This window comes from Condylura cristata, unplaced genomic scaffold (genome assembly GCF_000260355.1).
Source record: "Condylura cristata isolate star-nosed mole 26May11 unplaced genomic scaffold, ConCri1.0 scaffold00021, whole genome shotgun sequence".
Taxonomy (NCBI): Eukaryota; Metazoa; Chordata; class Mammalia; order Eulipotyphla; family Talpidae; genus Condylura; species Condylura cristata.
Window position 1 is genome coordinate 25,555,024 of NW_004567122.1, and position 72,089 is coordinate 25,627,112.

At 36.6% G+C, this 72,089-nt stretch overlaps 2 protein-coding genes across 3 annotated transcripts; both read left to right on the forward strand.

Annotated features, from left to right (window-relative positions):
* Positions 1 to 480: 480 nt before the first annotated feature.
* SEC24A (SEC24 family member A) lies at positions 481 to 55,116 on the forward strand. Its single transcript, XM_004686732.2, has 23 exons — positions 481 to 834; positions 13,650 to 14,141; positions 18,528 to 18,698; positions 21,338 to 21,415; positions 21,952 to 22,112; positions 22,917 to 23,089; positions 24,166 to 24,268; positions 25,460 to 25,586; positions 27,877 to 27,986; positions 29,587 to 29,699; positions 31,243 to 31,361; positions 36,512 to 36,567; positions 37,649 to 37,855; positions 38,623 to 38,743; positions 39,063 to 39,221; positions 41,752 to 41,925; positions 42,969 to 43,079; positions 47,153 to 47,328; positions 48,961 to 49,098; positions 51,902 to 52,006; positions 52,311 to 52,403; positions 53,713 to 53,816; positions 54,663 to 55,116. The coding sequence occupies exons 1-23, from the start codon at positions 738 to 740 to the stop codon at positions 54,775 to 54,777; spliced, it is 3,303 nt and encodes a 1,100-aa protein (XP_004686789.1). The 5' UTR covers positions 481 to 737; the 3' UTR covers positions 54,778 to 55,116.
* Positions 55,117 to 61,638: 6,522 nt separating this feature from the next.
* On the forward strand, positions 61,639 to 70,095 carry CAMLG (calcium modulating ligand). 2 transcript variants are annotated; one of them, XM_004686733.2, is made up of 4 exons: positions 61,639 to 61,910; positions 63,510 to 63,961; positions 65,530 to 65,595; positions 69,434 to 70,095. In XM_004686733.2, the coding sequence occupies exons 1-4, from the start codon at positions 61,739 to 61,741 to the stop codon at positions 69,623 to 69,625; spliced, it is 882 nt and encodes a 293-aa protein (XP_004686790.1). In that variant the 5' UTR covers positions 61,639 to 61,738; the 3' UTR covers positions 69,626 to 70,095. The 2 variants fall into 2 exon arrangements, with proteins under 2 accessions (XP_004686790.1, XP_012583512.1); XM_012728058.1 differs by having other exon boundaries at positions 63,513 to 63,961.
* The last annotated feature ends 1,994 nt before the right edge of the window (positions 70,096 to 72,089 follow it).

Sequence of the window (72,089 nt, forward strand, 5' to 3'; positions counted from 1 at the left end):
TTGCAGCTGGAATATGATGACGAAACGTGAAACGAAATACTATGATGAACATTAATCAGTTCAGCTGCCAGAAGCACTGGCCCTACAAGGGTCGATGACGCCCGTCTCAGGTCGTTGTCGCGGGAATCCCAGAGAAACTGTCGGCACCGCCTCACGAAACCGGCTCCCGAGGCCGACAGCCCTCCCAGCACCACAGGCCGCATGACGTTCTCGACGGCGGGGGTTTCCGCAGCGGTGACATACGCCACTTCCTGCCGGCCGTGAGAGTCAGTGACGTGGCAGGCGAGGCGGGGCACGGTCCTACGGGAGGGTCGGGACACCCGGAGCTGTCAGGTGGCCTCGGGGCAGCCCGGCCGAGAGAGGAGGCGCCGCGACAACAAGTGCTGCGGCGACCCGGGAGTCGGAAGTGCCACGTGTCCCGACTGCGCCTGCGCGGCCGGCGTCTGACAGACACTTCCGGCCTGGGCCTGCCTCCTTCTGGTTTGGCTAGGCTGCCGCCTCACTGTCCGGTGTCCCCGCTCCCACCAGCCGGATACCCAAGCCTCATCTGCCAGGCCTGGCCGTAGTCGCCGGCGGGCTGGAGAGAATGCGGCGCCGTGCCTAGGGCTTGACGCGCCGCGCCTTTGCCTCCTAAGTCGCCAGCTCCCCCCTCCGCTTCCAGTAGTCTTTCAGTTTTCCCCCTGGCGCTGTCGCAGACCCCGACCAACCCCTTCCCAACCTCGATAGCCACTGTCGTCATGTCCCAGCCGGGGATACCGGCCACCGGCGGCGCCCCAGCCAACTTCCAGGCCCAGAACGGGGCCGCCTCAGCCTCGGGGTCTCTCTACACCAACGGTAAGTGCCGCTTCTGGGAGGTCGGGAGGGCGCGACTAGGGCACAGGCTCGAGTTGACCTTTGGTTGCGGCGGCCAACGAAGCGACCGAGGAGAGGATGACCTCCCCTCCGGGGTCCGGAGAAGGTGCTGGTGGTGGAGGCTGGGCCCTGGAGACCGCGGTGGACAGCACTCGCCACCCAGGATTCGTCTTAGTGTCTCAAATTTGTGTATTCGTCTACTTAGTAAACAGTTAATGGGCATTTGCTATACGCAACGCCCGGCTATACATGGGTGAGGAATACTGATTTGATGCAGAACTCGAAAACTGGATACAAAGCTCACAGTGCCAGTGTGGTGTGAGGTTCCATCTGCACCACCCCCTGCCTTTTAGCGAGAGCTGAGTTTGGGGTCTGGATTGGGGGTCGAACTCAGTCTGAATTTACCCAGATGAATGAGAGACCGGGCTTTGGAGCCCTTTAGGGTCTGTTCATCTCGGAGAACCTCCCTGGAATTGCACTTAAGGCACCTGTTCAGTTTTCAGCTTTGAAAGAACCAGATTGAGGAATGGAGCTGCTGTTTGATTTCTAGAGGAAAGAGCTGGACAAAACTCTGAACCTCTGGTGAGAATGCGTATGTGGCACACGCTGTTGAGAGAAAAAGTCTTGTAATTTACAACTCTTCTCACATTTTGTAAATTGCCCTACATTGTGATTTCCAAGCTTATATTGTTATATAAAGATTTTCTGCTAACAGTTTGCCAGGTTACCAATTTACCTAGAAATCTTTGGTTTAAGGAACAATGCTAGTAGAATTAACACCGAAATACTTAAATTTTGGACTTTGGAGTCTAAGGTTGCTTAGGAAAATAAGGAAAGATTGGTCAGGAAAATAAGCAGTGACTAAAATTACTAATTTGTATTATTTTAGAGAACATTACTATTGTCTTTACAAAGAAGGCTCTAAAAGACTTTTAAAAATGTCTGAGTAGGAAGAAACAAGAATAAGTGTGGGTAAGCAGTGAACTGGTGTTAAGTTGAATCCATTGTGCTCCTTCATTTGTATGGTAGCAGATAATGTAAACTACATCTTCTCTTAGGATATTTAGTAACATTTACAATGAGGATGAAATAATTCTAATACATTCAGTTTAAGGTAAAAAGACATGTCATATGGCTATGTTATTTTTTCTAATTTATAAATTGCTATTTTTCTTTTAAGCTTATCTTTAAGTATATTAAGTTCTGATAATTACGAAATGTTAAGGGAATTTAGCCATTGTGATTTGCTCTATTGGAGAAGCTACTGTGTTGTTTTGATCCAGTCCAAGAGACAATTACTATGTAACATTTAACTTTTTCCCTTAGAAATATAAATAAAAATAAGAAGTCCTGTACACTGGTTGTCCAGAGCCAATTGGAAATTCAGATAGGGAAGGAAATCATAGGATTGCAAATATACACCTTTTTAAGATTTAATTTTGACAGTTTTTTCCTAAGCCTCATATATAGTTTTTTTTGTAGACATAGTCTCAGTAAAATGGCTAATGTCCTATATTGGGTTTTTAGTGTTCTTCCCACTAATAATAAAGAGAGTAATATAGGTGGGTAATAGAAGGAGAGGTGTTTCTTTAAAAGGTGAAAAAAAGTTCAATTCTGAAATCTGTTTTTTGTGACTAACTCTTTCAAGACAGTTATTACTGTCTAAATATTCTGTTGAAAACCCTTGAACTTCAGGCTTGTGTGAAGCACATTACAGTTCAGTTAGATTTTCAGATTTTTAAAAAAAGATTTATTTATTTATGCATACAAGAACTGGGGTATAGGACAGAGGTTCAGGGGGATTGGTGAGAGGATTCGTCAGAGACAGTGGGGAGCAGAACAGGCAGATACACTGAAATACACTGCTGAGGGGAAGCAGTGGACCGGAGGAGTCTGCTGAGCCATATAGGTCAGCTCCCTGGTTGGGGATTGAACTCTTGCTGCAGTGGCTGTGGATAGCTTCAAAGACCTACTAGTTACTTTTTTCATTTTTACATAATTTGCTTTCATATTGTGTAGTGTCACTATATAATAGAATTCTTCATAAATTAATAATGATTCTGTACCACTAAAACTGGCAGATAATTTGATTATCATGTGATAAGGATATGGTTAAGTTAACTGTTCTGTTAATTCAGTTTACCAAATCAATTAGAAATTGTAATATTTATGTAAATTTCATCTCTAAAATATAGATTAAGTATGTGAAGGATAATCCCACCATCTCTCTTACCAAATTCTCCTTTTATACTGTAATGTTGTAATTATGAAGAACTGTCTTTGGAAAATATTACGTATTACATGATATTTCGAGAAAGGAAAAGAGCCCCCACATAATTTTTGTTATTAGTGAATTGCTATATTTTTAATTATTGTTAATCTCTTATTGTACCTAATGTATAAGTTACTTTATCGGAGACATGTATGTAGACAAAAAGCCCAGTTTATATAGGATTTTGTGCTATTTGCACTTTTAGTCATTCATTGATGGTGTCTTAGAACAAATCCCTGATGAATAAGTGGACACCACTTTGTTATCTGTCTCCTCTCTAGACTTTAAATCCTGTGAAGCTAAGAATATTTACTTTTGCACATCATTCTGTTTCGAGCTCCTCACTTGGCATTTAGCACATCTTAAAAGTAGTCAGCTTTACTCAATGAAAGTTTTAGGAGTGGGTATTTTGCAATTTAGATCATTAAGCATGTTTCTGAGTGACCCATAGTAAGATTAGTGCTCACTTCAAACTTTTTTCCCGGTGGATTTTTCTCAAATTATTATCAAACACAGTAGACTATGTAACGTATATGTGGTCATCGATTTACATCTCTATTTTAGGCATTGCAGAAATATAAATCTCTTCTAGTTTCACTATGATGTAAACCATCGTTTATGATAGTGTATTTAGTATAGGAAGTCTTTAGTCATGATCAAAGCATACTGTAAATAAAAATGGCATGTGGTCTATAACACCAATTGTGGCTGAGTTCCTTTTAATGTTTTCAGTAGGGGCAGTAACTTTAGATTCCCTTAAGACTCCTAGCCTGCCTCTGAACTTCTTGTTTTTCTCTGCTGTAAGACAGGGAGCACCTGAAAGGCAGAAACAGTAATGAGAATCAACATTTATTTTTTACTTACTCTGTGACTGTGCTAGGCTGCATTATATGCATTATATGCATCATCTTTTCTAAGCCTCACAACAGCCCTATGAAATAAGAACTGTTAGGTTTATAAACCTGAGAAGGAGTCTGAGAGGAATAATTGGTTAAACAACTAGCTCAAGGTCATACAGCTATTCATTTGTGAAACCCAAAACCTAGGCAGCCTTACTTAACCACTGTTGTTCTACTTACTGGTTATTCAAAGTGACAGGACCTAGCACTTTGAAGTAGTGTATGAATCAAGAACCCTCTTCGGTTTCTTTATGTAGGTGGATTTGTATAATTACAATGAATATTGGTGATTTTTTGAGGTCATGCTTGCTACTTCATCATACCACTTTATAGATGTTTTGTGCCCTCACCCCTACTTTGATTTCTAGTTTTTGCTTATCTCTTTCCATTGCTTGCTTGCTTTCTTTTTAAAGATTTATTTATTTATGCATACAGAACTGGGGTACAGGCCAGAGGTGCAGGGTTGTGAGAGAGTTGGGAGCAGAACAGGCTGGCTGATCAGTGAAGTACACTGTTGAGGGGAGCAGCAGGAGAGACAGCAGCAGTGTGCTGCACCATGTGGATCACCTCCGGGGCTATTGATGGAGGGCACACTGAAGCGCACTGCCACTGTCTTGCAGTGCTGCGCTTTAACCCACTGGCCACCAGGGAGGGCCCTCCATTGCTTTCTTAAAACCCTTATTTTTAGTGATTAGCCCACAAGTTGTACTCTGGCAGTGGCATCCATTTGTTGTGTGCTACATCAAGATTTTCCCCCCAAATAATTACACTGTACTTATCTGTTGTATTTAAAAGCCTATAGACAGAAAGAACTTTTTGAGGTTTAAGGGACTATGTTGCTGTCTAAAATGTGATGTGTTTATGTAGGCTATCATTATTAATAGGATCACATTCAGAGAGTCTTGAATTAATTAAAATTGGTTCATCAGTTGTATTCATGTGTGATAGTAGGTGGAAAGTGTAAGCTGTCTCTGGCAAGTACTAACTCAAATTTACTGAATGTATTAATGAATTAGTTACTGAAGAATACAAAGAAAGATCTGAAATTTTTAACTTATGTGGAATTTTAGGATAAACCTTTCTGGGGAATATTTTTCCCCGCTTATTATTAAATTTATGTAAGGGAGTAGCTTATTCAGTAGATTTTTGTGTGTATCTAGTAGACTTTCTTGAAGAAACTTGTGAAGGAATAGATAGTTTACTTCATATGCATTGGGCAGTACAGCAGAAGTATCTTTATTTTTATGTGCTACGTTTTATGAATAATATACGTCAATCATTTCAACACATTAGTGATTTCTAAAGTTCATACAGTTCACTCAGAAATATATGAGAATCACCTGTAAGTGCAATTTACTAATCAGACTCAGAGACCCCACTGAGTCTTATAGAATACAGAATCTGACTTAGGCTTGTTACAGGATACCAAATCTGTTACAGGACAGGGAGAGAGGGACACCCCTGAAGCCCCAAATCTACCTGCTGTAAGTGGGTTCTGCCATCCATCCGCTGCAACAAGACAAAACATAACTTTAATGAAAAGGGACTTTAATACAGTGAGTATACAATACAGAAGACAAAGAATGTAATGTCTAAATCAAACACCTGAAGCTACCCATCCTCTCGTGGGCAAAAGTCTACCCAAAAGGGACTGGCTGAAAGCAAGGCCTGAAAGCTGGCCACAAGATAAAGCACCTTCTGGCCGGGACCCATGGAAAAGGGTCAGAAATGGCCAGACAAATCTGGGAGGAAAAGAGCAACATCAAAATCAATATAAACACTGCCATAGTCACCTCCCTACAGGTCTCTCACCCACATCTGCCTTCACCAGTCCAGGGTCAGAAAACAAGCACGGTTTCTTCCTCACATGCTTGCTGCTCCATGTGGCTTCCTCAGGTCTCCTTCTTGTTCTCCATCCAGCTTCCTCCTTCTTCTTCTCTGATTCCTTCTCTTCTCTCCTTTTTCTCTGCTCAGCTTCACCCTCCTTTGGGATGGGGCAGGGAACCTGGAACTTTCCCTTTTCCTAGGGACCACCCTGTTACAGGCTCTCTGATTCTAAAGCTATTAGCTGGGTGGCTGAGTAGCAATTGTCTACATTTATTTTAATCTCATTTGCTTCTCAACCTTTTTTTTTAATACTCAAGAAGATTAGGTTTATTAGAAAAAAGGAAGCTGTCGTTTCTCCACACTTTCTAATATGGTTTCTGCCCCCATTTATTCCCGAAACACTTAATAAGGCCACAGTGACCTTTATTAAATAAATAAAAAATATATATACGTTTTCACTTTATTTTCCAAGCAGGTATTGATACCCTTGACCACTACTAGTTTTGGTTTCTAGGCTTTCACAGTCTTTTGGCTTTCCCTTCTACCTTTTTTGATCACTGTTTCTCAATAGCATTATTTTCAATACTTTTACTATTTTTAGTTGATTTTACTCTCTCCTCATACTCCCACCCTTTAAATCTTGATGTTCTTAAGAATTTGGGCCTGACTCTATATCTTTAATAACAATAAACATTTCACATAATTTCTTTAGCCTATTCTTTTCTTACTCTATACATAGTCCTTGCATGATATTAATTCCCATGGTAAAATATTGTACATAAGCCAGCGCCTCCCAAAATCATAAGTGGAAACCCATCTCTTTGGCTCATATGGGTATCTTTCTGTTGGATACCTCCACTTGGATTTATTTTTATTTTTTTTTAAATTAGTTAGACATATAAAAGCTAGTTAGAGGTGTGGGGCAATGAGAAGATTCACCAGAGACAGAGTGGGGAGCAGAACAGGCAGATGGACTGAAATACACTGCTGAGGGGAGCAGTGGGTGGGTCAGGAGAGGTCTGCTGTGCCATGTAGGTCACCTCTCTGGCTGGGGATTGAACTCATGCTGCAGTGGCTGCACATAGCTTTATAGTGCTGCCACTTAACCCATTATACCACCAGGGAGGCCCCTATCTACTTGGATTCCACTTTGGCATCTGAAATTGCTTTTTAAAAAAAAAAAAAGATTTTATTTATGCATATGGAACTGGGGTAGAGGCCAGAGGTGCAGGGGCAGTGAGAGGATTCACCAGAGACAGAATAGGGAACACAACAGGGCACACTGATGAAGTACACTGCTGAGGGGAGCAGTGGGTGAGACAGGAGAGGTCTGCTGGGCCATGTGGGTCACTCCCTGGCTAGGGATCATTGTGCTGCAGTAGCTATGGAGGGCTTCATAGTGCTGTGCTTTAACCTGTTGTGCCACCAGGGAGGTCCCTGAAATTACTTTTAAAATAGTTCTTCAACCCCTTCTCCCTTTGTTTTTCCTACCTTCCCCAATTCTTTTCCTTTCCTGGGAAATGGCACTGCTGTCCACTTAATTGGTCAGGTTAGAATCTGGGAGTCATCTTTGATTCCTTACTTCCTCTATCCTTTTTCATGTTAGTTTACATATCTCATTCTCATATTCAGTTTTGCGTCAAATTCCACAGTTCTGTTTCTTCAACTTTTTTTTTTTTTAGCTAAGTATTGTACAGGTACTAGTCATTTCTCTCCAACCCCAATGTTAAATTATTTTTTACTAAATGTATATACAAACACAAAACTAGGTATGAACTCCATATACTTATAACTTTGGGTACATTGTAATGTACCCAAATGTAATTGTTTTATTAAAACAAATTTTAAATAAAAAACATCTTCAAAAGCATTACAGTTTAAATTTAAAACAAAGGAAAAAAATTAAATAATGTGACAGATTATGTTTGACTGTAGCCAAAATTAATTCACGTGTTTTAATTTTGAACATGTTGGAACATCATTTGGGTAATTATCATTCCCCCCCCTTTTTTTTTTAAACAGTGAGATTATAATTCCATTACTGTTTCATACTTGTGCTTTGACTCATGGCTTTTCCTAATCATTCAGCAAAGGGCTCTAGGACAAAATATGGAATGCTTCATGAATTTTTGTGTCATCTTATGCAGGGGCCATGCTAATCTTCTCTGTATTGTTCTAATATTAGTATATTAGCATTATTTTTCCTTTTTTAACATGAAACTTGTTTTCAACAGGAGGAGATTAGGTATTGCCACAAACAGTGTAGAAGAAGTATGGAGAAAATTAAAGTGGAAGAAGCCCTTATGGAGACAGTTCTCCCTTTGTACATGTAAATGACTTTTACAAAAGGCATCTTCCACCCAGTCTTTCCTCTTAAGTAATAAACTTTTTGCCAAGACTCAATTTTGCTACCCTGCTGTGGTTGCTCTCACAGTGAATCTGGTAGTAACTACAGCAAAGCAGGTTCTTTTCTATTGGTTCATTATTTCTTCTACTATGTGGTTTTTTTTGTTTTGTTTTGTTTTGTGTTTTTAAGATTTATTTATTTGTGCATACAGAACTGGGGTACAGGCCAGAGGCTCAGGGGCGGTGAGAGGCTTCACCAGAGACACAGTGGGGAACAGAACAGGCAGATCGATGAAGTACACTGCTGAGGGGAGCAGCGGGCGGGTCAGGAGAGGTCTGCCGCGCCATGTGGTCACCTCCGGGACAGGCGGGAATCGAACTCATGAGGAAGCGGCTTTAGATTCTCAGTACTGTGCTTTAACCCGCTGCGCCACCAGGGAGGGCCTACTATGTGGTTTTATGACTACATATTCTTTTTTCCCAGAACCATGAGAGAGTACTGCAGTGCATGCTACTAGTTCAGGACAAGATAAAATTTCAAATATTTGAAGTCTAATTTCTACTGAATGCATGCTATTTTCTCACTATCATCAAGTCCTGAACTCGTGTTCACATCAGTTATTTCACTCAGTCACCAGACTTTTGGTCTTCAATACTCAACTTTTTTCCAGAATGCTCTTTTAGGCTCCCTTTTCTGGGAACACTCGATATTTTTTCTTGAGTCTAGTTCCAGTTACCACTTAAGTGGTGCAGCATGTTAAAGTGCAGCACTATGAAACCATCCTTAGCCACTGTACAGAAGGTGACCCACATGGTGAGGCAGACCCCTACCGGCCAACTTGCAGCTCCCCTTAGCAGTGTATTTCTGTCAGTCTGCCTGTTCTTCTCCCCTCTCTACTTCTGGTGGACCCACCTCTGGCCTGTACCCTAGTTCTGGTATGCATAAATAAATAACTTTTAAAAAATGATTTAAACTTGGCCTTTCTCAGGACATCTTTTTGCTGCCTTCCTGCTGTTAGGTTAGTTCAAGTGCTGCTTCCTCAGTGTTCTCATGGGTTTCCATTTGTCACTCTGTTCTTGCATTTGACACTGTGAACTGGCTGAGGGTGGTAATGGAGTAGATGTTACTCACCTTATTGTGTCCAGAAGATATTTAGTAAAATGTGTCTTTTAAGTTAGGGAATGAATAGAATGTTCTTAACCATTTGGAATAAATGAAAAGTTAGTCCATAAGATCAGTCTTTATTAAATTGAAGGGCTTGAAGAAAATTGTTAGTACAGATGAAATTAGTTTACTGATAACAGAATTAGCAATACACTGTGCTGCAGTGTTAAGGAGACAGATACATTTCTTAGATAACAGTAGTAAATATTTGTTGAGTACTGAGATTATATTTCACATAAATCTCATTCTCACTTTGTTTTATATTGCTGCTATAACAAATTACCACAGATAATAGTGATTTAAAACAGCACATCTATCATCCTATAGTTCTAGAGGTCAGAAGCCTGAAATATGTCATTCAGGTTGCATTCCCTATTGAAGACTTTAGAAGACAGTTTTCTTGCCTTTTCTGCTGTTAGGATGAAAAGAAAAGGAACAAAGTCCCTAAAGGAGTACTTCATGATGGGCCCAGAAAATCTTAACACCTAACCTAATTGCAGTTTCAGCTTCTGCCCAAAGTAGAAATCTAAACTAATCAAGCAGGAAATCCCTGCTCACTCTAGTGAGGTAATCTGTGAAAGACCTCTCTATGCCTTCCCTAATGGAATGTGGCTTGCATGAAGCATTACTTCTTTTCTTTTGCTAATCTTGTCCTACTCTCTTTATGTCTATAAAAACCTTCCATTTTTATTTATTTATTTGTAAAGATTTGTTTATGTATACAAGAGCTGGAGTGTAGGCCAGAGGTTGGGGAGGTGAGAGGATTCACCAGAGACAGAGTGGGGAACAGAACAGGTAGATCCACTGCAATCCACTGTTGAGGGGAGCAGCAGGTGTGACAGGAGAGGTCTGCTGTGCCATGTGGGTCAGCTCCATGAGTAGGGATTGAATTTTGTGCTGCAGTGGCTGCAGATAGCTTCATCATGCTGAGACTTAACCCCTTGTGCCACCAGGGATGCTGCCAAAAACCTTCAATTTTTTTTCTTTCAATAATATAAGTTTATTTTTACATCATTTTGTGCATTTTTTTCATCTCAGTTGTAATCCTTGTGGGCTTCTCATCACCAAATCACCCATGTACCACCACCATAGTCCAGCGCACTTCCCTCCCCCCACTGTTTTTGATCCTATTCCCCACTTCACCCTCATGAGATGTCTCTGATATATAATTGTTCATTATTATTTTCTCACCTGGTCCTTTATACTCCTGTTATGAGTGAAACCATCTGGTATTTTTCCTTTTCTTTCTGGCTTTTTCACTAAGCACCATCTTTTCCTGCGCCATCCATGTTGTTGCAAAAGGCATTTGTTTATTTTTTTTAGTTGCTGAGTAATATTCCACTGTGTATATGTACCACATCTTTTTAATCCAGTTAGCTACTTTTGGGCATTTGGGTTGTTTCCATGTATTTCCAATTGTAAATAAGGCAGCAATAAACATGGGGGTGCAGGTGTCTTTTTGAATCAGTGTTTTCGTGTCTTTTGGGTAGATACCTAGAAGTGGGATTGCTGGGTCGTAGGGAAGCTCCATGTTTAGCAGTTTGAGGGACCTCCAAACAGTTTTCCATAGTGGTTGTACTAGTTTGCATTCTCACCAGCAATGCAGGAGAGTTCCTTTTTCTCCACATCCTCGCCAACATTTGTTGCTGGCTGTTTGAAGATGTGCCATTCTCACTGGGGTGAGATGGTGTCTCATTGTGGTTTTAATTTGCTTTTCCCTTATTACAAGTGATGCTGAACATTTTTTCATATGCTTGTTGGCTGTCTGCATTTTCTCTTTGGAGAAGTGTCTTGTTAGCTCTTCTGCCCATTTCTTGATGGGGTTAAAACCTTCCATTTTTAATAACATTTCTGCTGTGCCTTTCTACTTGCCTGATACAATGCTGCCCCAAAACATTCCATCATAAACATTTCATTCATTGTTTAATAAAGCCAATTAGATTTTAAAATTTCACTTGGTTGTACTTTTGTAATTTAATACCACCTTCTGCAGGTTATCCAGGTTTATGGTCCCTACCTTTTTCAAGTGACCTTTCAGGTCTTTTTTTGTTTGTTTGTTTTCAAAACTTACTCATTTATTTTGTGCATGCAAGAGCTGGGGTACAGGCTAGAGTTGTGGTGGGGAGGGAGGCAGTGAGAGGATTCCCCAGAGACAGAGTGGGGAGTAAAACAGGTAGATTGACAGAAATAAATTGCTGAGGGGAGCAGCAGGAGAGCCAGGAGAGCTCTCTGCCGTACCATGTGGTCACCTCCGTGGCTGGGGACCTAACTGGTGCTTCATTGGCTGCAGGTAGCTTAATAGTACTGAGACTTACAATTCCTTGAGCCACCAGGGAGGTCCCCGGCCTGTCAGGTCTTGCTAGCTTCCTACCTCCCTCTTTCACCTTTGTGTTTATGTATCAGATTATCCTGATATACTGAAATTATCTCAATCTCAAATTCTCTTGATGAAGAACCTTAATTTTCTGCAACCTTAATTCTTTTTTGTCCTAAAACCTAACATTCATCTGTTCCAGGGATTAAGCTATAACCATATTTTGGGGGTGGATGGGTGTCATTTTTCTCCATACCATATATATCAACACTATAATTTAGTAACTATTGCTTTCCTGAGGAAACTGAGGTCTAGAAAGATTAAATATCTTGCTCAAGAACAGTTATTAAATGTCAAGGCTGTGATTTGATCTCAGGTAGTTGTTCAAATCTGTGTTCTTCATTGCTACTTTATAGTGCCTCTTTCCAATATGTTTCATATAGAATGATCTTTTACTATCAAGAAATTGATTGTGTAGGGTTTGTATTCTTTTAGATAACTTTTTGTAGCATATCTCACAGATTGGATATTCACCTCACTGTAGAGTTATAATATTATAGAATATAGTAGGAGAATTTAGTAGGTGAAAAGGCCAACATTTAATAAAATACTAACAGAGAATGTACATGTTTGTGAATTCTAAAGTATAGAATACTGTAAATTACTAGGAGCTCAACTGTGTTGACTTAGAGTGTGATTTGAGACAAGTTGCTTAACTGCTTTAAACTTAGAATTTCTCATAGTACCAGAATCTTCACTGTCATTTTTAGAATATGAGATTCTGTAATTCATCTATTACTGTTTGAGAATTAATATATTATCTAGGCAAACTATTCCTAGATATAAATAGTTAATTTTCCATTAAAAAATTAAAGATTTGGCCCTCCCTGGTGGCACAGCGGGTTAAAGCACAGCACTGAGAAGCACTTCCGCATGAGTTTGATTCCCGCCTGCCCCGGAGGTGACCACATGGCGCGGCAGACCCCTCCTGACCCGCTCGCTGCTCCCCTCAGCAGTGTACTTCGTCGATCTGCCTGTTCTGCTCCCCACTCTGTCTCTGGTGAAGCCTCTCGCCACCCCTGATCCTCTGGCCTGTACCCCAGTTCTGTATGTACAAATAAATAAATCTTTAAAAAAAAATTAAAGATTTATTTATGTGTAGAAGAACTGGGGTATAGGCCAGAGGTGTGGGGCGGGTGGGGTGGGTGAGAGAATTCACTATAGACAGAGTGGAGAGCAGAACAGGCAGATTGAGTGAGCTACACTGCTGAGGGGAGCAGCAGGTGAGACAGGAGAGGTCTGTTGTGCCTAGTGGGTTAGCTCCCTGGCTGTCATGAAACTCAGGTGATCTCGGTGAAATCTTAATGATGGTAGTGGTGAGACTTAACCCCTTAGCCACCAGAGGTTCCTCCCTTTCATTTTAGCCATCCTAGTTGATGTGAATGGTATCTTTTTTTTTTTTTTTTTTTTTCTTCTCTAAAGGCTAGTAATATTGATTGTTTTCTGTTGTGCTTATTGGTCACTTGTATGTCTTTTTTTTTTTAAATATATTTAAATTTCTATTTAAGTCCTTTGCTTATTTTAGTTTTTTAAAAGATTTATTTATACATACAAGAACTGGGATATAGGGCAGAGGTGCAGGGGGTGAGAGGATTTGTCAGAGATTTGGGGAGTGTAACAGGTAGATCTGTTGAAATACACTGCTGAGAGGAGCAGCTGGTGGGTCAGAGAGGTCTGTTGCGCCATGTGGGTCACCTCCCTAGCTGGGGATCAAACTCATCCTGCAGTGGCTATGGATGGCTTCATAGTATTGAGCTTTAACCTGTTGCACCCCCAGGGAAGGCCCCCTTTGCTCATTTTTAAATTGGGTTTTTTTGGGTTTTCTTTGAGTTGTATGAGTATGATTTGTTTTAATGTAGTTATTAAAAATACTGCTTTGTTTGCAAGACTAATTTTTCATTTTCTTATTGGAAGGTCCTGTCCCAAATGCACTGATGTCTTCACAAGTGTCGGTGAGCCAAGGATATAATTCTCAGCTTCCAGGATCCTATCCTCATCTAATACCAGCAAAGACGTTGAATCCAATCTCTGGACAGTCTAACTATGGTAGTTCTCAGACTGTTTCTCCATTAAGTAATTATCAGGGACTCGGGCAGACTCTTAATAGACCACCTGTTACTTCTAATCCAGTGACACCTTCATTCCTTAGTGGTCCTGTTCCCCAAATGCCGCTACCTACTTCTCAGAACCCAGCTGCTACACCATTGCCTTCTGGTAGCTTTCTTCCTGGAGCCAATGTACCACCATCTTCAAATTGGCAATATAACTATCAATCCACAGGACCACAAACAAACCACAGCCCTCGTGCATCATCTCAACCAACTATGCCTGGGAATACAAATTTTACAAGTCATCAGTATATTTCTTCTGGAGATCCTTCACTTCAAAACAGCTTCATAAAATCAGGTAGAATTCTTAAAATATAGACATTTTTGTTAGTTTAGATGTTAGAGTTAGTAATCCAACCCTTGAAACCACATGGAAGACTACTGATTTTTAAGTCACTGTTAATCATTAATTCTCTAACCTTTGAGTTCACTTAAAATCATAGGTTAATTCTGCTTTGCTTCTTTTCCTTTGAAGATACTCGCTATGTTTCTTTGAGTCACCCATGTTGTTTCATTTATTCTGGCATGTGTGTAGAGGCATTTCCTTAAGGTCTGACCATTATTTTTATTAAGTGTTTTCCATCTTGTTTGCTAGGGGATCTTGATCCTTCTTAGCATTGGTCTGAGGCTTGAGTTAAACATTTGTTATGCCTTAGGCAGTTTTAAAAAAATATTAAAAACATTAATTTATTTATGCACACAAGAGCTGAGTTATAGGCCAGAGATTGGGGATAGGGAGAGGATTTACTAGAGTCAGAGTGAGGAGCAGAACAGGCAAATTGATTGAAATACACTGCTTAAGGGGGAGCAGCGGGCGAGACAGGAAAGGTCCACTGCACCATGTGTGGCCTAGATCCCTGACTATGGGTCAGACCCAGGCAGTAGTGGTGACAGTGTTGAGACTAAACCCCTAGGCCACCAGGGAGACCCACATATAGGTCTTTGATCAATTTCTTTTGTATGGTATTAAGTAGGGGTTCAACTTTTTTTTTTTTAATCTAAAATACCATTGTCCCAGGATTATTTGATGAAAATACTATTCTTTTGTCAGTTTCATGGCACTCTTAGTGAAAAATTAGTTGATCACAAAATAAGGGTTTATTAGTAAACTGTGAATCTATGCTTTCAAACTATAGGTTTAGCTTATGCCAGTACCAGTCATTTTTATTTCTCTATCTTTATAGTAAGCTTTAAACATGGGAAGTGTGACTCCAGCCTTTTCTCCTTTTAAGATTGGTTGTTCTACATCCTCTACATTTCTGTAAAAACTTTTGGTTCAACTTGTCAATTTTTCAAGAAAAACACAAAAACCAGCTGGGATTTGATATGGCTTATATTGAACCTGTATGGCACTTTGGGAAGAAAGCGATCTACTCTTAGATGACTAAGATAATTTTTTCCCCAGCATCTTCCCCATGTCACTCATTTTTTTTTTTTTTAACTTTAGTGATAGTATCTGTTTCAGTAGTATTTTCATTTAGTCATTTTACTGTTCCTTTTTTGGTCTTAAAATTAGCTTTTTTTTTTTTTTTTTAAGATTTTTTTATTTATGCATACAAGGGCTGGTGCTTAGGTCAGAGGTGGGAGTGGAACCAGAGACAGAGTGGGGAGCAAAATAGGCAGAATGACTGAAATAAACTGCTGAGGGGAGCAGTGGGCAAAACAGGAGAGGTCTGCTATGCCATGTGGGTCAGCTCCCTGGCCAGGGATTGAACTCATGCTGCAGTGGCTTCATAGTGCTGAGACTTAACCCATTGTGTCACTAAAGAGGCCCTACGTTTATTCTTAATTATTTAGTACCATGCATCAGTCAATTTAAATGAATAAATATTCACTTTTTATTAAGTTATAGATAACATTTAGTGGGGATTGTTCTAGTACTTTATTAAACTTATCTTATTAATCTTCTCAATAAACTGTTTTTTCTTTCTTTTTTAAACTTATGCATATAGAACTTGGGTACAGGCCAGAGGTGCAGGGGCAGTGAGAGGATTCACCAGAGACAGATTAAGGAGCAGAACAGACAGATTGACTGAAATACCTGTTCTGCTCCCCACTTAATAAAAATAAACTTTAAAAAAATAAAATGAAGTAAAAGCATTCTCTGGCTTTTTCCTAAAAAAAGCCTTACATTAGTTTTAGGGATCTCAGAAGGAATATTCTGAAATTGTAGCTATTGGTGTTACAGTGAAGAATTACTCAGGCCCTGCCTGGTGGCGCAGCGGGTTAAAACACTGCACTAAGAAGCTTAAGCCATGAGTTTGATCCCCGGCTGTTCCGGAGGTGACCACGTGGCACGGCAGACCTCTCCTGACCCGCCTGCTGCTCCTCTCAGCAGTGTACTTCATCAGTCTGCCTGTTCTGCTCCCCACTCTGTCCCTGGTGAATTCTCTCACCCTCCACATCTCTAGCCTGTACCCCAGTTCTGTGTGAATAAATAAATAAATCTTAAAAAAAAAAAGAATTACTCAACTTAACTAAATAATGTCTATTTAATGAAATGTAGCATAAGTGTAGTTCTAGTTTCAAAAGTATTCTTTTTTTAAAATTAATATAATGGTTTATTTTTACAGCATTTTGTGTATTTTTCCATCTCAGTTGTAATCCCCTTGGGCTTCCCATCACCAAATCACCAACGTGCCATCAGCAAAGTCCAGTGCATTTCCCTCCCCCCACTGTTTTTGATACCATTCCCCACCAAACCCCCCAAAATTGTCTCTGGTATATAACTATTATTATTATTATTAAAAATATTCTTAAAGCTGTGAAGAACCTCTGTAAACTCACTAGTATTCTGATAAAAATTAGGTTGCTACATCTTTGTGGCCAACTGTATCATGCATTCTTTCTTCATGCTGAGTTGGTCATTAGAAGGGTACCTTGCCCTTTTGTCCTTTGACTTGTCTGCATAAGCATAGATATGGATGCATTCTTCTTTGATAAGGAAGTTTAAAGCAGTAATTTTTGTCTTCACTATTTTTTTTTAAATGATATACTGTATTTAGCCATGATGGTGCATCAAAAGCATGAGCCTGGCTTCGGAAATGGGTGGATGCACTGGAGGGGCAAATTGATGATTAAAAAATGCAGTCAGAGCAGGACCAAACTCTTTCCAGCTTATTTTTATAGAAACTTTACTCTTCAAAAGCAATTATACTCTGAAATTTATTCCATTTCAGAACAGGAGAGCCTTTTGTACTGAACACGTGAATAAAAACATTCTACTCTGGCACAGTGGCACAATTTCCAAACCAATGGTGAAAGTATTTGCAGGGATGGGTCTCCTGGCTTCATGCAGAGGCATGAAAAGAGGGTTCAGCTGGTGCTGAAAAGAGGGTTTCATTCTGTTTGGGGAGCAGTGTCTTGGCAGTCTGCATTTCAGCTCATTTATCTGTTTCAACCAGTCCAGGGCCAAGAAGCAAGCACGGTTTCTCCACATTCTCTCTGCTCCATGTGCCTCCCTCAGGTCTTTCTCTGGCTTTCCACCCTGCTTCCTTCTTCCTTAGACCTGTCTTCACTTTTGTCAACAGAACACTGATTAGTCTTGCTGCTGGTAGCTGTAACAATTTGGTAATATGTTTATTTTTCTGTTTGGCTCTGGAGAATTGAGCAGTGTTAAAAAAACATATTACTATAGTTAACTCTATAGAATACCTAAAATTTACTACCTATTATACTAACAATTTCAGAAGATTTTTGAAGACCATCTTGGAAAGAAAAATTAGATTACATATTTATCAATAGTATTCTAATTGCTTTGTAGACTTTGTTCTTCCTCTTTGGCAAATGAGTTCGTGGAAGTAAAGTTGTTGACTTTAATGAGCAACTGGGTTTTGAAACTTTGCTATCATACAGAAAAATTTCTCTAAGAGTAACTGATAACTTTTTACCTAAGTCTAAACTTACCTAACAGAAAATTAATGAAATTAGAGCAAAAAAATGTAGTTTCATTCTCAGTTTATTTTAATAGATACTTTTAAACCTCTTGGATATTAATGTTTTATAAGGTATAGACATGAACTTTGTATCACTTCCTAATTTTTAAGCCTAGGAAGAATTCTTAATAGGTATTTATATGCTATATTAATTATAAGTATTAATAAATACTTAACAGTATTTATTGAAAATAAATTACTTTTAATTATTATTGGGTAAACACTGAACAATGTTAAACTTTATAATTTCATTTTTAACAGGTTATATACTCCCAATAAAAATGAAGCAGGGTGACAGAATACTTGGAGAATTTAGAGTTACAACAATGCCTTGTAGTTTTAAAAAGCTAGCTCTAAACTCAGTTGGTGTTTTTGAATGAATTACATTACTAGGCCATTACAAATTTTGTTTATGTTAATTTTGCTGAAATAATCGACATGACCTGTTGAACCTTTGTGACCAGTTATAAAAAATTAATCAATAAACAAGATGTCTATCAATCCTATATATGATCTATAATCATTTCACCTTTATATTGCTTTGATGGTTGACAAGAGGCATAGTAGGTAGGAGAGACTTGGAAATGTGCAAAGTATGCATATAAATTAAACAATAAACGTCAGAAGTTAACATTTTTCTGGTAATTTATTGGTGATTACAATTAAAATGTAAATCTGGAAAATAAAAGAATATTTGGGCCTTTGTCTTAAGCTCTTAACTGAAATGTGAAAAAACATTGTTTCCATAGGTTCTGTACCCCCTTTAGTGACTCCACCTCCACCTACCACTTTCCAACCAGGAACTCCTATTGCACCCCCTCCAACTGGAGGACCCCCACCAGTGAGGCCTCTCACCTCTCAGAAATCATCACATAAAGCTGTGTCTCAACCCTCATTTAATTCACCTATCAACCAAGAAGGTAAGCATAGTATAAACCAAGTCAAAATTATTTCTGAATTCTGTACATCTGAATCATGTTTTTCCAGAAATTCCTGTTGTTTTGGTTAGGGATAGTCTTCAGGAATTTAGAGTTTTAAGGAGTTCCACATGGTTCTACTGTTCTGTGTAGGACTGTGGACTACCATTTGGGAACCACTGCTGTTAACTTGTAACTTTTTTTGTTTTTTGTGCAAATTTTTAAAGTCATGGCTATAAAATTAGTTGTCTTTGGAGGAGAGAGCCAAGAAGGGGAACCCTGCTGTAGATGGACATGATGTTAAAATTTTTTTTTTTTTAAATTGGCTCTTCCATGAAAGCAAAATTTTGTTTGCCACTTTTTTTTTAAATATAAATATTGACATTTATGAATCTAAATAAAATATCAAGTACATAAACATTTTGGGGGACTTATATAAAAAATAAAATGTTTTAAAGTATTAACTTCAGTAGTGACTTTAAAATATGTTTATTCATTTAATCAAAATATTTTATAATATAAGAAATTTGATTTAGACGGTTGTATAGCCATTGCAGCAAAATGTGGAAATAGGGAAACAGAAAAGGAGGGGAGAAAACTTGTTCATATCCTACTACTAAGTACAATCAAAATTAATCATTTTTGTGCTTTGTCTTAGCATTTTTTAAAGGTAAGGAAATTATAAGGAAAAATCTAACCTGTGAGTAGTTTGAATAGTATTAATAGTAACAAAATGATAAAGCAGTGTCCCCCACTGGTTGTCACATTACAAAACTGAAAGTCAACATGAAATAAGCATTTGAAGCTTTAACAAGCTGAAGAACTGAAAACCTGCACAGTGTGCTTGTTTATTAAATAGCTTTATGAAGGTATTTTGTATCAGTTTATGACTAAACCCATGGTGATCTTGAAAACTGGAAAGAAGGCTTTATTAAGACCATTCATACTAAGGGTTGATGGTTTTCATCAAATTTAGTTTCTTGTGTACACAAAGTAGAAAGTTATAAATAATAGAGGTACCTAGAAATAAGTATTTATCCTCATTAAGCAGATGTCTCTGCCATTTTTCTTTAATTCTTTAAAATTTGAGACAAGTTGTGATTTTTGTTTAATACTAGTTATTGTTTAGATGAAAGCGGTCATTATTCACCTTAAAATTAATCCTAGATTCTACTTTTCCATACTTTTCAAAAATGTTTTTACCTTTATAATTTAATTTTCAAGTAATATTGATCTTGGTAAACTTTTTTACAGTGTTTACTTAAGGTCTCTTAGAAGTTTTGAATGCAACTCTCACAATTACTTTATTCTTTCAGATTGTATATAATTGTACTAAGTTCACAAGAGGCCATCCTTGTTTAGAAGTTTATGACATTATTTAATATTTTTTAAAAGTTTTACTTATTTATGCATACGAGACATGAGATAAAGGCAAGAGGTGCAGGGTGTGAGAGGATACCCTAGAGACAGAAGTAGGGAACAGAACAGGTAGATTTACTGAAATAAACTGCTGAGGGGAGCAGCTGGTGAGACAAGAGAGGTCTGCTGTGCCATGTGGGTCAACCCCTGGTGGGGGATTGAATGTGTGCTGCAATCAATGGCTGTGGACAGCCCCATAGTACAGAAGTTTTAATATCCTGACCCACCCAGGAGAGCCCCTTAAATATGTTTGTATATTTCAACACATTTGAAATATTTATTTCAACATTTGACATTTTCTTCTGTGTTTTTTTATTTTTTTAAGATTTATTTATTCGTAGAGAACTGGGGTTCAAGCCAGAGGTGCAGAGGGCTGTGAGAGGTGTTGCCAGAGAGAGAGTGGGGAGCAGAACAGGCAGATTGATGAAGTACCCTGCTGAGGGGAGCAGTGGGAGGTCACGAAAGGTCTGCATGCCATATGGTCACCCCCAGGGCCTGGGATCGAACTTGCACTTAAGCGGTTGCGGCCAGTTTGCAATGCTATGTTCTAACCCATTGCACCACCAGGGAGGGCCTGTTTTTTGTTTTTAAAGATTTATTTATTTATGTATATAAAAGCTGGGGTATAGGCCAGAGGTGCATGAGATGAGAAGATTCCCCAGAAACAGTGGGGAGCAGAACAGACAAATTGACTAAATATACTGCTGGAGGAGCAGAGGGACAAGACAGGAGAAATCTGCCATGCCATGTGGGTTAGTTCCCTGGGCGGGATCAAACTCATGCTGCAGTGGCTGTGGATCGCATCACAGTGTTGTATCGTAACCCCTTGTATTAGCAGGGCAGCCCTGCCAACTGTGATTTGAACTATTGTTTGAAAAGTTGTTTTGGGATTCTCCCTGGTGGTGCAAGAGGTTAAAGCTCAGCACTATGAAGTTATCCTCAGCCAGGAAGGTGATTCAGCAGACCTCTCCTGTCTTGTCCATACCTCTCTGCATGTATTTCAGTCAATTTGCCTGTTTTGTTCCTCACTCTTGTTTCTGGTGAATCCTCTCAGCTCCCATAGGTCTGGGCTACACCTCTGATCTGTACCCTAGTTCTTGTATGCATAAATAAATAAATCTTAAAAAAATAAAGTTATTTTGAATTTTAGATATTAGCCTGAGTGTTGCAAAGATTGTTATAATTGCTCTGATTTAATTATTGTTAATAAACTTCTTTCTTAGGTATTACATCAAATGCCAATAATGGAGCTATGGCAGTTCACAATAGCTATGATGAAATTGAAGGCGGTGGCTTCTTGGGTGAGATACTATGAAAGATTTAAAAAGAATGTGTTCATTATAGGGAACAAAGATGGAAACCTCATAATCATGTTACACAGCAATACCTATTGTTACTGTCTTTTATCTTCATACATTTAGATTTTTAAGTTTTTTTCCTTTTAGGATTATCATGAGTTTTATTATTAGTATGTACAGAGTATGGAATATTTTTTATCATTTATATCTGAGTTTAGTTAACTATTTGAGCATTATAGTTCTTTTTTATTAGAATTTTAACTTAAACACAAAATTTAGTATACTATGAGAGTAAATGAATTGTACCAAATTTATTTCTGTGTGTTTGTATCTATAGTCTATATGAACTACTTTTTAGCCATTGTTACGACTTTGTTGCTAGTGATTATTTACATTATTTTAAAGAATTGATAAAGAATTGAAAACTATAAACTATCCAAAGGATTAGGCATTATATCTCCTACAATTTAATGGATCTGTGTGTTGATTTGAAGTATTGAGGAGTATAAAGTAGAACTTAAAAGTTACCTTGTTTCTAGCAACACCACAGGTTACTAACAAGAATCCCACAATGAGCCGAAGTGTTGGGTATTCATATCCTTCCTTACCACCTGGTTACCAGAACACAGCACCACCTAATACAGCTGGAATACCACCCTCTTCCTTGAATTACCCAAGTGGACCACAGGCCTTTACTCAGGTAAATGTTTTTTAACTTGTTTTGTACTTTCTGGTTAGCTGTATATACATGAAGTTTTAAGATGGTATAATGAATTTTCCCCTTGTTTTATTGATAAAACATTACCATACTATAACATATGCATTAAAATTTAAAGACTTACAGTTTGATGGCTGGTTTGTAAAGTGATTGCCATAAGTTTAGCTAATACCCATTTTCTCATACCAGATGACAAAAGAAAAGAAAGAAAAAAGGAAAGAGTTTTCTTCTTGTGATAAGAACACTTAGGATTTATTGTTCCATGTATGTTAGACAGCAGTGTTAGCTATAGTCCTCAGATGTAGTTTACAGTGAACATTTTTTAAAAAGATTTATTTATTTATGCATACAGAACTGGGTACAAGCCAGAGGTGCAGAGGTGGTGAGAGGCTTCACCAGAGACAGGGTGGGGAGCAGAACAGGGAGATCTAGTGAAATAGACTGCTGAGGGGAGCAGCGGGCTACTCAGGGGAGATCTGCCACGCCATGTGGGTCACCTCCAGGGCCGGGGATTGAAGTTGCACTGAGGCGACTGCTGCTCACTTGCAGTGCTGTATATTAACCCATTGCACCAGCAAGAAGGGCTCCTATAGTGAACATTTTTAATCAGAACAATAATGGATGTTTCATAAAGCTTTTATTTTTTCTCAGAACCAAAAGGTTGACCAGGTTGTCTAGGTTATAGTTTGTTATTTAGACAAAAATTAAGTAACCAATTCTTATGCATGTTTGTTTTCAACTGAAGACATTAAAAAGGATCCTTACTTTGAAATTATATATCTTTAGACCCCCTTCGGTGCTAATCATTTAACTGCAAGCATGGGTGGATTAAGTCTACATCCAGAGGGTCTAAGAGTTACCAATCTTCTTCAAGAGAGAAACATGCTTCCATCAACACCTTTGCAGCCTCCAGTTCCAAATTTGCATGAAGATATTCAGAAACTCAACTGTAATCCAGAGTAAGGTTTCAAAGAATATTTCCTGTGAACTGTCAATCTATTTTTTTCTAAATGTTTTCTAGATTTTTTTGAGCTTTGTATGTTATGAACAAGCTGTACAAATTTATTTTTGAAAAGTATTTTCTTTCTTTTCCCCCTTCCATCATCCCTTATTGATCCCTGTCCATTTCTTTCACACCTCCCTCTGGACCTCAGAGCCCTCATGATGTTTGCTGATTTCCAGTAGTTTTTAAAAGTGTTTTGCTTTGTCAATTTGTCAGTAGTTTTATCATTCTGACTTGCTTTGTTGTATCTAATTTATTTCAAATTCCCTCCATTTTTGTTCCCAATGGCCGTATTTTTTCCTTTCTTATGGCTAGCTAGCATTCTATATATATATATCATAGTATCTGGACTATCATAGTATGCTGGACTTATGTGGGAGTATTTCTCCTTGTAGGCAGTAGAACTCAGTTGGTTATTTAATTGAAATTTGAAATGTTCTAAGGAATAGGGCTGTAATCTCTAAATTGATTGCTGCCCTTATCAACTTTTACTGGGATTATGGTAGTCATTACGGTGACTTTATTCTTTCTTCAGGGTCCAAAGTACAGGGATTTGATTAACTATAACCTTTTAAATTGCTCTCATTTTAAATCGTTTTTCTTGCAAAACATCATTTCCCTCTAAAAATTGAGTACAGTTTAAAATATATGGATTAAAGACTTCCTGATGAGTTGAATTTTATTACTTTTAAGTAGTCTCTCTAGAAGTTCAACAAAATTAAACATTTCAGTTTTAAAGTTTTCATTTCTATCACCTTCTAATTCTGGTGTAATGTAGAGTCATATAAAGAAAATACAGTCATTTGATAGACTGTTCAACACAAGGTGAAGATACTTAATTTTTCTGCAAAGTAGAATTGTAAGTTTCTACCCTGTCTTCTTGAATAGTACTTAGACTTAAATGAATAAACTTTGAGGTGACATATTACAATTTTTCAATTGTAGACAGATCCTATGTTAAAATTTTTAAATCTTTCTGTTGTAAAAGGTAATCATAGCTACAACTGACACATGATTTCTACTTTGATATAGGCTGTTTCGATGCACGCTGACTAATATTCCTCAGACTCAGGCCTTACTGAATAAAGCCAAACTCCCTTTGGGACTCCTGCTTCATCCTTTTAAAGACCTAGTGGTATGTTTTTACTAGTGAAAGTAAATGTTTTATGAAAAAGTGTCTTGGTGGTAAGAAACCTTCTATAATATTTCAAGAATCACAAAATTTGTGTGAGCAATTGCTAGGAATTTGATTATTGAAAAATTTCTAATTTATAATTTAATAAAAATTTTTTATTACTAAATACTTTTAAGATGAAGTAAGGAAAGTGTATTGTTGAAAAATCCAGGAGGTAATGAATACAATAGAAGTACTGAAAGGTAGTGAGTAAATGAATCATACTATTTTAAGAAGTTGTAAATTGTTTACTCATTCAAACATTTTATCCATTCTTCCAGTTTGTCTGTTTTTGGAATAACTTCTTTTGCTTTGAGAATCTATTTTAAAAAAGTTTTTCACCTTTTTTAAAAAGTAAAATTTGTATAGATTTACAATACTATGTAAAAGGGTACATCTTTACTTTGTGACTAAGCCTTACTTCATCACTCAAGTTCTATTGCCAGTCCCACTATCGGATTAATCCCCTCTGTTCTTTGACCTTTGTCCTACTGCTCTATCTCATTCTTGATACAAAGCAACATACTCCTGAGAGTACCAGTGCAGAAGTAAAGTTACTTTCCAAAAACACACCTGTTATTGCCCTTACTGTTTTTTTATAAGACTTTAGAACTTTTAATATGTAGTGATAGGATCGTTATTAACCTTATTGATTTTTTATGACTTTAGAACTTTTAATATGTAAGGTAAATATTAAATAGGAGCTTAAATGAAAAGTTTGAATATTTAAATATAACTTAACCTTACTGTATTTTCTGTGTTCTTCTATGAAAACTTAGGCTTCTTAATATAACATCAAGAAATTTCCCAATACTTTATCGGTTGTTTATTTTAGAATGTTTGATTCTCTCTTTGCCATCCATCAAAAAAAATGTATTGTAAATTTACTGTGTTGGTTTTCCAATACAGATGTTTAATGAGAAAACAAATGCTTTTCAGAAGGTAAAATGTTATGAGAACAGTTCTAGAATAAAACAGTAGCATTTAAAATAACTATATTTCAGTTGTACAATTTTTTTGTGTGGTAGTTTGGATACATATTTTCACACAAGGTTTTTTTCCTTCAAAATTATATATCCCAATAATTTTGTAAGTTGTGGGCCCTAGTACATAATGATCACTGCCTTTAAAATAATAGCTTTTTGTTTTCAGCAACTGCCTGTGGTTACATCCAGTACAATTGTGAGATGCCGTTCATGTAGGACATACATCAACCCTTTTGTCAGCTTTCTCGATCAAAGAAGATGGAAGTGTAACTTATGTTATCGAGTCAATGATGGTATGTTTATTTTTGAAACATTTAAAAATTTCTCCTTGTGTTGTAAGAAAATCAGATAATATGAATAAAACCCATTTCTTATTTACTGATAATTCTTCCAGTTAGAAATAACTTCTATTAAGCAATTTTATGCCTTTATACTTACATGTAAGTAACCGTATACTTTTTTGTAATCCCCGTGGGCTTCGCATCACCACATCACCTTTATGCCATCCCCATAGTCCAGTGCACTTCCCTCCCCCCACCGTTTTTGATCCCATTCCCCACTCCACCCCCATAAAATGTTTCTGGTATATAGTTGTTCATCATTATTATTATTTTCTCACCTGGTCCTTTATACTCTTGCTATGAGTGAAACCATCCGGTATTTTCCCATTTCTTTCTGGCTTATTTCACTAAGCATGATCCCTTCCAGTTCCATCCATGTTGTTGCAAAAGGCATGTGTTTCTTTTTTTTTGATTGCTAAGTAATATTCCATTGTATAAATGTATCATATCTTTTTTTTTTTTTAAAGATTTATTTATTTATTCATACAGAACTGGGGTACAGGCCAGAGGCTGAGGGGTGGTGAGAGGCTTCACCAGAGATAGAGTGGGAAACAGAACAGGCAGATCAACGAAGTACACTGCTGAGGGGAGCAGCGGGCGGGTCACGCCATGTGGTCACCTCCGGGGCAGGCGGGGATCGAACTCATGCTGAAACGGCTTTAGATTCTCAGTGCTATGCTTTAACCCGCTGCGCCACCAGGGAGGGCCTGTATCATATCTTTTTAATCCAGTCATCTACTTTTGGGCATTTGGGTTAGTAACCATATACTTTTTAAGAAAAAAAGAAAAATGTGATAGCATTACTTTGTTACCACATTTTAACATTTATTATATTGAGTATATAATAGATGACATTTCATGGTATTATTGAAGCCTGTAATTTAAGAAATATTTTTATTCAGAAATTATCCCATGCCTTTTCTCTAGGGTGAAAGAAAATAAGCCCACAGAATAGCTGCCATTAGCTTCACTCACTGCTGTATGAAGGGAGGTGGGCAGTGCTAGAAGGTTAGTTGTCTGTAGTTTTCTCAGTAATTGAGGAAGGAAATCTTTTTTAGTAACTGTTTCACCATTTATGTCTGAGGAATCTCATATAACCAACAGCATCCTATTAGGCTTAGAGAAGCAAAAAGTATGCAATATTCTTATAAAAAATTAGGTCTTTCTTTGGAAGGAAATTTCCTTAGAACTTGGAGGAAAGGAATGTGACAGGTTTTTAAAACCATTTTTATTGTTTGTGTGTTTTTTAAGAGTAGAAGAAAATGAAAATAGGGCAAAAATATTATAGTAATTCAGAAAATGTATGTTTTATGTTCATGTACATTTTTAAAGTTTTGTGTTAAATGTGTTTCAATATTATGAAATAAAATCGTAATAAAAGCAGACCACACCATTTCATGGACTGTGGCTTACCCTTTAACAGATGTAGGATTTTGAATTTTCAAACAGTTCTGGGAATATAGATAAAATGATAAAATATACCATGAGCACTAGGTGTATTAAAATGGTAGATAACTGATTTTCTATATTGGACTAATTAGTTAATGAAACTCACCAAATCTTTATGTCTTTAAACTATTTCTGCTGTAATTTCTAGTGGCAGCAAAGTCTATATGTTTTATATGTCAAATATTAATATTTTAGTACCACTAAGAAATTAAAATTTTTTTAAAAAAGATTTATTTATCTATGTATACAGAACTGGAGTATAGGTCAGAGGTGCAGGAGTGGTGAGAGCATTCACCAGAGAGAGAGTGGGGGGCAGAATAGGTCAGGTGACAAATTACACTATGAGGGGAGCAGTGGGTGAGTCAGGAGAGGTCTGCCACACGATGTGGGTCACCTGCCTGACTAGGAATTGAACACCCCAAGGGAGGGCCCTCCACTGAGAAATTTAAGACAAGTGTAGCCTTGCATTTAAGGAAACAGTTGCTATTTAATGAGTTTTCATTGTCCTTTCAAATTATTTTAGGGAAGTATCTTGAGCAAGAATTAAGACAAACAGATTACTAGGAGATAGGAAAAGAAAATCACAATTATTGTAGTTTTAAAAGCAAGACATATCATACCTTGTATCATTTAATAATGGGGAATTTGAATGTAACTCTAAAACAAAGTATATCTAGCCCTTAATATTTAGATAGAATTATTTATAACTCCCTAAATTAAGAAAACAGACACATTCAAGATAATTAAACTGAATCCTTTCAGTGTTATCATTATATGTTCTTAACTTAAATAGTTCCAGAAGAATTCATGTATAACCCTTTGACCAGAGTTTATGGAGAGCCTCACAGAAGACCTGAAGTTCAAAATGCCACCATTGAGTTTATGGCTCCTTCAGAATACATGGTAAGGTTTTTGGTTTTTTGTTTCATTTCATAATTTGGGTTTTAAATAAAATGATAGAGCATCCTTTAACAAAATACTGTATTTTTAAATTTTATAAAAGTTTTGTTGGCCATTATAAAAGTTAATTAGTATATAAGAGTGAGTTTGAAAAAGAAAAGTGTATGTAAAGTTCTAATTAATGTTTATTGTGGTGTCTAACCAGATATTTATAATTAGAGACTGGAGTCATTGCTACCTTGATGTCACTTCCCATTTTTTTCTATTACAAATAATATGTGATGAACATCTTCTTTTTACGTACTTGTATGAATATGTAAAGGTTTGCAGTTAAAAAATGATAATATGTTTAATGTTTAACTGGCACTTTTCGTCTTATGAAGCCCGTGTTATATGTACTTAGAAAGCCTCTCTGAAGTGAGCAAGGGAAATGCTGTTAATCATCTTTTATACATGGGAAATGAGATTTAGGTTAGGTGACTTGCTAAATAGCCTTTAGTAAGTGGTAGAGTTTGCATAAAAATCTGGTCTTTTGATTTAGTCACTATTCAACCAAACTGTCATTGCTTCTGTGGAAAGGAACTGTAAAGATTAGCATTAACAATGACTTTTAATAGCCTTTTAGTATATTTTTGTGGGGTAATCTTTTTCAGTGTGGGCAATTGAAGCCATTTAAGAACATAACTTATAAGAATTCAACCTCTTCTTACAACAGTAGTTTTAATATGGAAAATATTTTGTGACACTTAAAATTTGGTAGAAGCTTCCTGCAGTATAGCTATACCTTTGTTAATTAAAGCCAAATAAACAGTTACTGGGTTTCTTTTCTTTCTTAAATAATATAATAGTTTATTCTTACATCATTTTGTGCATTCTTCCATATCAGTGGGTTTCTTTTATCTCCAAAATTTTACACAAATGTGTTCTTTTAAATTTGGAAACTTCTCTGTGGCCAGCTTTTACTGCTTCCTGATTTATTTCTTAGGTGGTAACTTCTATCAATTTAGCAAGTGACACATGAAAGAAAGTGTAAAACTTACTCTTCTACATGATAGAATAATAATTTGATAGTTTGATGTTTCACCAAAATTAAAAATAAATCTTTGAAATTGGAAGTTTAAAAAACATTTGTATTTTTTTATGGAACTTGGTTTAGCTCATGCTAATGTGACTTGTCACTTTCAGAACTGTAATTTCCCTAAATTGTGAAATATAATACAAATATGGAAAAGTCTATCAAGCATGAATGTGGAGGTTACCAAATAATTAAAAACACCAGTTAGCACCACCCAGGTCAAGAAATGGAATACTGGAGTTACTACCAGAAACCCTGTTTTAATGATATTTCCTTCCTTTCCTATCCTAGAGTAAATATGCTGCCTTATTGCACTTTATTTTTTAGGTATGCATCTTAAAACAATTTAATACTTTTGCTTATTTTTATACTTCTTTCCATATTATTTTCTTTATCCATCATTATTTATGCTCTTTCCACTTTACCTGTAATTAATGCTTATTACATTGTTTTGCTATATGTGACCTGACAAATAAGTTTAAATTTAATCCTGTTAAATGTATTGAACAAGATCCCTTTTTTCCTTAGTTACGACCACCTCAACCTCCAGTGTACCTCTTTGTATTTGATGTGTCTCACAATGCAGTTGAAACTGGATACTTGAATTCAGTTTGCCAGAATTTGTTAGCTAGTCTGGATTTGTAAGTATCTGTGTTCAGCATAAATTTGAAACTATCAGTGTATACAGAATGAATAGTTCCAAGAAAAAAAAAATGTAATTATGTTTTCCAAAGTCCACTTAAATCTTTTGTTAACTTTACATCTCATTTACTCTGACAAAGATTGATTTGACTTTTTATTATGGGGAAATTTCTAGCATATAGTAAATAGAAAGAATATAATGAATTCTAGCTTCCATCCCTCAACTTAAGCATTTTTCAAACTGAGCTATTCAACATTCACTTAACTCCACACAGACAGACAGACATGCACACACTCATTTTTCCCCTTGCCTATTTTAATACAAATGACATTTCCTATATATGGACTTATTTTTAAGCCTAACTAGAATATGAGGATCATCTAAAACAAGATTCACAGTAATTCCATAATAATATTGTTCTTGGCTTTTTCCCTGTAGATTTTGGGAATAAGAAATCAAGTAGTATCCACACATTTATTTGGTTGTTATAGCTCTTAATTATCTTAAAATAAGTGTTCTTTAAATGGTGCTTTAATACTGAGTATAACTCAGAAAAGCTAATGTAACCTTTCAGTAAAATGAAGTATGCTATGATATGGAAACATGTGGAGGACCGAATCTCATTAGACTTAACTCCTTCACCTTGGTGAAAGCAGCATCTTTGTTCTGCCAGTTTTTGTATTTTAACTATTGTAGGTTGTGTATGGCATTATCTGTTGATGAGATAGTCCACTGACTCACCCAGGCATAAATACCAAGAATATAAACTAGCTTGTCTTTCCCAAATGAAACTATAGATCCACATATTTACATTCTTTTGCTGCTCTTCTCAAGTGAACTCAAATGAACAAATATGGTTTTGTCAAAATTTAAAAATATATGCAGTAACAAATATGGTTTTGTCAAAATTTAAAAATATATGCAGTAAATATATGCAGTAATTATAGACATTTTGAGATAATTTTGGTTTGTAACATAGCATAAATTTCAGGTATACAACTTTATATTGTGACATTTCTATGTGCTATACTATGATCGTTTCCTAAAAGTCCAGTTTCTACCTACCATCATAAAATTGACCCTCTTTACGCATTTTACTTGCCTGCCACTCTTCCAACTCCTTTTCCCTATGGTAGCCACTCTTCTGTTGTCACTATCTAAGATTGAAGTTGTTTTTTAAAATAAATTAAAAAGAATCCAGAGATTTGCTTTTTTATATATTTATATCCCATTATCTAAGTGATTCATGTAACTTTATATAAGTATAATGAATTTTGAATTACTATATAGTTGCTGAAATTTGTTGTTGGGCTTATGCATAGTTTTTCATTTTGAGTGGGGTGTGTTTTCATGATGATTAAACAGCGGGTGGGCTAAACATTTATATTGAGACAACTTCCATAGTACAAAAGTAAACCTTTATGTAACTCTTACCAGGTATTTTATGTGTATATATATATATATATATATATTTATATATTTGGACAACTCTACTGAACTTGTAGAGTTTGAATTTGAAACTCTTCTGAATTTGTTTTTAGGCTTCCTGGCAACACTAGGACAAAAATTGGCTTCATAACATTTGACAGTACAATCCACTTCTACAGTCTTCAGGAAGGTCTCTCTCAACCCCAGATGCTAATAGTTTCAGATATTGAAGGTATATGTTATACAATTAAAATTATTAAGCTGCATCAGAAATTTTAGCTTCAGAACTATTTCATGACTATTTGATAAATTAAGAGTGTGTGGTATAGTTGTACCATATTGAGGAAAATATTGGGTAAAAAATCATAAGATTGTTGGAATTGGAGTCCTTCAGTTTAATCCCTCATTTTATAGAACAGGAAACTGGGTTATATGAAATTAATTGAATTCTAAACAGGGCAGCAAAAATATGGTAATGTTAAAACTTTGGTTACATGGAGGTCTGTTTTTTCCGTCTTATTCTTTCATTCATTTGTTCAAGAAATATTTAAGAGAGAACATATGCCAGTAGACTGTGTGTGTGTGTGTGTGTGTGTATACAACTGTGTACAACCTATATACACCCTATATATACTTAGAATATATGTGTACACACACACAATTGAGTTTTGATAATTTGTTTCAATGGAGAAAAGGGAACATTTTCACCAAATGCTTCCGAAAAAACTGAGCATGCAAAAAATCCTTACCTTAATCATTTAATAAAGTTAATTCACTAAAACTATAAAACTCTTAGAAGATGATATAGGAGAAAAATTTTCATGACTTTGGATTTGATAATTTCATGGATATGGGACAAAAGCAGAAACATCAGAAAACAAAATAAGTAGTATTTCATAAGCATTAAAAATTTTACTTTAAAATATTTTGTATTTTTAATTTTTTTAGGTTACATTGGCTTACAATACTGTGATTCAGAGGCATAGGATCATACCTAATACTCAAAACTTTTCATATCAAAGGACTTGAATAGACATTTCTCCAAAGAAAGTATAAAAATTCCAATAAGCACATGAAAAAATGCTTAAAATCATTGGTCATTAAAAAATGAAATTCAAAACTAATGTGAGATACTACTTTATAGCCATTAGAGTGGCTATTATAAAAAAAATGGAAAGTATGTATTGATAATGAGGTGGAAACATTGAAACTGTCATGGATTGCTTAAGGAGAAGTAAAAATAGTGTGACGGTTCCTCAAAAATGTTAAACACAGAATTATCATTATGATGTAGCTATTATACTTCTTAGTATAAACCTAAAAGAATTGAAATCAGGGTGTCAAAGAAATATTTGTAGCCTCCCTGGTAGAACAAGGGTTAAAATCTCAGCAGTATCAAGCTATCGCCAGCAACTATGGCATAATTTTGATTCCCAACCAGGGTACTAACCCACACGACTCAGATAGTTCTCACCTGTCTCTCTCGCTGCTCTCCTCAGCAGTTTACTTCATTAATTTGTCTGTTCTGCTTCCCACTCAGTCTCTGGTGAATCCTCTCACCCCCCTGCACCTCTGGCATAAACCTTAGTTCTTATATGCATAAATAAGTAAAATAAATCTTTTTTTAAAAAAGAGAGAAATATTTGTACCCCAATATTCATAGCACCATTCTTCGCAATAGCCAAACGGTGCAAACAATCCAAATATCCAAACAACCCAGTGAACCTTATGTAGTTCATTCATACAGTGGAATATTATTCATCCTCCAGAGTGAAATTATGATATATGCTACAACATAGATGAACATTGAAAACACAAAAGGAAAATATTGTGTAACTCCACTTATATGAGGTACTCAGAACAGGCAAAGTTATAGCTATAAAGTAGATACAGGTTACCAAGGACAGAAGAAAATGGAGTAAGGAATTATTTAATTGCTGCAGCATTTCTGTATAGAATGACCAGAAAGCTTTGAAAATATGTACTTGAGGAAGTTATACAATATTATGAATTACTTAATCATCATACTCTTAATCATGTACTCTTTAAAAATATTGTTAACTTTATTGTGTATATTTTTACCACAATGTAATAGAATTATCTCAATTGCATGTAAGACTAAAAAACTACTAGGAGAAAACAGAATTAAATATTTGTGACCTTCAATTAGGTACAGGTTAAAAAATATATATTACCAAGAGCTCAAACAAAAAAGGAAAAATAGATAAACTGAACCATTTTCATTAAAAACTCCTTTGTTTCAGGTATTACAGGAGTTTGGGTCTGACTGCTTTACTGCTCATTAGTCAAAACTTGTGAGACAAAAGTTAGTTTGAGGATATCAGGTTTAATTAGAAGCCAGCATCCTGAGGAGATGTCAGACCACTGTGTCAAATGCCACCTCCCCAAATTGTGGAGAAGTAGAGGCTTTTATGGGGTAATATTCAGTAAGGGAAACTGAGTTACCAGGCTGGTGACAAATCCCGCCTCTATATCATGCTCCTCTTTTTTAAGGGGTAATGGGCAGGAAGGTCTATCTTCTTGAACTACTTCCTGCTGAATGAGGATGGGGACTTGGGCCCATGCAGGAGCAGAATCCTTCCTTAGCTAGTTTGAGATGTGAATGGTTGTTACAGGTTGGTAAACCCAATTGTTTATACCCTTGAGTACGATTATTTGGAAGTTGTGATGTCTTTAGACTTTTGGAAACAAGGGGAGTTTAGTAATTTGGAAGACAAGGTCCAGAGAACAGTGAACTGAGTTTGCATCCATTCAAACCAATTTAAAATGTACTTTGTTTATAATGGGAGTCCAGTTCCAGGATTCAGTTTTTTGAAGGTCTTTCTTCAGAGTAGCTCCTTCTTTGTGGGCTCAGTTCCCAGCCACCTTGGATATTAACTCAAGGTTGTTTCTGTTACTATATCTTTAAGCACAAGCCTCAAAGAGAAAGATAAATTTTTATTCTTTGGTGCTCTTTAAGGTATGAATGCAATTTAACTATTTGGACTTGGTTGCAAGAGAATACCATTAAGAAAGTGATAGACAGCACACAAAAATGGGAGAAAATATTTGTAAAATGAATCTGACAAAGGACTTTTATATAGGCTATATAAGAAACTATACAGCTTATAATAAAAACAACCTAATTTAAAACCGGGCAGAGAATTTGAATAGTTTTGACTTTATTCAGTACATATGTTCATTTTTTTTATATACAATTGACTGAAAACACATGAAAAGATGATCCATATCATGAGTTATTGGGGAAACTTAAATGAAAACCATGATAAAATGCCACCTTATACCAATTTAAGAATTCTCAGATTCAAAACTGAAATAGTTTGCCATTCTGTATGTCAGTCAATGACCACACACAAAAAAACATTATCTGTTGATTGCAGGGTTACCAATAAATTTTAGTGGGCCCTCCCTGGTGATGCAACGGTTTAAAGCGCAGTGCTATAAAGCTGTGGGCAGCCACTGAAACACAAATTTGATCCCCAGCCAGGATTCTGACCCACATTTTGCATCAGACCTCTCCTGTCTCATCCACTGCTCCCCTTTTTAGTGTATTTCAGTAGATCTACCTGTTCTGTTCTCCACTCTGTCTCTGGTGAATTCTCTCACCCCTCTGACCTGTACCCCAGTTCTTATATGCATAAATAAATCTTTAAAAAAATAAATTTTAATTAAGAAGCACATTTGTAAATACGGAATTCACAAATAATAAGGATTGACTGTACATATTTAAATGACAGAAGTTGAGAAGAGTCCCCTTTTGATTGTTTGAAATCTTACAACCAATTAGCCATGTTAGTCATCGGTCCTCAAATCTATTTCTAGATACTTACTTGGCATAAAAGAAAAATCACTCAACAGGCAGTTCTGATACTGGACCAAGATGTAAATTCACTGATGTGGTTCAGCCTCTCAATTTTACATGAAAGCCAACAGATGGACTAGCCCTTTGCTAGATGGCAAACAACAACCACCACAAAAAAGCAATGACAAGTATTTGCAAGGATGTTGAGAAAGTAGAATCCTCATGCTCTGCTAGTGGGAATGGAAAATGGCCCAACCACAGTAGAAAAACAGCCTAGCCAAGAAGTTAAATATGGTGTTCCTACAGACCTAGCAGTTCCACTCAGTAGGTATATACTCATGAAAATTAAAGGTCTGTCCTCCAATTAGCATATTAATATTCATAGCAACATAACCAAAAACTGGAAACAACACAAGTGCACATCGCCTGATTAATGGTTAAATGAAATTTAGTGTATCTGTGTAATGAAATGTTATTTGGCAATAAAAAAGAAGTACTGATGATACTACAACATGCCAAGTGTAAGAATGCATCACAGATAGTGTGACTCTAGTTATGAAATGTCCAGAATACTCAATTCTAGAGCCAGAAAGACTAGTGGATGCCTAGAGCTGTAGAAGTTGGCAGAGAAATGAGGAGTAAGACATGGATTTTCTTTTTGGGTGATAAGATTCTGGGACTATATAGTGATGAGTATATAATTCTATGAATATAGGAAAATTAATAAATTATACAGTCTTTATAAGGATTAATTATGGTATGTGAATTATATTTTAATACATCCTAATTTTTATTTTAAGGGAAAATTTTAATATATAATAGAATTTTTATATAGTAGCTAAAGTAAATATTTAATGCTTAAAATTACTTGTTGGTATTTTTTGCAATATAGTGAGTCTTTTTTTTATTTTATAACAGTTTATTTTACATTTTTGTGAGTCTTATTTTTTATAATAAAAAAGATATTGTACAAAAATATAGAAGTGAGAACCATCATAATTCTCTATTAACACTCACATTTCCTTCCTAGTTTGCTTCATTCTAAGGAGGGAATATAATTGTTAAACATGAGTAAATTCAAATACTGAGAAGCTCATCTGATGTGCTGATTTGTGGTCAGTTAGGGACCTCTTTATAAGAAAGTATCAGCTTTTTGAATGACAGAGCTGTTGCTGAGTTGCATTACTTCTGTATATAGTATTCTCTTGTCCTAACAATTTTTTAATGCTACGTGTCTTTTTGACTGATAATCAAGGTAAAGTAGGATTTTAAATTGTTTTCTTTAAACTAAGAAGCAGAACAATTGCACAAATGCTTACTGAGTAATTGGAGATCAGTATTTTCTAATTGGGAGGCTATTTATTTTTTACATGGTAAGAGATTAGTTGCAATAAATAACTGAAATTAATGTTCCTTTGGTGACTCTTTGAACATAGGGAGATGGTACTAAAATAGTGGAGGAGGTGACTTTTCTTTACATGTGAGATGGTAATTACATCATTGTATTTTGAGCTTTTAAAACAAGTTTTTCTTAAAAGAAATATTTTTTATTCTTTCAGATGTTTTTATACCTATGCCAGAGAACTTACTAGTAAATTTAAATGAAAGTAAAGAGGTAAGGCACATTTCCTTATCTGATTTATTTTGTAGAAATACTAAAAGAATGTATTTTTGAAATTAACTTTTAAGTAAAAATTTGCTTCTTTATGTGGCATTCTAGATTGCATAGCATTTTATATTTGCTGTTAAAATTCATCAGATGAACAGCTCTTGAGTTTGGTCTTGAATTGATTGTTTATAAGTCTAATGTAGCAAGTTATATGTAGGAGGGTAGAAGATAATCCTGTTCCATAAAGGAGGAAAGTGTGAAAGAAACCTGCCTTGCCAGCCACTTGGGAAACTGGGAGGGTTGCTGAGATAAGCTTCTGGTCACTACATAGAAGCACTTTAGCGAGGCTGCTTTCAGTGCCCTTTGCTTTTCTGATTCACAGAGTATCATTGGGGTCAGTTCAGAAGAAACTCTTATTACCTGCCTGGAAATTGCCATGACATAATACAGTGAGAGGTGAACAGAATGTGTCTGAGGGGGGATGTTGTCTACCCTGTACATGCATATATGCCGTAGGGGTAACATTTTAACTAGCAAGTCTATGGTCTCAGCTGTTGGCAATGGTGACTTCGCCATAGTGTGAAGTATTTTCTCCCATTAACTCTATTTGTAAAACCTAACCCGAATAGGTAGTTGTTTTACGTTTTATTTTTCTTTTATAGTGATATTAATTAGTTGGCAAATTTACTAGTATCTTAGATTTTGCAATAGGGAAAGCCTTTGGAACTGAAAAGAATAAAGTGTGTGGAGGTGATTGAGAAGGCCATATATTCCATGGCATTAAAATAAATCAAATCTCTATACTGTACTGGTTCTTTTAGATACATTTTGGACTTATAGTCTTGCTGGACTATTGCATGTGCAAGAACTGTAAGGCCCCAATTTTGATTTGTCTTGCTTGCCAATTTATAATGTTGATTTAAAATAGCTTTCTTGTTATTTGACCAACTTCATTGTTTCATGTACTGTCTGTAGATCCTCTGACCATCATCATGACTCAGTGTCTTGTCTATTGTATTAGTTACTGACCTCTTATGGAAAAAAATTAATTGTAACACTCTTGAGTTTTCTTGCTTTATTTCACAAGCTTGTCCAAGATTTACTGAAAACATTGCCGCAAATGTTCACCAAGACCCTGGAGACCCAGAGTGCCTTGGGTCCTGCACTTCAGGCTGCCTTTAAGCTGATGTCCCCAACTGGTGGTCGAATGACTGTTTTTCAAACACAGCTTCCAACTCTTGGAGTAGGAGCCCTGAAACCACGAGAGGAACCCAACCAGAGGTCATCTGCTAAGGTTAGAGAGTCATCAACTATTAAGATTTTTGTTAGTGTTCTGTGCCTTTGATCACAGAGCTTGTTTTTTAAATTTATTTTCAAGCTGTGGAGAGGAGGGAATTTAAGAAGATGGATGAAACATTTTTACGTTATGTAGACATTTCTACTTTATTATTATTATTATTATTATTATTATTATTATTATTATTATTATTATTATTTTTTAAGATTTATTTATTTGTAAATACAGAACTGGGGTACAGGCCAGAGGCTCAGGGCGGCGAGAGGCTTCACCAGAGACAGAGTGGGGAGCAGGACAGGTAGATCTACGAAGTACACTGCTGAGGGGAGAAGCAGGCGTGTCAGGAGAGGTTTGCCACACCATGTGGTCACCTCCGGGGCAGGTGGGAATTGAATTCATGTGGAAGTGGCTTTAGCTTCTCAGTGCTGTACTTTAACCCGCTGCACCACCAGTGAGGGCCCTCCACTTTATTATTTTTAGCCAATCCACCCTTAACCTTATTTTTCTTTTTTTCTTAATATTGTATATTACCTTGCAGTTTTGTTTTGTTTTGTTTTGTTTTGTTTTTGACATAAAAGACCTGGATGTTTCTTGCTAAAATCCAGAAAACACTATAAAGCTTAAGGATTTTATAGAATGCCCAAGGATAGTTGTTAACAACTTGATATAGCCATAGGTATGTAGATATAGCTATAGTTAGGTCTGGTTAAATTGTGTGACAATTTAATGAATTTTAAAGTTTTCTCCTTGTGACTTATTAATAGGAAATTCACTTGACACCATCCACTGACTTCTATAAGAAATTAGCCTTGGACTGTTCGGGTCAGCAGGTAGCTGTTGACTTATTCCTTCTCAGTGGACAATATTCTGATTTAGCATCTCTGGGTAAGTTCTTTCTACTGATTCTGTTTTTCAAGTGAATGCCAAAATGGTATTTATATGATGGTATTTTAAGTGAAAGACAATGTGACATTTTATTATTTATTTCTTTGTTGTCTCAGTCAATTAGTCTATTATAAATCTGATGTTCTTCTGTTCAAAGCATGTATAACAGAAGTCTTCATATTGTTGCTTACAGAAATGAAATACTAGTTTTTGACAATACTTAGGGAGGTTATATAAAAATTGCTTCAACTGCCTGTAGTTACTTTGGTGTAGACTTAGCAGATGGCAGAACTTAAAGGGAGTATATGTTCTTTTTCAGGTTGTATTTCTCGGTATTCAGCAGGTAGTGTCTATTACTATCCTTCTTACCATCATCAGCACAACCCAGTCCAAGTACAGAAATTACATAAGGAACTACAGAGATATCTTACTCGTAAGATTGGCTTTGAGGCTGTCATGAGGATTCGGTGCACCAAAGGTAGGAGAACTTTTTCCTCGCTATTTATATAGGAGTAAATGTTGTTTTAATACCAGTAAATAATGCTTTTTTTTCTTTTTTAGCATTACGCAAATACTGAATTTTATTTTCTACTCTCGGCCCCAAAAGATTTAACAAAAACATTTATTTTGTAATAGATCATCATCTCCTTTGCCAAACAAAACTATGGACTACGTCTTGTATGTCACAGATATGCCTACTTTCTGCTTTGCTAAAACAGAGGTGTTCAATCATGTAACAGTCTCTACAGAGGAATGCCACAATTGCTACCATAATAACAGTGGTAGACAAGTAGCTGTGGAATTAAATAGTGCCTTTTTTACCTAGTATTGTAAATTGTATTGCCTCTAAGACTTGTCTCCTAAGATATTTTGCTTACTGTGGTTGAATATACAATTAGGAATAAAGAAGAAACGTAATCTATAAAAAATTAAGTGCAGTTGTGTGTGTGTGAAAGCCACTGAATTGTACCCTGAAAAGAGTGATTTTTATGGTATGTGAGCTGTATCTCTGTGAAAAAAAGTTGCATCTCCAAAGATATAAAGCCACAATGCTTATAGATTTTTATTACACTTATTTAGCAGTAATAATAGAATACTTTTGGAAACAATTATTTTTTTAAATTATGGTAAAATACAGCTAACATAAAATTTACCATTTTAATCATTTTAAAGTATACAGTTGAGAGCCATTAAGTACATTCCATTGTTGTCAACTTTCACAGCCACCCATCTGCAGAAGTAGATCTTTTCTTATCCTTCTCACTATGTACTTGATACTAACACCTTAATATAGTTTGGTTTAGAAAAAAGTCTTAAGAGTTTCAGAGTGATTAAATCCAATCTGTTTTTCAAAGAAATATTTTGTGGTACCTAAGTGATGAACTATGCTCTTGGGATACTGAGAAATTATAATTCTTGATATTTCTTTTATCTACTTTATCAGTTTCATACTATTCTTTTTTTCAGATTTTTAAAATACTGCTTTATGAGGGTGTGAAGCAATTTTTTAAATTGGAAAACTTTATGAAATAATGTAGGAAAGAACAGATATGTCAAGATAAGGATCTTGTCCAATAAATAGATATTGGAACCTTTTGGTCAAACCATGTGCCAGATGATGTTCTCTGTTATTTATCATTATGATGAAAAGAAAAAAGGGTTGATGAAGCAACTGAAAAGAAGACATACACTCTCTTACATAAGAAAAGGCATTTTTTTAAAAATTTTTGAGGTCTTCCCTCTTAGCAGATTTTTAAGTGTATAATACAATACTGTTCACGATAAACACTTTCAAGAGGTTGTTAGATCTGCAAACAAGTCACAGGTGTTTAGCATCATCTAACACCATTTAGTACAAAAACATTGTTTTGTTATCTTTTTAACTTTAATAACAGCTATTTTGAGATAAAATTTGTATACCATATAATTTACTCAGTAGAAATTCATTATTTAGTGACTTATGAGTATATTCATCATGTTATTGCCAATCAGTTTTTTAAAGATTTATTTGTTTATGCATGAAAGAAGTAGGGTACAGGCCAGAGGTGGAGGAGTGAGAGAATTTACCAGAGACATAGTGGGAAGTAGAACAGACAGATGTACTGAAATACACTGCTGAGGGGAGCAGAGAGTGAGATAGGGGAGGTCTACTGTGTCATGTGAGCCACCTTCCTGGCTGGGGATTGAACAGTGGCTGCTGACAGCTTCATAGTTCTGTGCTTTAATCCTTTATGACCTTTCAGTTTCATAACATTTCATAACTCCAAAAATGAACAATTAATAGTCACTTCTCATTTTGCCCCCGACTCTAGGCAATGCCATTCTACCTCTATGGATCTGCCTAGCCTGTACATTTCACATTACTGAAGCAACACAGTATGAGGTCCTTTGTGATTGATGTTATTAGCATAATGTTGTCAAGGTTGACCTGTCTTGTAGTGTGTTAGTATTCCTTTCCTTTTTAAAAAATATTTGACTCATCTTTATTGTTCAGTTACCTCATTTTGTTTATGCATTCATCAGTTGGTGAAACTTCTTTTTGTATTATGAATAATACTGCTAAAACATTTATGTAGAGGCTTTTAGATATTTTCATTTCTCTTATATATAGGCCAGTTAAAAGCTTCAGGACAGTCATGACTGATTAAATAATTGGTCGTTGGCAATTCAACCATCAGCCCCTTGCTGCTCTTTAGAGGTGAGGTGAGGATGAGTGATGGGTAGGACTGAATGCTCCAACCCTCTAATCATGGGATTTAGTCCCCTGGCCACCAGCTTCCATCCTTAGGTTTTCTACATGCTTTTCAAAAGCCACCTTATCTTTCTCTTAGGGAACGCCAATGGTTTTGGGAGCTCTATGCCAGAAAAAAGGAGAAAAAAAAAATCTTACTATAAATTACAATATCATATCTACAGTTCTCAAATTATTCTCTCTATCTGCTGAGTAACACTGTAAATATTTGTATATATGTATATACAGGTCATTTTCATAACTTTTTCTTCTCTAGGTCTTTCAATACATACTTTCCATGGGAATTTCTTTGTTCGCTCAACGGACTTATTGTCCTTACCCAACGTAAACCCAGACGCTGGGTATGCAGTGCAGATGTCAGTGGAAGAGAGTCTTACTGACACTCAGTTGGTTTCCTTTCAATCAGCACTCTTATATACATCTAGCAAAGGTAAACTGTTTTTTTATTGTGTTTGATACTGTATTTTTAATTATAAGCTCAGTGTTGTAGCAAAGGTTAAGTATTTTATTGTCATGTATTCTATGGATTGTCATAAATTTCTTCTTCTTTGCAGGAATTTATTAATTTCTACTAAGCAATAAGTGTATTCCTGATTTTATTACTATTCCTTCAAGATATTTTGGTATTTTTCTTTACCGTTTTATTTTTTAGATATTTATTAAGATTCACTTTGTGTTAAGTGCTGATATTTCTTTAAAATTTTTTTATTCTTTATTTTTGTGTAGTATAACTGTTATAGGCCAGAGGTACAGGGTGTGAGATTCACCAGATAACAGAGCAGGTAGAATGACAGGCGGGTCTACTGAAATACACTGCTGAGGGGAGCAGCAATTATCAGTTTTTTTAAAAATAGAAGTTCTAAAAAGTATTTCTATGCTTTTGCAGGTCTTATTTCCTGTTTAAAAATAATTTATAGGAGCTCTTCATGTATACGTTTTCTCTATCTTTCATGTTGCCATAGAGGTTTTAGGGTGTATGTCATATGTCAATTTTATTTATTTGTTTTTTATTTTTTAAAAATTTTATTTATATATACAAGAACTGGGGCATAGGTCAGGGGCGAGAGGATTCACCAGAGACAAAGTGTGGAGCAGAACTGGCAGATTAACTGAAATACACTACTGAGGGGAGCAGTGAGTGGGATAGGAGAGGTCTGCCATGCCATGTAGATTGGTTCCCTGGCTGGGGATTGAGCTTGTGCTACAGTGACTGCAGGCAGCTTCATAGTGCTGCACTTTGCTGCACTTTAACCTGTTGTGCCACTAGGAAGGGCCCTGAACAAAGAGAATTTTTGTTGTAAGAAAATAAAAGAAAGAAAACAGGTTTTCATCCACTAAGTTTAGATACATCTGTGCTTACACTATATAATTCTATTTTGTTCAACTGAACAAATGTTATTTTTCTAAATGACTTTAATGGAAACATTTTTATATGTAATTGTCCCTTATTGTTGTTCGTATATTTTCCCAAAGGTGAAAGAAGAATTCGTGTTCACACTTTGTGTTTGCCAGTAGTTTCAACTTTGAATGAAGTGTTTCTTGGAGCTGATGTTCAAGCAATTTCTGGGTTATTGGCCAATATGGGTAAGAATTGTTAACCTCTACTATAAATATTTTATAAATAATAACAATAAACAAAGCAGTATTGTTTTGTTTTCCTTTAAACAATTAGTTTTAAGGATTTCAATGTTTGGGGTACTCTATTTTTGCAACATAATTGTTTAAATGAAAGGATCTGTTGCAAATAGCCTTATCTTTTTAAAAAAATTAATATATTTACTGAGATAAAATTAATATGCCATAGGATTCAACTCATTTTATACCTACCATTTCATTCTTTTAGTGTATTCACAGAGTTGTGAGCAATTACAAGCTAATTTTAAACATTTTTATCACCCCCCCAAAAGCCTTGTGCTTATTGGGCAGTTACTGTTCGCTCCCTCTTTCTTCCTTCCCTGGCCTAGGTAATCACAGACTGCATTCTGTCTTATAATTTGCCTACTTTGGACTTAAGTAAGCATATTTTACTTGATGTTTAGTATTAGTGGTTAGTAGCTTTTTATGACCTGTAACTTGCATTACAGAGTGATATTTATAAAGATCATTAGACTTGAAGTCATGGAATTTGTAATAAAAATTAAGTTTACTACAACACATGTAAATTTGCAGTGTTAGCTAGATCATATGAGTGACAGAAATTTTAGTGCTATCGTCCTCTTTAATTCTATCTCAGATATAGTTGCCTTCTTGGGTTTTTTGGTTATTGTTGTACATTTACTTGCTTTTAAAATACATAGTTTTTTTTTTAAAAAATAATATAATAGTTTATTTTTACATCATTTTGTGCATTTTTTCATCTCAGTTGTTATCCCCTTGGGCTTCCCATCACCAAATCACCCATGTGCCATCACCATAGTCCAGTGCATTTCCCTGTTTTTGATCCTATTCCCCACTCGATCCCCATAAAATGTCTCTGGTATATGGCTGTTCAATATTATTATTATTATTTTCTTGCCTGGTCCGTTATACTCCTGCTATGAGTGAAACCATCCAGTATTTTTCCTTTTCTTTCTGGCTTATTTCACTAAGCATGATCTTTTCCAGCTCCATCCAAGTTGCTGCAAAAGGCATGTGTTTATTATTTTTGGTTCTGGGTAATATTCCATTGTGTATATGTACCACATCTTTTTAATCCAGTCATCTACTTTTAGGCATTTGGGCTGTTTCCATGTCTTTCCAATTGTAAACAAGGCAGCAATAAACATGGGGGTGTAGGTATCTTTTTGAATCAGTGCTTTTGTATCTTTTGGGTAGATACTTAGGAATGGGATTGCTGGGTTGATGGAAGCTCCAGTTTGAGGAACCTCCAAACAGTTTTCCATAGTGGTTGTTCTAATTTGCATTCCCACCAGCAATGCAGGAGAGTTCCTTTTTCTTGTCAACATTTGTTGTTGCTGGTTGTTTTAAGATGTGCTATTCTCATTGGGGTGAGTTGGTATCTCATTGTGGTTTTAATTTGCATCTCCCTTATTACAAGTGATGCTGAACATTTTTTCATATGCTTGTTGGCCATCTGCATTTCCTCTTTGGAGAAGTGTCTTTTTAACTCTTCTGCCCATTTTTTGATGGGGTTGTTTATTTTTGTTGAGTTTCATCAGTTCTATGTATATTTTTGTGATCAATCCTTTATCTCTAGTTTTGTATGAGAAAATTTTTTCCCAATCAGTGGGATGTCTGTTGGTTTTTGTAATGTCTCTTTTGCTGTACAAAAGCTCTTTAATTTGATGTAGTCCCATCTATGTATCCTTGCCTTCACTACTGTTGCATTGGGTGCTCTTATCTTCAAAGATGTCGCTGAAGTGTGTGTCGTGTAGTGTTTGGCCCATCTTTGCTTCCAGGTATTTAATGGTTTCTGTTCTTATGTCTAGGTCTTTAATCCACTTTGAGTTGATTTTTGTGTATGGTGTGAGGTAGTGATCTAGTTTCATTTTAAAACACATAGATTTTAACATCATTTGTTTCTTATTCCCTGTCCTTTAGGAAAGACTACTACTAGTGATTCCATTTGCTTCTGACTCAAATCTAACTGTACTAGGGATAATTACCCATTTTCTTGAATCTTTTGTTGGGGAAATTTTTCTGCAGTTTAGCCGCCTGGTAAAGGAATTCTACCTTGGTCTTAATGTTAAAATTAAAGGCTGTAACCTAAGAAAATAGTAATAGTTTTTTTTTTTCATTATTATCAACAGCTATGTATAAGGCAGTATTTTATATTTAAAAAGAAATATTCACATCAACTTGCTTGACAACAACTATTAGTTCTGTGAATAAATTTGGTTGATCCAAGTATGCACATTTTTTTCATATCCTATGAGAATCTTTAACATCAGCTGTCTTTGGGCCCTCCCTGGTGGTGTAGCAGGTTAAAGCACAACACTATGAAGTTATTGCAACCACTGCAGCATGAGTTTGATCCCCAGCCAGGGTGGTGACCTACATGGCACTGCAGAACTCTCCTGACCCACCTTCTGCTCCCTATAGCATTGTATTTCAGTCCATCTACCTGTTTTACTCTCCACTCTGTCTCTGGTGAATTTTCTCAACCCCTGCACCGCTGACCTTTACCCCAGTTCTGTATGCATAAAAAAATAAATCTTAAAAAAAAATGAGCTGTCTTCAACTGATAGTCTTAAAGAGTTTTATTTTTGATCAAGTGATAGTAGTCTTTCTTGCTCATGTGAAAATTGGTCACAACAGTTAATAGAAGTATTATAGCACATCTTCTGAGTGTGATTGTGATTCCACCTGGATTAAGTTTAGTTGCAATTTGAAAAAAACCTTCAAAACAGCCACAGTGTTTTTTAGTATTGAAAAAACATATAAGTATGCAGAAATGTATTTAAACAGAGTAGTATGACAGATCTTGAATACTGTCTAAATAGCTCTCTACAAGATCTCTCTCTTTTTTAATGTTTATTGAGATATTGTTGGTTTACAACACTGTATTTTAAGGGTACAGATTCACACCTCATGAATGTATTTTGCTACACCCACATCAAAGCCCAATAATCCTCCACCATCATCCATTGGACCCTATTCACCCTTCTGTCCCATCTCCCCACCCTCCTTTCTTAAAGTCTCCATTCTATAGTCAGATTTCAAGGGTTTGTTTTGTTTGTTCCTTTGCTATGTTTATGTGCTAGGTATGAGTCATATCATGTTGTATTTACTGTATCCTTCTGACTTATTTTGCTTAGCATAAACCCCTCCAGTTCTATGCATGTGGTTACAAATTGCAAGATTTCACCTTTTTTTGATTTTATTGTGTGTACATATTACATCTTTATCGACTCATCTGTTGTTGAGCACTTAGGTCACTTTGCTGCAGTAATCATAGAAGTGCACATGCCCATTTAAACTGATGTTTTTATATTTTTTTGGTAGCTAATCTAAGAGAAAAATTGCTGAATTCTAGGGTAGGTCTATTTTTTGTGTTTTATAGAAACTCCATACTGGTTTCTGTCGAGGCTGGACTAGTGTACATTGCCACCAACAGCGTACAGCTTTCCACTTTCTCTTCATTCTCATGAATACTTCTGTTTCTGGTCTTTTAGATGCCGGCCTTTCTCTCTGGTGTCAAGTGGTTATCTCACTGTGGCTTTGATGGCTTTGATTTACATTTCCTTGATGATAAGTGATGATGAACATTTTTTCATGTGCCTGTTGGCCTTCTGTATGTCTTCTTTGAAGAATTGTCTACTTAGCTTCAACAGCCCTTCAAATAAATATAAAATAAAAATATGTATTTCATTATATCATTTTTCTTTCTCAGTGGTTTATAATTAGTAATGTTTTAGATTGTCAAAATGTAGTTTTCCCATTTACAGATAAGGAAACTGAGGCTCATGAGTGGTTCAATTACATGCCAAATTGTCATATAGCCAGAAAATAGCAGAGCTGCATTTTAACAGATGTTCATTTGATTCTATAGAGTTTGTGCTTTGACTGTATTTGACTCATTTTGTGTGTAATAAGTTAGATGATTTGTATAACTAAAATAAATAAATAAATAAATAAAAAACTAGTTGTATCCTTGAGAATGGTGGGAAACTAAACTTCCTTTTTGTTTCTCTTGTCCATACCCCTGCCTGCATTAGCTGTTGACAGGTCTGTCTCTGCCAGCTTGAGCGATGCTCGAGATGCCCTGGTGAATGCTGTCATAGACTCTCTTTCAGCTTTTCGTACTTCCGTCCTGAGTAACCAGCAGCCTGGACTCATGGTTCCTTTTTCTTTGCGGCTTTTCCCACTCTTTGTGTTGGCTCTCCTTAAACAGGTAAGAGAATCAAAATCAGAAACTTAAGCACAGTGACTGTGAAAATTTTAGTTCTGTGAATCCCTAAGCAGTGTGTATTTAAATTTATGACAGTTTTCTGAGGACAGAAACCTTAATCTAACTAGAATGTTGAGTATAACCAAAGAAAGCTATACAGTGTTGGTCTAAGGCATAATCCTTGTTCAGAGGAGTTGCTCACTAAATATTCACGGATACTGTCAGAGATGTAAATGATGATCAGTTTTCCAGTTTCCAAAACAAGAATTGTATATTTTATTGCTAGAGCAGGAAGTCACAGGAGACTCTTTACTAAATGTTACCTGTAACATTTCAGCATATTCTACTACTTAAACCCAGATATGCCTTGTCATACCTGTGTAACTCTCTCTATTGTACTTTGCTATTTTAGAATACTCATGTTAATAGTTTTCAGGAGAGGGAACATTCCAGATTCCAAAATTAATCAAGGATTGCATTAGATCTTGTCAGTTTTCCTATACTTTTCTGAAAGCCAAGATTAACCTATCTCATGAATGACTCTTTGACGTGGGTAAGGCAGCCCCATACTGTTATACGGCTATGTTTTGAATCTACTTGTAGTTTTTTAAAAAATTCATATTTGTATTTAAACTTCTAAATGTAGTATAAATGCAGAGATTGCATAAGTTTTAGATTTTAACATTTAAAAATCTGAGCTCTTTCCTTTCCTTTGGTCTTTTTCAAACACTGTTAATTCACTGTGCCCTGCCACCCCTGTTTTCCCATCCTGTGTACACCCTCTCATCCTATCCCACTCTGACATTCTTTGTATCTTTTCCGGCTTTTGGTTTTTCTTCATATCACTAACACAACACTGATGTACTCCACATATTTTTTGTATTCATGATCAATTTCTCCTTGATTAGGACTTTTGTCTGTGAGAACAAGGACTTTTATCTTTTCCTTCACTATTTGGTCCCACCATCTAGAACAGCTCCTAGTACATATTGGACATTCAGTAAATATTTTTTTTATGAATAAATGAGAACTCTTCTCCCATCACTCATTGCACTCTTTCTTTTTTACTTAGTGACTGCCCCACATTTCAGTTTCAAAAATCTTAAGATCCTTTTTTAATTTTCCTTTATTGTTGTCGCTTATTTTAACATATAAATTCACTGCTGTTGTAATTCTGCCTCTTTCTGCTATCAGTTGGAACTCTTAAAACCCTACCTCAAAACTGCTTATTCTCCATGAAACTTAAATACCATTTAAAACTCACATACTAGCTAATTTTATTCCTACTAAGTAGTTGCTCTCAATTGTGCTATTATTTTTCCTGATTAATTAGTAAGCATTGTTTCATTGTATAATGCTTTTTAACTGTGGGAGAAACAAGGACCATTAGCTACCATTAGTCAGGGAGATCAAATGACTACTGTTTTTAAGGTAATTAGATTCTCAAGACTTATAGATGGGTATATAGCTATAATTTAAAATGTGCATGTGTGAAATCCTAAATATTTTTAAAAGAATAATTAATAATAAATTTGCTAGTTGTCTGAAGGTATTCATTAACTGCTTTTTATAATGCTTTTATGTATTTGTTAAATACCTTTTTCTTCTTGCACTGGGGGTTTGCTTTTTTTACAGAAATCATTCCAGACGGGGACAAATGCACGTCTAGATGAACGCATTTTTGCTATGTGTCAAGTGAAAAATCAGCCCTTGGTTTACCTTATGCTCACAACTCACCCCAATTTGTACAGAGTTGACAATCTCTCAGATGAGGTAATAGCTTGATTTGTCTTAGAGTGGCTTTCATTTGAAGATTTAGAAACCCAATTATATGATTGTTTGAAGCTTTATTTTCTATTCCTGTGTAAACAAATTTTGGTTTGGGCAAGTACCTTTATTTAAGTTGCTTAAGACAAATTTATAGAGGTGATCTAAGTATATAGAGATGTTGAATTGACCAGAGCAATCTGTAACTAATCTATCTAAATTGGTATGAAAAAACTGACCAAAGTGTGAACTTATATCTGAACATCACAGGTCAGTGGTTAGTTTAACAATGTTCTTGGGAAGAAATAGACAACAATAGCAGCAACTAAAACCAGTACACTTATTTTGACAGTTAATTTTATTGCTGTCATAATTATGCTGCTTTCTGCCATCTGGCATATCTTGGATTAAAAAAAATAATATTTATCTAGGTTTTTCTATTTAAGTGTTGTCATATTTTGTCTGATAGAAAATTTACCTGAGATGAAGTTACTAGCATGAAAATGTTTACTTGTAATGTGTCTTTCTCAACACAATACTAAATACAAAAATACTTTTGTGTTTATTTTACAAAGTATTAATCATAGTTTTGATCAGTTCATCTAACTGGACCTGCCTTTTTCTCATATTAAAAAAATGTTGTATTGGGGCCTTTCTGGTGGCACAAGTGTTACGTCTCAGTATCATCAATCTATTGCCAGCCACTGAAGCCTGAGTTCTATCCTGGGTCAAGGAGCTAACCCACATGTCGAAGCAGATCTCTCATGTCTCACCCATTGTTACCCTCAGCAGTGTATTTCAACAGATCTGCCTGTTCTGCTCCCCAGTCTTGTCTCTAGTGAATCCTCTCACACCCTGCACCTCTGTCTTATACCCCACTTCTGGTATGAATAAATAAGTGAAACAAATGTTTTTAAAAATAGTATTTTAACATACAAATACAAATGTAATATATTTTTGTATATTTTATATATTATGGAAAGCACCAGAAAGAAAAATAAAGTACTGCTAAATATCAGTGGTAGGTTTATCAGGACTTTTTGGGTTGCATGTAAGCTTAGGAAGGAAAGAGGACTGATGGTACCCAAGAATAGTCCCCAGGTACCCACGATTGGAATTAGACTCAAGTCTAGCTCAGATTCAAATACTATCCTGTTTGCCTCATTCTTTCAGATCAGCCTTATCTTTTTTTTTTTTTTTAAAGATTTATTTATTATGCATACAGAACTGGGGTACAGGCCAGAGGCTCGGGGCGGTGAGAGGCTTCACCAGAGACAGAGTGGGGAGCAGAACAGGCAGATCGACGAAGTACACTGCTGAGGGGAGCAGCGGGTGGGTCAGGAGAGGTCTGCCACACCATGTGGTCACCTCCCGGGGCAGGCAGGAATCGAACTCATGCGGAAGTGGCTTTAGCTTCTCAGTGCAGTGCTTTAACCCGCTGCGCCACCAGGGAGGGCCAGATCAGCCTTATCTTTAAGACTTGAAAGTAGCTTCCGCTTCCCTTTTATTTTCTTACCATCAAAGACAAAGTTCTCTTTTCTTTCTTTTTTTAAGGCTCTTTTTTCTTAAAGTTCATATTAGAAAACCTCCAGGAGTAATTTTTTATTGGCTTTATGTGGGTTATAGTCTCTCACCTGCTCCCCATGTGCCCCAAGACCAGAGGTCTTAGTCTGCTTTGATAAAGTCAAAACCTCATCATTGGAGGGGCAGTACTTCTTAGAAGGTCTGTATTTTATTTACTTTAGATATGATTTAATACAGTATATAGTTTTAAGTACTTTGGTTTGGTCACAAATGAATAGTACGATTTATTTATTTTTAAAGATTTACTTATGCATACATGAATTGGAATAGAGGCCAGAGATATGGGGTAGGTGTGGAGTGGTGAGATGATTCACCAGCGACAGATGGGGAAGAGAATAGGCAGATCTACTGAAATACACTACTGAGGGGAGCAGTGGGTGAGACAGGAGAGGTCTGCCACACCATGCAGGTCAGCTCCCTGGCTGGGGATCGAACTCGTGCTGTAGTGGCTTCGGAGAGCTTCATAATGCGATGCTTTAGCCCGTTGTGCCACCAGGAAAAGTCCCCATTTGTGGCTTTTAGTAAATAAATGTCAAAGTGGAGAGAGCTATTAAACTCTGATTTGCATTAGGCTTTTTATTCCTTCTTCAGGAAGTGTACATGACCTAGGCCATGCTATGAGCAGACATTAAGTAAATTCAAAACTTTACTTGGATCTCACTATTACCATTTATCTGAGAGGGAAATATGGATGTTGGTTGCCTTTATTTCATTAGGTTTTAAAAAAAATAGTTAAAATCAGAAGTTGATTTGGCCTTTTTTGGGATTCATAGTGTCTTTGTTTAGATAAGTGACAAACATTTCTTCATCTTATTTTATTTTTTAAAAATATTGATTTATTTATGCATACAGAACTGGGGTACAGGGCAGAGGTGCAGGGGTGGTGAGAGGCTTCACCAGAGACAGAGTAGGGAGAACAGGCAGATTGATGAAATACAGTGCTGTGGGAAACAGTGGGCGGGTCAGGAGGGGTCTGCCATGCCATGTGGGTCACCTCCGGGGCTAGGGGTTGAACTTGCATAGAAGCAGCTGCGCTAGCTTGCAGTTTTGCCTCCTAACCTGTTGCACCACCAGGGAGGGGCCCCTCTTCATCTTATTCATACTCAAGTATGAATACTTGTGATTTACCTAAGTATGCCTGAAACACTCATTGAAAGGCTTTTTGTTTAACTGTGATCTGTATTATCTGTATTGAAAAGTTTTTACCCTTTGCTTAATTCTTTAGGGAGCGCTCAACATCAATGATCGTACCATACCTCAGCCACCTATTCTTCAGCTTTCAGTAGAAAAGCTGAGCAGGGATGGAGCTTTCCTCATGGATGCAGGCTCTGTGAGTAGTCTGCTACCCTTTATCTGCTCTCAAACCTTCATTCCCCTTTATAGTTCTCTTCCTCAGCAGATGATGTGCACTGTATAGTAAGTGTATTAACCACTTTCCCCCTCCATAACCTTCTTTCATGCCTAGAATAAAACGTCTCATCAAGATAAATAGTAATTATTAGTTCAGTTGAAGGATGTGTAGTCTCACTAAATTTACTCATTGTTTTGATCTTTGAAAACATATTCAGTGGTAAAGTTGAGTCAACAACTTAATATTACGATACATCACAAAATAATTTTCTTCCTGTCTCTAGGTGCTGATGCTGTGTGTTGGAAAAAATTGTGGACAGAATTTTCTCAGCCAAGTTCTAGGAGTTCAAAACTATGCATTAATCCCACAGACTATGGTAAGACTGTTACTACAGTGATTGCAGTCCATTTAAAAAGCATTTCAGATATGGCAGAAACATGAATTCCCCATTTGAAATCATAGCATAATACTAGAAGTTTTTTCAAAAATAAAATATAGCCACAGAATATCTTTTTATTTTATGTGAAGTACATACTTTAGGTAATTTTATTATGTTATTGATTTATCTATGCTTATGTGTCTATGGCACTATATATTTTAGGGGAAAAGTAACAAATTTAGTTAATTGCAAAAAATGTAGGTTGCTGCAATTGGCATTAATGTTATGACTTTTTTCTTTTTGTTCTTTGGGTCAGTTATTTTCATTTTTTTGACAGGGCTCTTTAACTGCTTCTTTGAAATAAGAGTTAGGGTAATTGCCACATAAGCAAATGATTTTTGACTAGTGCCATTTGGGTTAGTATTGAAAATATTGAAGATACTAATAATAACTTTATCGCTAACTCTGTCTCCTTGCTTAAGTCACAAACAGCATCATTTATAAAATAAGAGTGGTGTTGCTAATGGAGAACTAATCGCAATGATCCATATGGAAGTACTTGTTAAATTTATAGCATTTGGATAATTTTGAATTTTAAAGTTAAAATTAAGTATAACATGGTTTTATTTAGTCATAGTTTTCAGTGTCCTACTACATCTACAATTGATGACTATTGTTTGTCACCAATTGTGGAAGTTGTGTTTTATTTTTTTGTCGCAATTTTATATATTATGAGCTTAACTCCATTCATTGATGTCATTAAGAGATTTATGCATTTAAAAGACACCTCAGACTTATAGTTAGACTAAGCATTAGTTTTCAGAGTTTGCTTAAACTGGGGATTTTAAGTGATTAACTGCTTTAATGAATCAGTTAATTCTGATATTACATAGTTACATGGACAGAAGAGGTAGGATATTCTGGCTCAGGGCTCAGCAAATTATTCAAGGGGCACTGCTACCTTACTTAGAATGAACTTTTTTTTGAGACATTACCAGGTCTATTCAATTATGTGTTATCTGTGGGTACTTTAGTGGAACAACAGGAGAGATGAGTCGTTGATAGAGACCAAATGATCTGCAAGTCTGAGGTATTTATTGTCTGGCCCTTTAAGAAGTTTGCCTACCGATTACTAAAAAAAATGTGGTGAGCACAATCTCAACAACTCCCTAGATTTCCTAAATCAATACTGTAGTTCAGCAAGAACCCAAGTGATTCATATACATGATAAAGTTTGAGGAGCACTGTAAATGACACATAGATATGCGATTAGAGCAAGCTAGATATTGCTCTTTTTGTTTAATAGACTGACCTGCCAGAACTTGATACACCGGAATCTGCCAGAATAATAGCTTTCATCTCTTGGCTTAGAGAGCAGAGACCATTTTTCCCAATACTTTATGTGATAAGGTAAGTTGAATTTTTCATTTGCTAGTAGTGAAGCAAGTTATTTAATATTCCAAGGACCTGCTATGATATGTGACCTATTGCTTTAGCAAACATTTTAGAAGAATATAGAAAAGAAAAATGATTTTCAATGAATAGTACTAAACTGGGCCTCCCTGGTGGCAGAAGGGCTTACGTCTCAGCACTATGAAGCTACAAGGAGCCACTGTACCATGAAATCTGCCTATTATGTTCCATTCCTCACTTTGTTGAATCCTCTTACCACCCCCACCTCTGGCCTGAACCCTAGTTCTTGCATGCATAAATAAATAAATCTTAAAAAAAAAAGAAATTAAGAGAACATTTTACTAATGTTCAGTGTAAAGCATTTTTTTTAATATAAAGCATTTTAAATATTTATTTATTTATGCATATAAGAACTGAGGTATAGGCCAGAGGTATGAAGGGGGAATGAGAGGAGTCATCAGAGATGGAGTGGGGAGCAGACAGACAGATCGACTTAAGTACACTACTGAGGGGAGCAGTGGTAAGACAGGAGGGGCCTGTCGTGCCATGTGGGTCATCTCCCTGGCCAGAGATTGAACTGGTGCTGCAGTGGCTGCACATAGCTTCATAATGCTGACTTTAATCCCTGTGCCACCAGGGAGACCCTCTCTTAATTTCATTGTAAACTTGTTCCCCATATGATCTGAAGTTACTGAGATACAGCTATCTCAGGGAATGCCTCTAAAATAGTTATTAATAATGTTAAATGTTGTTTGTTGGTGTCAAAAACCTGTGACAAATCCACTTTATTTTACTGTTATCTTTTTCTTATATTTGTAAATATTTTTGTCATTTGTTCCTAAGGGATGAGAGTCCAATGAAAGCAAGCTTCCTCCAAAACATGGTAGAAGACAGAACAGAGTCTGCATTGTCTTATTATGAATTCCTCTTGCATATACAGCAACAAGTGAATAAATGAACAAATGAAGATATCTGGCATAGTTGTTTCTAAGGAAAGTCACAATGCAGAACACCTGAGAATGTATAGTACCTTCTTTTTCTATTAGGTTTGTGGATTAATGTGATGACTAGATATTCTCACTGTGATTTCAACAAACTATAGCAAATAAAGGACCACAGCAGAGAATCAAACATGCAGCTTTGAAATACTGTATTTTTCAAATCAAAATATATCTACATATGATTGGATACCTTTTTCTCTTTGCTGCCAATTGTGTTTGAGTTGTTGTAATTGGAATGAGATGAGACAATATTACAGAGGCAAAGTACATTTTGTATAATAAAGACTTCTGTGTTCCGGTTGTATATTTCTCATTTTGTTCCTGAAATTTTGGCTGCTACATTTTAAACCTCACAAGACTTAAGTGTTGCAGGGAAGTAAACAAGTCCATTGATAATGACCTTTTAAAAAAAATTCAGAGGTACATATATAGAAACACTAGAATCTAATCACCCATACCTGTTTTTTTCTTTATTTTAAAAAAGGAAAAGGATCATGTTAACTAAAACTAGAGTAAACTAACTCTAGTCTAACTTGAGAAGGATATGAAATAATATATTCAAGCTTTAAAATCTGTCAGTATTCTCTATACTTGAAGAACAAAGTCACTTTGATTTTAAGTGAAAACTGTAAGTGGTTTTCTGATTTGACTGCAGAAGACTTGGACATGCCATGTTATTCTGTTGTGAAAGAATCTGAGCTCTTCATAAGTACATTGGAGCTGGCAGTCATAATGGGGGGAGGAAACACTTTAGTTATCTTGACTCTCAGTGGGTTTTGTTTAGCATATTTTTGTTCTGTGATGTATAATAAAAATGTTATATTGGTGAAATGAGGATGAATGAAAGAGATTTCAAGTTTCTTAAATGCTGTCTCAAATGCATCAGTAACATTTTTCTAAGGTGTTTAGTAATTGGAAGCCACTCATAAGAAATATTTATTCTTAGATAATAATACTGATTAAAGTATGAATGCTGCTGTTTGATTTGGTGGATATTAAGATTACAAAAATCCAGTATACTGAATTTTTTAAAAGAAACTTGATTTCTGGACATGCTCAAGAGATTTTTTTATTCATTCAGAGAACTATTATAATTAAAATCATTAAGTGAATTTTGTTTACAGATAGGTAAGTTATACATCTGTATACTTAAAGTGCTATCATAGAATATCTTTAAAAGAGTTAGGCCCACTTTTCAGAGATTTATTTTGTCTCAGAAGAACTTCTTAAAGGTAAAGATGTTTGTGTGTAATACTTGATGAAGAGACTTTTGTTTCTTTGTTTTAATGTGTTAGCAATATGTGTTTACAATCTCGGTCTCTTGATCACCAATGAAATAGTAACTTTCAGGTTTACATCAATATGAGCTGACTTTAACGGCGTTGTTTTGGGTTAGGGAGGAAGCAAGTCCCACTAGATATACACTACTGCTTACCAGCTCAATGAGAAATATTGTGTTTTATAAAAATATCATCTCCCTTATGCAGTGTTAAGGTTTATTTTCAGTACACAAGTGGTACATCGAACTGGAAATTTTCTTGAAAGAGCTTCATTTATTGGGAAGCAAGTTTTGAATTGTAGCGAATTAAATTTATATTTTCCCTCCTTTTAAAGAAACGGAGTCATTGTGCACTGATGTTTCTTAAAGTAACTAAAATTATCTTCATAATGTGAATTTTAAATGTTGATATTTGTAAATCCTTTCTTAATAGTAGTGAAGAACCTTCCAGAGGAGAATGTTTGTGCTTCTAGGGACAATAATCTTCCTTGTGCCTCACTTCATCCCTAGTGGGTATGACTCTTGTTATTACCATATGCTTTGTTAGTATATTTCACAAATTTACTTTAAAAATTTCTTTTAGATAATGTATAACATGTGCAATCCAGAATTATTTTATAATAGCCAGGTCATAAAAATCATAACTTCAGTTAGGATTCACAATAATTGTTCTCCAAAAATGAGGGAATGAGATGAACCTTTTGGAGATATTGATAAATAAACAATTTTTTTTTTTGCAATATTGAACATATTTTTAGTTTAGTTTTCTTTTGCTGCAGGACACGACCTGTTTTCCCATCTTGTATTACCTTTGATGTAAAGCAACTAATACTTACACTAGGCCATATTTTTTTTATTGTAGTTGTAAATTATGAAAGATCCTTGAATTTTCTACAGAACTACAACTACTAAAGTAACAGACAAGGGCAATCTTGGTATTTAAATCTGAGCATGGCAGTCCTATCATAAAAAGTACTCTATTTTTCTAATTTCTAGAATTTTTTAAATAACATTTCTGTAAGTCTGACATTAATATTCACTCAAACAGTATCATTTATTTTAGTTAGCATATATTTCATTGTTTTAATTTAATTAAATATATTGAGTCTAATAGACTGTTTTACAATAATTAGAATAAAAGATTTATTTCTTTTAATCAAAGATGCATAACAGCTATTATCTAGGGGACCACCAAATGTGATTTCAAGATTTTGTTAACTATTACAAATATAATCCTTATATAGAGATTTTAATTTTGTAAAGTAGTGTATAATATTGTAACATTCAATTCTTGTCCTCAAATTCAAATACATATTGATCTTCAATGTGCTGTGTTCAATCTTGCTTCTCTGAAATGTTAAGAGACAAGATTTGTCTTCCTTTTTACAGTTTGTAATTTTCACTGTTTTATTGCTGTAAAAAAACCAACTCATTTGTAACCATGCAAATAATCACTTGAACTGTGCTAACTTATCAATTTGGCTATTCAATAAAAGTTAATTGAAAGAACTTATATATAGTGACTTATTAAAAGTGATATGTCGGGGCTCCCTAGTGACTTAGCTGTTAAGTCTCAGCACTATCTCCATTAAGGCCTGAGTTCAATACCTAGTCAGGGAGCTAAACCATATATAGCACAGTAGACCTCTTGTCTTGCCTTCTGTTCCCCTTAGCAGAGAATTTAAGCCAATCTGCCTTTTCTGCTCCCCACCCTGTCCCTGGTGAGTCCTTTAATCTCTCCATACCTCTGTCCTACACCCCAGTGCTATGGAAAAAAAAAAAGAAAGTGAAACAAAGAACTTGCCAGTCACTGATTAAGTAGTGCTATGTTGTACATGGAAGTTAAATTGATGAAAACTATGCTGAAGGTGCCTAACACAAAGTTGGTATCTGGGGGCCATGAACAGAGTTCTTGCTTATTCCTCAAAGATAGCTAGGGTTTAAAATTCTATATTGTAAGTTTAAACAAGAATTCCTTTATGTTTGAGATAACTGTATTGTTTTTTGGATCCTTTTGTTACTGATTGCTCCTGTTAGTCTAATGGTTGTTTATTTGAAGATAGTTTGTTAGCTTTCAATATTTTTTCTTTTATCCGTGCTATTCTGCAGTTTTACTATAGCTTATTGTTTCAGAGTATGACTATCATGTTTGTTTGTTTTTAAAGATTGATTTATTTATGCATACAGAACTGGGGTACAAGCCAGAGGTGCAGGGACAGTGGGAGGATCACCAGAGACAGAGTGGGGAGCAGAACAGGCAGATCGTGGAAGTACACTGCTGAGGAGCGCTGCCAGCGGGTCAGGAGAGGTCTGCTGCGCCATGTGGGTCATCTCGGGGCAGAAGTAGCTTTAGCTTCTTAGTGCTGTGCTTTAACCCGCTGCACCACCAGGGAGGGCCCTCATGTTTGTTTTTTAGAGTACACTTATATTCAAAGATCCTTGTCTGTCTACAATTTGGGAATCTTCTTGGCTGTGTTTTTTTTCTTCATTTAACTGAGTGACATATAAGACTGTTAAATATTTCTCTATCATTCCCTCTTATTTTTTACCTTCAGGATTCCTGCTGGAGGGAATTTCTTTTTTGACAGTGTCTACATTGCAGTTTAAGCTCATCTATTGAGTACTAATTCAGTATCATTGAACTAATATCATCTATTGGTTATATTTGCATAACCACAGTTTTCATTTCTAAGACTGATTTTTTAAAATATTGGTCTATTTTTCATTTCTGCCTGTTTTGTGTAAAGAATGCTTAAAGTATTGTATCATTCTTTCTGGACTGAATTACAATTTTTAATTTGGTTGGCAGAATTTAGATTTCTTCATGCTTGTTAGATTTTGGGCTTTAGGTTCATTTGATTGTGAGAGTCTTTTTGTTTATTATTTTAAAAGATTTATTCATATGGAACTGGGGTACAGGCAAGAGATGTGGAGGGTGAGAGGATTCACCAGAGACAGAGAGGGGAACAGAACAGGCATATCAACGAAGTACACTGCTGAGGGGAGCAGCGGGAGGGTCAGGAAAGGTCTGCATCGCCATGTGGATCTCCTCCGGGGCAGGCGGGAATAGAACTCATGCGGTAGTGGCTTTAGCTTCTTATTGCTGTGCTTTCATCCGGTACCCCACCAGGAAGGCCTCGTTTTATTTTATTTATTTTTAAAGATTTATTTATTTGTACATACAGAACTGGGGTACAGGCCAGAAGCTCAGGGGCGGTGAGAGGCTTCACCAGAAACAGAGTGGGGAGCAGAACAGGCAGATCGACAAAGTACACTGCTGAGGGGAGCAGCGGGCGGGTCAGGAGAGGTCTGCTGAGCCATGTGGTCACCTCCGGGGCAGGCAGGAATGGAACTCATGCGGAAGTGGCTTTAGCTTCTCAGTGCAGTGCTTTAACCTGCCGCGCCACCAGGGAGGGCCCTCATTTTATTTTTTAAAGATTATTTATGCACACAGAACTGGGGTACAGGTTAGAAGTGCAGTGGCGGTGAGGGGATGGGCAGAGACAGAGTGGGGAGCAGGACATACTGAAGAACACTGCTTAGGGGACCAGCTGGCAAGACAGGAGAGGTCTTTTGCGCCGTGTGCATTTTTTGAACCTTCTCCCCCAAACCTGGGCTGATAGTGTTGGTGTGAAGGTCCTGTCCTTGAGATAATTTGGGAAATCACCATTCCATTTATCAACAGTTGGGAGTCCTGTTGTCCTTTATCCTGCCTCCTCTGAAAGCTGAAGTTTAAGATTATATGGATCAGGGCCCTCCTTGGTGGAACAACTGGTTAATGCGAAGCACTATGATTCTGTCAGTAGCCAATGCATCACTGGTTCAATCACTGGCCAGGGAGTTGACCCACATTGTGTGGCAGACCTCTCTTGAACTGCCTGCTGCTCTCCTCAGCAGTTATTTCAGTTGATCTTCCTGTTCTGCTTCCCACTCTGTCTCTGGAGAACCCTCTTAGAAACGTCCACCTCACCTCTGGCCTGTACCCCAGTCATTGTATGAGTAAATAAATACATCTTTAAATAAAAAGGCTATATGGGTCAATAGCAAGTAATAGTTTGAATGTCTTTGGAGGGAGGGTTAACATCAAGGAAGACTTTTGTCCGTTCATCTCTGTCCATCATGTGATGTCGTTGTAGTATGTCCTAACTTATAGAGTGTACTTACTGCCTGTTTTTGGACCTGCAGCCCAGCAGGCACCTAACTTCAGCTTCACAATGCTTTGTACTTCTGATACTTTGATCTACTGAGATTCTTCTCTTGTTTTTGAGCTCAGCTATTTCTTTCTCTCTCTTTATATTTTTAACTTCTGGTGTGTATAGAAGAGAAGAGTCCAAGCATCAATTTATTGCCTAGCTTTAACCCTAGAAAGTGATTTAGTTTTATCACAGATGAACCACTCCGTTCAGCTTTGTATTTTAAATTGACCAAATAAAGTATTGCTATTTGTCTGCCCAAACAAAGCTAGATCAAATAAAAGTTGTACATAAAACTGTTGAAAGTTCTGATACTTTCTCTGAAGAAACATTTTTTGTAAATATTTAATTATACTTAAATCTCATGCTCTCATATGTTATACTTGGGGAAAAGTGGTAAATTCAAAGAAAATGAATGGGACTTGCCCTTGTAAATTATAGTGAGGCAAAGGGAAATGAATGAAGAATCTTAAGTATGCATATCATTTATGAAATAATCACATCTATCCCTGGAAACTACTAGGAAGTTCAGTAAACTACAGCAAACCCAATAGTCTCCCAGAAATAAACATCTAATACAAAATTTTGACTTTCTATTTTTAGCGAAATGAGCCACCAACATACCTATTTTTTAAAAATCAAGATTTTCACTCGCCTTCCATAACCTCTCAAACGAGAAAAATCTTTATTCTGGAATTGCGTTGGTTTTGCTTCATCTGGGAAGCAAGTTGTGTAGACTTATTACACAATTTAAAGTCACAGTCCTGTGCTTAAAGATTTTGGTCCCTACAGATAAGCAGGGTATCGTAATATTTTGGGAAAAGTAAATAAATACTTTAAGCATTGGGGGTCGATTATATAAGTGATACGGGGTGGAGGGGGGAAATAAGCAGGTAAGGACAATAGAGAGTGCTGGGAAGGTGTCAATGAAGGGGTCTTCATTGGCAATCTTCAACAAAGGAATGAGGAAGGCTGAGGAGACACCAGACACGTATTTGAGAGAAAAACGATTGAGTGAGGAATTAGCCCCCAACACAAAACCCACGCGCACTGCTCCCTATAGCGTCGCTACCGGAGTTACGTATTTCGTCCGCCTACAAGCGAGGCCTCAGCAGTGCCTTAGAAACAAGGGCGTGTCGTTATAAACACCATTTTACTTCCTGGCACTAGTGCCGGATGAACCGCTCCTACTTCCACGTCCTACGACTATTCGCGGTGGGAAAGGAACGGGAGGCCACCCTCTCTGCCCTCATCAAAGATGGCGGCAACAGCATCGCGCATGGTGTCGTCAGCGGCGCGCGTGTTTGGCCGGCAGGGCCAGCCTCATACTCTGTGGGCGGATCTGAGGTGGGAAGGCGACGCGCGCTCCGTAGCCGAGTCTGAAGTCATCCGCGCCCCCGCTGCCGCCCCTAGCACCACCATCACCGGCCCTTGATTGTAGAGAAGATGGAGCCGGTGACCGTTGCTGCAGAAAACGGGGACCGGCCGGGGCCCCCGGCGGGCTCAGGCCTGTCCTCTTCCCAGCGTCGAGCCGAGCTGCGGCGGCGAAAACTGCTCATGAACTCGGAACAGCGCATCAACCGGATCATGGGCTTTCACAGGCCTGGGAGCAGCGCGGGTGAGAATCTCGGTTTCCCCTCACTCCCACTCAGGTCTTTGAGTCTGCAGGGTCACTCCTCATTTCCCTACCCACGCCGCTGACCTTTTTGCTCAAGCCCCTTTCCCTGACCTCCCCCAGTCGCCACTCCTGAGGCGCTGTCCCGAGTTCTCACTCTTTAAACCCCGGGCGTGCCTACTCACTGCCCTCGATTTCTGGGTGTTTCCCCTGAAGTTGTCCCCACCCCCTTCGCCCCCTAGTTCCTGAGTTCCTTTACCATGGTGCCCTCCTTCCAGTCACCCCGAGGCGGCCCTCTTCTTTCCCCATCCCCTAACCGCTGTGCCTTTTGTGGCCCTTGGGTAGAGTGTTTCCATTCAGTCCGTTACAGAAGCATTCCATTCCCGGGCCTTCCTGCCATCAACCCTTTTGCCTTGGCTAGCACTCTGTGGGCCACCTTAGGTTGGTCTTTACTGAACTGACCCCGCGTTCTTCCTGCGCGAATCAGGGATTCTTACGGTCATATCCTAGTGTGTGGTCTGTGCCGTCAACATTGTTAACTACAACGCTTTTGGGGGGTGGGGGTGGGGGAAGCAGGAACCAACATTATTATATACCCAACAAGTGAGGTCTTGGCTCCTGGGCACTGAGATTGATATCATTTAAGCCTAAAAGGACTTCCTCATTTCTTCCCCCAGTGACGTGTACCATGAGTTTCTTGAAAGGTGATTTTTTTTTTTTTTTTGTCATGTGTTTGTATTGAACGGGTAGTATGTGTTAGGGAGGGAGACTCTGTTTCCTTTGAGTGTTTCCTTTACTACTTGGACTGTAGCCATTGGTTGCAAACACCTTGCCCTTTGTTTTTATTCTTTGGGGCTCTAGTTTGTATCTCTGAACCTTTAGACACTTCATAGGTTGGCAGCTGAAACACAGAAAGAGAGAGGTAAGATTATTATTTCAGTTCTCCAAGAACAATAGTTACTAGGCACCTTTTTTCCTAGGATGATTATAACATGTTATTCTTTTTTTCAAAGCATTTGTTATTATCCTTGAGATACTTGTTATTGTGCTCTGAAAATTTTTATCTGCCAGTTTCCATCATTAAAGTTTTCTTGGTCTTGTTTTGTTTAAAACCAGAACAGCATTCTGAAACTGCTTGTATCTCCTAATGGCTCCCTGACTGTTGAAGCAGGATTATGTAAACAGTATCTGGAGAATATGCCACACCCGGTGCTGACGGGAATCTGGGTGCAAGAATCTAATAATAAAATGCAGATTATTTAAAACTTTCATAATTTAATATTTTGAACAATGTAAGTTAGAGCAGGAATAATATATCCTTTCAGGATATATTATATTATTATTTCCCCCCTCCCTGACTGTCTTTCCCAAATTGTCTCCTTGTTTTCTCTACCCCCAAAGTTTGGGTTATATACTTTGCAGAAACACTCTTTTTGGGCACTATGTTTTGAGGGTGTAGAGGAAGGAAGTAGTTTAGCTTTTATGGGTAATCAGTAGATTCAGAGACTGCTGAGTTGTAGCTGCAACAGCGTATTTTTAATATTAAGGTGAAATATATTTTGCCAGTATATAATACACAAGGCTTCTACATTCTCTTCCCAGAAGAAGAAAGTCAAATAAATTCAAAGCAACAGGACAGTGATAAAATGAACTCCCTCAACATTCCTTCTGTTTCAAAGCGAGTAGTGCTGGGTGATTCTGTCAGTATAGGAGCAACTGAGCAGCAGAGTGGTGTGGCCGAAGTAAAGGGGACTCAGCTGGGAGACAAATTGGACTCTTTGATGAAGCACCCTGAGTGCAGTAATGATGACCTCCGGCAGCGGAACAGAGGGGACCTGACAGCAGACACTGCCCAGAGGGGTCCTCGCCATGGTTTAGAACAGTACCTCTCCAGATTTGAAGAAGCAATGAAGCTAAGGAAACAACTGATTAGTGAAAAACCCAGTCAAGAGGATGGAAATACAACAGAAGAATTTGACTCTTTTCGAATATTTAGATTGGTGGGATGTGCTCTTCTTGCCTTTGGAGTCAGAGCTTTTGTTTGCAAATATTTGGTAAGAAACATTGGAATGCAAATTATAGTAAGGAGTGCCTTTTACCCATTGAATTCATTGTCAGTCTTACTAATTACCAGATAGACTTGACTAATTGGCGATGTATATAAACTGTACTTACCTTAGTCACAGAATGAAATAGTGTGCTTAAATATGGAACTGAATTACAGTTATTAACCTCTTACATGCCAGGTAACATTCTGAGTGCTTGTACATTTATTAATTCATGTAATCTTCATCCTTAGGAACTTGATATATTTTGATTCTGTGTTTTATAGATGAGGAATAAAACCACAGGTTAAATCACTTGCTCAGGGTCACAAAAATTTTGTTCGAATACAGAAGGAACACAAATATAGGTACATACACACATTCACTGTGTATTAGCTACCAAACTTTAAAATAATTTGAAATATTAAAGTGTAATCCCTGTGGTCCTGAACATGTAATTTTTTCTATGGTTCAGAGACAGTTCAACATATCATAATGTATGATAGTGTCCTTCCATTTTTATTGTACTGTCAAATGCTAATGGTTTTAGCATTTGGGCTTTAGCTGTCCATTGGGATTTAGTTGTCTCTTTTACATTATATGGAGGAATACAGAAAGGCATGACTCGCAGTTCAGTGCTGGGCTCTTTGAGATACTTATATTCAGTGCTCACATGTGCCAGACACATATAGTTTTCCAGGTAATTAAGGTTTATATCAGGCAAAAAATCTGTTTTGGTGGCCTATTTTTATTCACATCTTTTCTTAAGGAGCATATGTTCAACAGTTTTGAATTTTTTTTTCCCTAATTGTCTTAAAAACTTTAAGCATTCAGTAAATGAATTGCTCTTTTTATATCAAGTGCTCTGTGCTTTTAAAGTTATGTCCTATTTTTATGCCTCATTTTTGTGAGCAGTGATTTGGTTGCCTGATTTTCTTTATTTTCAGGTTGCAACTATCACTTTTCACTGCTCTTACTATACTTTTTTATCTTGTTAGCTAGTAATGTTTGTACCTTTACTCCCTTCATAGTATTTTTTATTTTAGAAGCAATTATGTCAATTAAGTGTTACGAACTTTACTGTTGTGTCGCGTGAAAAACAAGATAGCCAGCTATTTTATATATAGTATGACTAGCTCATACTAGGCCAAAGATGCAGCTATATTAATTAGTTTCTTTACAATTTGAGAAATGGATGTAGTCTGTTTTGAGTACTAGGCCTTTTATATATGTCAGCTTTTCATTTGTCAGTTATTTTCTTCTAGATGAGGAAGATGTTACTGCATGATAAGTATACATCTGATGCCATTGAATACTTAAAATCATTAAAAGATAAGAGTTTTAAAAAAAAAGATAAGAGTTTTATGAAAAAAATTTGAGTTTAGAATTGACTTGAGAAATATGTTTTATGATTAGGAAATCAAATCCCTTTATCCACCCTTTATCTTTATTAAAATTAAATGCTGTATTATAGGTTCTTATGCTTGGAATTTTATAGCTGCTCTTAGTTCAATGTTATTTATTGTTATTAGTATGATTACTTTGGATATACTTAATTTTGTCTTTTATCTTCACAGTCCATATTTGCTCCATTTCTTACTTTACAACTTGCGTACATGGGACTATACAAATATTTTCCCAAGGTAAATTATAATTTTTTTCTAAATTATGATGATGTATTTAGACTGATTAACAAATAGATAACTTTAAACATTAAAAAAAAAAGTCATGGGCCCTCCTTGGTGGCGCAGCGGGTTAAAGCACAGCACTAAGAAGCTTAAGCCACTTCCGCATGAGTTCGATCCCTGCCTGCCCGGGAGGTGACCAAATGGCGAGGCAGACCTCTCCTGACCCGCCCGCTGCTCCCCTCAGCAGTGTATTTCGTGGATCTGCCTGTTCTGCTCCCCACTCTGTCTCTGGTGAATCCTCTCACCCTCCGCATCTCTGGCCTGTACTCCAGTTCTGTATGAATAAATAAATAAATCTTAAAAAAAAAGTCATACTATGATCTGACTCAGTGCATCGCAATCACAGTGCTTAGCATTGTTTGTGATGAGTTAATTTCTGAAACTCAGTAACTAGAAACATTTATAGCTATTAGATATTGCCATAATATTTTAATATCTATAAAAATACTGATCCACAGTGGAGTAGAGGAGAAACTTCACTCCAGAGTTGAATAATGCCAGTATAAGATAATGTTCAGCTTAATTACTTAGTAAACGTAGTAGTACATTTGTTTGTAACAAAGGAAATACATTTTTTAATTTAGTGTTTTTTCCTCTAAGATTTGTTAACTTACTTTATGCATAGAAGAACTGGGGTGTAAGCCAGAGGTATGGGGGAATGAGAAGATTCACCAGAAACAGAGTGGGGTGCAGAACAGTTGGATCTACTGGTATAATGTTGAAGGGAGCAATGGATGAGACAGGACAAGTCTGCTGCACCATGTGGGTTAGCTCCCTAGCTAGGGATCAAACTCAGGCTGCAGTGGTGATAGCACTGAGACTTAACCCCCTGTCACCAGAGGGAATAGATTTTTTTTAATGGGTTCCATTATCTTTGCTCCTTCTCAGACATTTTATCATTTTTGTTGAGAACCTGATGTTTTCCAAAAATGTTTGGGCAAAATAGAAGGATCCTGCCGATTGTCAGAGTGTGTCTGGGCTGCTTGACTGCAGATGTATTCATGGTTTTATGAGACTTGACTTGGTTGGCATAGAAGATAATATTATTTGTGATTGAGTTTTGTGTGAATTTCTTTTTGCTGAGAAATGACCATTTGACTATTTGCTTTGTCATTTGTAATGTACTGAACTCATGTATACTTTTAATGGATATGAAATATTTATTTATTCATTATTTATTTACTTTTCCCCTCTCACTCTAAAGCATTTATATTTTTGAGCAGTCAAATAGATAAAATATAGAAAGGAAAAGGATAAAGAAGCAAGTAAAATTTTAATTAGTGTTTGTTTAGAAGTTTACCCGTGAAATACTGGTTTCAGCTTTGCAATAGCAAAAGTTTGGAAACAATCTAAATGTTTTAATAAGTGAGTATTTAAAAAATTGTGGGCCTCACTGATGGTGCAGGGGTTAAAGTCTCAGTGCTATCAAGCTATCACCAGCCACTGTGGCATGAGTTTGATCTACGACTAGGGAGCTGAACCACATGGTGTGGCAGACTGGTCTGCTTGTTCTGCCCACTCTGTCTCTGGTGAATCCTCTCACCCCTCACACATCCAGCCTACACTCCAGTTCTTGAATGCATAAATTTAAAAAAAAAAATCTTAAAACTATGGCATATCCCTTTGGAATGATGAAACATTCCATGTAAAGCTTGTCAAGAATTATCAGGAGAACAATCCAAAATACACAAAAGGATCTATTGTTCATAATCTTTTTTTTTTTTTTTTGGTAAATGTATAGCAGTATGTATTTGATTGTGCTTGTTTGTACATGTGTGATGAAACTGGAGAGATAAATCTGAAATTATTAACAATGGTTACTTGTCATGGGGTGTATATATGTTACTAGGTAAATAGAGAAGAGGAAAGAAAAGGATACTGTTGTACACTTTCTCTTAAACCATTTTGATTAAGTTTTTATTTTTAAAAATTTATTTAAAAAAACCTATTCATTTATGTATATAAGAACTGGGGCATAAGCCAGAGGTGTGTGTGGGTGAGGAGGGTGAGATTAACTAAAGGCAAAGTGGGGAACAGAACAGGCAAACTGACTGAAAATCACTGCTGCGGGGAGTAGCAGGCATAACGAGAGGTCTTCTGTGCCATGTGGGTCGGCTCCCTGACCGAGGATCAAACTCATGCTACAGTCGTCTCGGACAGCCCACAGTGCTGTGCTTTAATCCCGTTGTGCCACCAGGGAGGGCCCTTGAATAAGTTTTTAAACACATAGCAGTGTTATAAGAATTGTGCAGGGAGCATTCACTTATACTTACTGCCGGGATTTGTAATTAGCATTTCATATTTTTTATGTATCCAGATTTCTGTTAATTTTCAATACATCGTCATTTTCTTGAATGCACTTCAAAGTATGTAATAAATGTAGACATCAATATACTTCTACACACCTCAGGTTACATATCTTAAGTATAATGCAGTGTTTGCTTATTATGGTTTTTTTTATTAAAGATTTATTTTATTTATGTACACAGGAAATGGGGTGGAAGGCCAGAGGTTGGGGAATGAGAGGGTTCACCAGAGACAGAGAAGGGAGCAGAACAAGCAGATGTACTGAAATACACTGCTGAGGAGATCTGTGGCAAGACAGGAGAGGTCTATTCTATCAATGCGGGTCAGCTCCCTGGATATTGAATTTACGCTACAGTGGCTGGCAATAGCTTGATAGTGCTGAGATTTAACCCCTCGTGCCTCCAGGGAAGCCCTTTATGGTCCTTTTTCTTCAAGGTAAAACTTTTACATAGCAAAATGATCAGATCTTTAGTGTACCATTTCATGAGTTTTGACAGCCTATGAAACCTAAATCCTTTAAAAGTTTAGAGCTGAATTTGTCACCTTTCCAGGCAGCCCTAGTCTCTACACCCTCAAGGTCTAATCCCGTTTCTCCACCAGCAAGGGCCCTAAATGGGGTCATTTTTTATACATCCTTTTTATGTGAGGATTTTTTCATTCTGGGTAGTATTTTTGGCATGCATCTGTGTTGTTCAGTATAAAGTAATTCATATCTTTTTTTTTTCTGAATAGTAACTCATTATATAAATATATCCATTTATTTAATTTCCTGTTGGTGGGTATCTTGATTATTTTCAATTTTTGATGATTGAAGAAGTTAACTTTCTTGAGTTAACCTTTTAGTAGATGTGGGCTTTGATTCTCTTGAGTAACTATATTTCTAAAGTTTCTGAACAAGGTGACTAGATTTGGTGATACTATGTCAATAAATTAAATGAAAATTCAGCCTTGAATCTCTTAGAAAATGAAAATAGAATAGAGTACCAATGTTCTCTCATCTCTAAATATATTCTGAACCATCGATGATGTTCTCTTGGCAAGTGATCCAGAGTGAATTCCTTGGCATGGTAACTGACTATAGTCTGATTCTGGCGCACATTACACACTCCTCTCCGAAGCTCCACTCGCAACGCCGCCTTCCCACCTTAAGGCCCTGCCTGCCTTGCCCTCTTACAGCCTGTGGCCAGGGCCAGTCCCAGACACCTTTCCAGCATTCTTTTGAATTTTGTTTTTACTGTTCACATCTACCCATCTAAATCTTGCTCATTTTTAAAGGCCTGTTTTAAATTTCATGTCCCTCAGTCCATCTGCTTGCTACTTTACATATTTTGTGAACAGTAAGTATTTGTTAGTAGATTATTGATTGATGATTTGAAACTTCATTAATACTTTTGAAATCAGGCAAAAGTAATATTGGTAATATTTTTCTAGAGCTTAAGCAGTTTTTTATAAGCTGTAAGATTTATTTAAGTCTTTCTCTATACAGGGTGAAAAGAAGATAAAGACAACAGTATTAACAGCAGCACTTCTGCTATCTGGAATTCCTGCTGAGGTGATAAATCGATCCATGGATACCTATAGCAAAATGGGCGAAGTTTTCACAGATCTCTGTGTCTACTTTTTCACTTTTATTTTTTGTCATGAACTGCTTGATTATTGGGGTTCTGAAGTACCATGAAACCTGCAGAGTTCAGAAGAAGAAACTTAAAAACAACTTGTCTTCTGTGTTGCAGTGTCCCTACAGGAGCCAGACAGGTTCACACCTTCATGTAATGCTTTACTTTATAGGACTTGTAAACTACTTGATTAGGAATGAAATGACAGGTTCTCTGATTTAAAAGGGTTGACTTTGTAATTAATAGTGATGTGAAGAATAGAGTACCTTGTTAATTGATTTTCCTTGATGAACTAGAATCCCCAATCTACACCTTTTCCAATCTTACCAAATTTATAATTCCTTTGAGGGGCTGACCTAGTGTTTTAGGGAGATCAAATAAACATGGTCTCAGATAGCCCCAAGGGACTGTATCTTGTATTTGTGTTGTTATGTCCTCAGCAGTGGAGCCATCTTAAAATAAAATGTAAGAAACTGAATTGTCTAATGTTAAGTCTGAACATATAAAGGGCTGAATAAGGTAGCCAATTTGATCTTTTTCTGTTGAGTCTGGTTTTTCTTGAGTGCAAGTATTTAATGATTATAATTCATACATGTGAAATCAGAAGGTATTTATGAAATCTTTATTTAATTTTTTATTTATGAAATTTTTACCAAACTCAAAACTGGATGTTTTCACTTCTGAGTTTTAAATTTTTAGAAGTAGTGTTTTTTAAGCAAACTAGAAAAGAATGATTAGATATAAAAATGGAATTTGAAGAGTTGCCTGTGGTATGCAACCCAACACTATAAATAATCCTTTTAAGCAATTTGTTAACACTCTCATATTTGGGAGCTTTGTCTTAACAGAGTGTAAAACATAAGTGTCATATTGCTTGGTATTACATTCCCTTACAAATTTTTGTATGGTCCATTTGGTTAATCCTTGTGATATTAAAAACATACACTTTTTTTTATTACTCACAAAGTCTTGATTTTTGTCATTTTATTTTAGACCAGAATAATGGGGAAAAGTATGATTATTTAGGTCTATTCCCTCACTTCAGGAAGACTAAAAACATAGTTTTCCTGCTTTCATAATGAACCTAGTATAAAAGAGTTTGGAAAGCATCTTTCATGGATTTGTTACTCTTCTCTAGGGAGATAATAAGGGCCTTCACTAAGGAAAAAAAAGACCCCATTTAGCTGGCTGACACAGGCAGTGTAGATCGTTATCCATTCTATAGTACAAAGATTTTTTAATAAAGATTTATCTTTATGCATAAAAGAACTGGGATATAGGCCATAGTTGCAGGGGGTGGGAGAGGGTGATTCACCAGACAGTAGGGAGCAGAACAGGCAGATCGACGAAGTAAACTGCTGAGTGGAGCAGCAGGTGAGTGAGACAGGAGAGGTCTGCTGTGCTGTGTGGGTCACCACCTTGGCTGAGGATTGAGCTTAGGCCTTGGGCCACAGTAGGGTGATGGATCTGAGATTTAACCGCCACACCCAAATTCTCTGTCCCTTATCTCTCCAACTTCTATTTCCCTCTTGAACTCCAGGCTTAAATCCTGTTAGGTTATCCAGACTTTCTTCTGAGTATCTAGTAGGCTTTTGAAGCATGATGTCAAATCGGCTTCCTTACCTTTTTCATTTCTACAAGTTCTGTTAAAGACCTAAGTGTCATATTTATTTCTCGCTTTTCCTCACAGCTCACATCCAGTTTGTCAATTAGTGTTGACAGCACTGCTTAAGAACACATGAGAATCTTGACAAATTCTTAGCGTCTCTCCTGGTTATGCTGCTAGTGATTTTTTTATTCCACATAGACTAAAATCCATACTCTACCTACAGTGCATATAAGCTCTACAGTGATTCTGATACCTGACCTTCATTGGTGTCCAATTGTTAAACATTTAGTTCAGGTCTTCGTTACCCTTGACACGAACTTCCAGAACCCCTCCTCTAGTCTTCAGGTCTCCACTGCTGCCACAGGTGAGCATTAAGCAGCAAGAAAACCGTTTAGTCTTGGGAGTTTAACTGGTTTCATTTTTCAATAAAATTTATTGGGGTAAAGTTTTCATAGATTTAAAACAGCCAATTTCAAGTATACACCTCGGCGAGTTTTACAAACCTATCCATATCCACTGAACAGCCACCACAATGTATGTAAATACAGAACTTCTCTGTTAGCCTAGGTGTAAGAAAGTAACACACTACAGAGGCATGTAAAGTAGCTTTCGGCTGAAACAACTATTCGGTGTGTTTCCTGAGGGTTGTCATTCTCAACCTTGACTGTACTTCAGAATTTCACCTGGTAAACAAATTTCCTAATGCATGGGTAGCACTCCAGATCCAGAATATGAGGATCTAACAACCCCCTGCCCCCACCCTACACACCCTTTTTTGTTGTAGTTAATTTTAAGCCCAGGCAATGGGGAGAACCATTAAAGCATTGTGAATTCATTTGTAACTTGCCAGGTCTTGTGTCCATCGTAACTGTTATTCAGTCTTCAAATCCTATCTCAAAGGTCACTGTCTCACCCCT

Excerpts from the sequence above, each read along its gene's own strand:
- SEC24A (XM_004686732.2), top strand. The coding sequence starts at position 738 with ATGTCCCAGCCGGGGATACCGGCCACCGGCGGCGCCCCAGCCAACTTC. Across the intron at positions 27,987-29,586 it reads TGGCTCCTTCAGAATACATG|TTACGACCACCTCAACCTCC; the intron begins GTAAGGTTTTTG and ends TTTTTTCCTTAG. Across the intron at positions 53,817-54,662 it reads CCAATACTTTATGTGATAAG|GGATGAGAGTCCAATGAAAG; the intron begins GTAAGTTGAATT and ends TTTGTTCCTAAG.
- CAMLG (XM_004686733.2), top strand. The coding sequence starts at position 61,739 with ATGGAGCCGGTGACCGTTGCTGCAGAAAACGGGGACCGGCCGGGGCCC. Across the intron at positions 61,911-63,509 it reads CAGGCCTGGGAGCAGCGCGG|AAGAAGAAAGTCAAATAAAT; the intron begins GTGAGAATCTCG and ends TTCTCTTCCCAG. Across the intron at positions 63,962-65,529 it reads CTTTTGTTTGCAAATATTTG|TCCATATTTGCTCCATTTCT; the intron begins GTAAGAAACATT and ends TTATCTTCACAG.